This window comes from Populus alba, chromosome 19 (assembly GCF_005239225.2).
Source record: "Populus alba chromosome 19, ASM523922v2, whole genome shotgun sequence".
Classification (NCBI taxonomy): Eukaryota; Viridiplantae; Streptophyta; class Magnoliopsida; order Malpighiales; family Salicaceae; genus Populus; species Populus alba.
Window position 1 is genome coordinate 21332907 of NC_133302.1, and position 71863 is coordinate 21404769.

The 71863-nt window shown below is 33.0% G+C and overlaps 5 protein-coding genes across 8 annotated transcripts; 3 read left to right on the forward strand and 2 right to left on the reverse strand.

Annotated features, from left to right (window-relative positions):
* The first annotated feature begins 2839 nt into the window (after positions 1–2839).
* On the forward strand, positions 2840–4827 carry LOC118029539 (transcription factor MYB102). The gene is made up of 3 exons (XM_035033440.2): positions 2840–3114; positions 3242–3371; positions 3533–4827. The coding sequence occupies exons 1-3, from the start codon at positions 2982–2984 to the stop codon at positions 4362–4364; spliced, it is 1095 nt and encodes a 364-aa protein (XP_034889331.1). The 5' UTR covers positions 2840–2981; the 3' UTR covers positions 4365–4827.
* Positions 4828–14146: 9319 nt separating this feature from the next.
* LOC118029540 (uncharacterized GPI-anchored protein At4g28100) lies at positions 14147–17041 on the forward strand. The gene is made up of 2 exons (XM_035033441.2): positions 14147–15431; positions 16444–17041. The coding sequence occupies exons 1-2, from the start codon at positions 14817–14819 to the stop codon at positions 16795–16797; spliced, it is 969 nt and encodes a 322-aa protein (XP_034889332.1). The 5' UTR covers positions 14147–14816; the 3' UTR covers positions 16798–17041.
* Positions 17042–18648: 1607 nt separating this feature from the next.
* Positions 18649–23123, reverse strand: LOC118029541 (equilibrative nucleotide transporter 3). Of its 4 annotated transcripts, none has more exons than XM_035033446.2 (10): positions 23067–23123; positions 22216–22280; positions 22007–22111; positions 21117–21272; positions 20863–21006; positions 20646–20751; positions 19742–19917; positions 19498–19658; positions 19131–19389; positions 18649–19028 (listed from the first exon to the last, which is right to left on the reverse strand). In XM_035033446.2, the coding sequence occupies exons 2-10, from the start codon at positions 22255–22257 to the stop codon at positions 18921–18923; spliced, it is 1257 nt and encodes a 418-aa protein (XP_034889337.1). In that variant the 5' UTR covers positions 22258–22280; positions 23067–23123; the 3' UTR covers positions 18649–18920. The 4 variants fall into 4 exon arrangements, with proteins under 4 accessions (XP_034889337.1, XP_034889334.1, XP_034889336.1 ...); XM_035033443.2 differs by lacking the exon at positions 23067–23123 and adding an exon at positions 22839–23015; XM_035033445.2 differs by lacking the exon at positions 23067–23123 and adding an exon at positions 22727–22784.
* A 4606-nt stretch (positions 23124–27729) lies between these two features.
* Positions 27730–29983, reverse strand: LOC118029542 (cytochrome b6-f complex iron-sulfur subunit, chloroplastic). Its single transcript, XM_035033447.2, has 5 exons — positions 29822–29983; positions 29466–29710; positions 29063–29180; positions 28223–28405; positions 27730–28052 (listed from the first exon to the last, which is right to left on the reverse strand). Exons 1-5 carry the CDS (start codon positions 29858–29860, stop codon positions 27951–27953), a joined length of 687 nt encoding a protein of 228 aa, XP_034889338.1. The 5' UTR covers positions 29861–29983; the 3' UTR covers positions 27730–27950.
* A 10826-nt stretch (positions 29984–40809) lies between these two features.
* Positions 40810–45125, forward strand: LOC118029543 (protein ACCELERATED CELL DEATH 6). Its single transcript, XM_073406624.1, has 3 exons — positions 40810–41772; positions 42685–43247; positions 44431–45125. The coding sequence occupies exons 1-3, from the start codon at positions 41145–41147 to the stop codon at positions 45010–45012; spliced, it is 1773 nt and encodes a 590-aa protein (XP_073262725.1). The 5' UTR covers positions 40810–41144; the 3' UTR covers positions 45013–45125.
* Positions 45126–71863: the final 26738 nt, after the last annotated feature.

Here is a 71863-nt window from a genome sequence, read left to right on the forward strand (position 1 = left end):
TTTGAAAGGGTTTGAATTATAATATTATCTTTATAATCTAAAAATAATAATAATAAAGTAAAGAACTAACTAAACTAACTTGTTCTTCAAGATCAAATGGATTGAAGGCCTTTCCAAGGAGTAAGAATACAAGGAAAGTGGACAAGTAAAGGAAGCAAGGTTTCTGGGAACAATAATAATACTATTGACCTAGGGCAAACCAAAGCTAGATGTAATATAATAATATTTGACCATTGCCTCTGATTGTTAGCTGGAGGGTGGATGAAATTAACACCAGATTTTCAATGACTTTGATGAATTTGCTTCCAGAGATAAAGCAAACATGTAATCTTTAGACTGCCTTGAGACAATTGTCAAAGTGAGAGAGCTACAGGCTCATAGAGAAGAGAAGGTTGACTTTATTGTGGGAGTTAGAAAGGAGACCTGCAACATTATGCTACGTGGCTGGATTCTGGTGGCCTGATTAGATTGTTTCCAGCTTGGAAAATCTTGGGCCTGTTATTCAAACACACCTGTAAAGGACAGTGGTAAAGCAGGAAACAACATGTTAAAATATTATCTCGAGGAGTAGGAGCTCATGAGGCTTTGATAAATTAGAAAGGTGGTAAAAAATAAGTCCTATATATATCTATATAATATATTATTATTGGTACGTGTTGATGGATGGCAGGGGCATCACTAGATAAATATATATTGTCAAGAACTTTTATATTTTAGCAAAAAAATATTTCATTTGAAAAAATTTAAATTATTAAATATAATTTATATTATTAAATGAAGAGTTAAAGTTCTATATTCGATGGGTTTATTTTTCTTGGCCAAAAGAGGATTGTGCTGAAATGCTGATAGCAGCTAACGTAGGAAGGCCTCTCTTAATGGGCAAATGATTTTCAAATAATGATAGAAACCAGCAATGCAACAGTGGAAAGTTTTCTTCTATCGTGTCTAACTACTCTACCTTCCAATTATTCTCACTTTGGACTTGTACAAAAATAAAGTCAACCTCTTAGCACTATATATTATCATTTCTCTATGTGATCCAATTTCAATTAATTCACCTTTTTTCGTAGGCATTCACACCATCAACAATTTGATCTGTTCATAGCTAAAGAGCCTGTTTTGGTAACATATATATCCTTCACACTTTCAGAGCTTTTTTTTGACATTTTTCATTTTAATGGTGTTTGTGATTAAGTGCAAGGATTTCTTCAGTTGGGAGCTAGATGTGAAGATGGAAGCATAAATGAGAAGACCGAAATCCAGAATCCTAAAATAAATAAATAAATAAATAAATAGCATAAAATCCAAAATTAAGACAAAATCCAATGAAATCAATGAAAAATAACACAAAGTTGCAATCATTAAATGTCAAATTTTGACAACTCAAGATTGCTTGAGTTGGTCATTTTAGGACAGCGCCGAGATCGATTTGGTATCAATCGGCCAAAAAAAACCATATTGAGATATGGTTAAGTATCAGGCTATCATGTTGGTGTATGGTTTGTATATTTTGGTTAAGGGATGAAGCATGAAATGTTCTAAAAATGTGGTCACTTGAGTAGCTTTCAGGTGAAAAAAATGATGAAGAAGATTAACAGAAATAGACTATGTGTCATTTGGTTTGTTATTTTTTTTAATTGTTTGGGTAAAAAACAATGCCATTTTGGTCAAAACGCGTTGTTTCATTTAAATAAAATGACATCGTTTTGGATTTTAGAATTTTAATTTAGGGATTTTGATAAAGTTTAATTTGGTTCTCCAGCTTTAATTTTTTTCAATTGCACTCCTAATTAACCATAAACTTCTAATTTTATGCAATTTTATCCTTGTCAAACTTCATTATCAGCCTTGAATTCTGGTTTTTTTTTCACATTAGTCCTTGGTCTTGGATTTATGCAGATTCACCCTCAATTGACCATTAAACTTTTAATTTTTTTTAATTTCACCCTTGATTTCAATCAATTTGATATCCCTGGATTTAATTTTTATACAGAAATTCATCTAACAATGATTTGATTTAACCTTTAAATTAATTGAACAAATCTGCATTGTCTTTCTAGTTTTGGATACAATATTGGGTATAATTAGGTTCTTAATTCCATCCAAAATTGTAGCTTGATTTTTCTGTGTATTCAGAATCCTCCTTAGCCATTTTTTTTTTTTCAAAATACTAGTCTTCTTACTATTATATATTTATTATTTATTTTAAAAGAAAAAAAGGGTAAAATTTTATAGAATAAAAAAAAAATAGATTATGATAGGACCCTTAGAATCACTTGAACGAATCGAGCTCAAACTAATAATTGAATTGAAAATTATAATTTTTTAATGTTAAATTATTGGTCTAGTGCGTGCGACTAAATTTCATCTTAAGCTATTTACATGATCGAATGATGAGAGACCCTATTGAGGATTTTTATCTCATTATTCAATTCCTTCAATTTCTTTTTTCCCATGTACCTCAAAATTTCACTTTTTATCATAAATTGTCTTTAAATAAGAACACATTCATGAGAAAAATCCATAATTACTCTTTCACAATGGATCAATTTTCACTTGTTGGGTTTTAATCACCATATCCATAAATTAATACAGTCTCTCTCCTTTAACTCGAATGTTGCTTACGTTATACAATTTTTTTGCCATGGCACGTGTCATCTGTATAATTACAAGATTATTGTATACACATTATACACATGTATTATTGTATTATTAACATAGAACAGAGAGATACGTGGCCTGAGGCCGGTACCAAATCTTTTTGACTTGAAATCTCTCTCCCCCTTCATCGCTGTCCGCTATTTATATATATATATATATATATATATGAAGGGTCATCTTCTCCTTATCAGCCACAGCAACACTTTCTGCTTCAAGAGCCAGCCCACTTTCTCTCCCTTTAACAACCTTGTCCCCTTCGTTATAATTAAGCCCTAAACACAAGTACTATTGCAAAGAAAAGAAACATAGTATCAGTAACAATGGGAAGAGTACCTTGCTGTGACAAAAATGGACTCAAGAAAGGTCCTTGGACCCCAGAAGAAGATCACAAGCTCATCAGTTTTATTCAACTTCATGGACCTGGCAACTGGCGGTCCCTCCCCAAAAATGCAGGTATATGTTAGAAAATATTTTGTTTCTTGAATCAAAGAAAATAACTATTTTCCATCTTAAAATGATGATGGTGGTGAGTTTTTTTTTTTTTACTTATAACATAGCTAATTTAATTCACTTTTTACAGGGCTTCAAAGATGTGGAAAGAGCTGTCGCCTTCGTTGGACAAATTACCTGCGACCTGATATCAAGAGAGGAAGATTTTCATTTGAAGAAGAAGAGACTATAATTCAACTTCACAGTATTCTGGGAAACAAGTAATTTTATATACCTTTTAATTATTTTGATTTTTCTTGATTTTTTTCTTATGATAGCTTGTAGGGTTAGTGCACCTATGAATAATAATATTGTTGTTGTCAAGGTATTCATAATTTAATTTGAATATTACGCTAACAACTCTTGTTTTTTTCAATGTAAGGTGGTCAGCTATAGCAGCTCGTTTGCCAGGAAGAACTGACAATGAAATCAAGAATTACTGGAATACTCAAATAAGAAAAAGGTTGCTTATAAATGGAATTGATCCTGTGACTCATGCCCCACGTCTTGATCTTCTTGACCTATCCTCCATTATAAGTTCAGCTTTGTGCAACCCATCAACACTTCTCAATCTGTCAACCTTGGTGGGCAATACTCAAGCCCTACTAAATCCTAATATTTTTAGACTAGCCACCACTCTATCATCATTGAAACAAGGAAATTCAGACATGTTTTTGCAGAAACTACAAGAAAACCAGCTTTTCAACCCACTGTTACAAAACCAAGATGTCCCTGCATTATTATCACAACCTAGGCAGTTTCATAATCTAGTTCAACAAGTTCCTGCTCGTTCTACTGCTACTACATCTACTGGCGAGTTTATAGACCAAACAACACAAGTCATGCAAGAAAATGTAGAAGGGTTTTCGTCGAATCCGACGAGCACTTTCAGCTGTCAAGATTCCCCAGAAAACTTCGTGCCTTCAAGTTTGAATGAGAGTTTGGTTTCACTGCCAAACTTTTATTGCAATAGTACTCCTCCAGATCCTACAGTTCCTGAACTTGGAGAGTACTCAGGATTCCAATCAGCAAACAATGGATATCAGAACTTCAGCATCGACTCAGTTATATCAACGCCTTTAATGAGCCCGGATCCATTGAATTCATCATCAACTTATCTCAACAGCAGCAGTACTGAGGATGAGAGGGAGTGCTACAGCAGCTTTTTGAAGTTTGAAATTCCTGAGAGTTTGGACATTGATGATTTCCTGTAAATATATAATATGGCCTAAAATATGATAGATAATGTAAGGCTAGAGTGAGGTTTTTTGCTGTTTTTCAACTTTGATTTTTGTTTTGAATTCTCAGTATTTATGTTCATATATGCATATATATGAAATTTGTTATATTTTTTTTTCTTTTAATTTCTCGAGTCATGCATGTACATGAATTTCTCGTAATCTATAGATTTGAGTGGTAGCTAGGCACTTGGAAATATTCCTTAATTTGCAAGACAACTTGGATTTAAGTCAGCCCACCTAGCAAGATAAGGTCAGGGCGTGAGGTAGGAAATTACATATGTGGAATTATCTATAGACGAGGTAATTAATCGTTATCATTAATGTATGAAGAATTCATATAATCAATTTCAGGTTGATAAAAAACCAGAAACTTGATTTTTTGCTTGTGTTTCTAGCAGATAAAAAATGTAAGGGCTCGAAGGCAAGATACGGAGGGAGGTGGATAACTTAGTTATTTAAAGGGAAAAGAAAAGGAATTATAATTAAGCAACCTAGGGTTGTCCTCTAATATCTTATGTGATGATGAAACCCGCTAATAATTTTTATGATGGATCTCATATTTAAGTGAGAAATAGAGAATACAAAAAAGTCGGATATATCTATATATGATATATTTAAAAAAAAAAAACATGAAATTATCATCATGTTTGTTATTTTTAACTTTTTAAAAGAAAAACATAGCAGATAATTTTATTTTATTTTTGTGTTTCAATAATTTTGAAAACATAGAATGAAAGAGAATTGAAAATGATACTAAGCAATCTTTTTATCTAACCGGACCTGCAGTTTTCAGCATCGTGTGTAATTGAGTTACATCCCTACCGATGTAAGGTAATCCTGGCCACCGGCTTTTAAGTTACGTGGTGTGATTTCTTTCTTTCATTTTGTACTTTTTATTCTTTTTAGACACACACACACATAAATGGTCTAATTTCTTGATTTTTTTATATCTATGTGCATCTAAGTATAAATTAGCTGGGAATAGAGTTTTTTAAAATTTATTTTTCCCAGTGAGAGCTTCTAGTCTTCGAACAACGAGCAACTACAAAAAAGAAAAAGAAAAAAAGAAGATAAGTATATCAATTAATTTCCAAAATGAATTCGTCACTTGATACGCAATCAAGATTTGATCAATTTCTTAATCTGGTTGTTATGATAAGTATATCTACCATCACCACTCAAATGGAAATTGATGCTGAAAATACCAAATACATGTATGAATTAAGAAGCAAGGAACTTTGCTTTGAATCTTTCTCTTTGGTGATCCAATACATAGTCATTTCCTTGTCAACCCACCTCTTCTTTCTCTCCTTTGACCGCCCACGAAAAAACATAGTTTCGTAAAGCACTCTCTCGTCCGACCAGAACTGGATCATATTCTGTGCTCCACAAAAAGTTATTACAACCTCCAAATTTCAACACAAAAAAGTGCGTTCTTTTCTTCCCATATATTACTCTAATTTTTCTTAAAACATCAAAATAATTTGCTGAAAAACAGAAACAAAAACGCAGCTGGATTGAGAGAATTTGTGTAAATTAAGGGATGCTAATGTATGTGTGTGTGTTTTATAGTTTGCAAGGGAACGTTTTGATATCAGAATCTACAGAAGAGAAAAGGAAGATTAGGAGCTTTGCTAAACATTTGGAGTTTGTGATTATGTGATCTTCTGCAATCCCTTTTTTGTTTTTCTGCAATCTTCAAGCTTCATGTTTCCATTTATATCATTGACATGGAGGAAGCTTCAAATAAAATCTGTCTTCTTTTTTCCTCAATTCTTTGTGACGGCCATAGGAGATAAGGGCATGAGTAATCATTGCTTCAATAATATTGTGAACAGTTCAGCTGTATTTATTGCTGCAATAATTTCAAACACAATGTTCGTCTTCCACTAAAAGTCTAAAAGGTGGGTAGCAGGAACCAGCAAGCCACCTGATTCTTACATCATGTTCTTTGAGCAAGAAGCCTTCAAGAATCACACAAAGCATGACATAATTATTGTCCTAAAAATTAAAAAAAAAAATATCATTTTTAGTAATTTATACAAGCTATTTATATAGTGATTTGCTGCTTCTTTTTTCCTCCACTGTCGAAGTACACCTTTAATTATTTGATAGAATGCATAAATTTTCATAGCTCAGCCCGTTAATTATACAAAAAAATGGTAATGATTACTAAGTCAATTATTTTTATTAAAGTCATAACATTTTATTTTTTATCTTTCTAATTAGTATTAACCCGAACTAGTTTGCACAAGCTTAATATATATTATAGTTGTAATTACTTAGTGCAGGTTTACCGTAAATTATAGTTATAATTATTTTAATAATGCCTCATAATTATAAATTTAGCAGTATAGCAGTGTCGAATATAGATGGGCCTTGGTTCATCCCAGTAAATTTACTAATAGAAAGTTAGCCCAAACTTTAATACAACCGCCCCCAAATTCTAAAGCCCCAACTCAGTTTGGGCTATTCTATACGCTTACACTATAAAACTAAGTGTTTCAGCGACGGTTTCATTTCGTCTCCATAGCACAGATTTTTATGCTGCCGAAGGCTTTGGCGACGGAGAAACCAATTTAGTCGCTATGTTTCTGATGGTCCTATTTTACTTCTCTCTTCCCTACTTCAACTTAGTGGTTTGAAAATATAGTAATAATTATTTTTAAAAGTATTTTTTATTTAAAAATATATTAAAATAATATATTTTTATTTTTTGAAAATTATTTTTAATATAAACACATTAAAACAATCTAAAAATATAAAAAAATAACTTAAAGTAAAGAAAAAATTAAAAAAAATCAATCTATTTCAAAAATGCTTTTAAAACAGTAACGCTATTTCAATTTTTAGCTAAGATTGAATGGAAATGGAATTCTCACTAAACTGGTTATTAAAAACAAAGTTGTAACTATATATCTTTAGATTGTTTTATGGTGACTGGATTAATATCTTAAAATGCATCCTACGTTGATCAAATTTGTAGTAAAACTTCATGATAATTTAGCTATATGAATTTTAAGCTATACAAGTATTTAATTATTGTTCATTAAAGTTGATGATGTAGGCGGATTAGAAGAGTATGAAAGTTCTAAACAGTTCGATGGAGATCTATAACCAATGAATCATACAGAAAACCTATTAAATTTATTTATAGGCTAATAAGACAGAGCTAATAAAAAAAAAGGGCATGTTCGTGCTAAACCAATAGTTAATTTGCTTTGTTATCACTTGTTGTTCAGCTAATTATGCCGTCATAAAGCAGCCAGAGTCTAGAACGAAAATCTTTTTTTTTTTTTAACATGGTTATTTCTAGTTAGCTCGCGTGTAATTCTATTAATTTCATAGATTTTGAAGTTAACGATCATGTAAATCTTCAATAATTATTATATTAACAATCATAATATTTGAATCTAAGATTATATAAAAAAAAAAAAAATTAGTCCAAGCTATTATTACTAAACAATTTATTAGAAAACTTATATTTGAATTATTAAGTGATTGTGATTTGCCAACTGCTAAAGCAAACACCATCATGCATAATCTAATGTTATGTTGATAGTGCTGCTCCCATATACGATGATCTTTCGTTCTTGATTATTTTAGTAAATAAACAATACAATATAATGGGGCAAGTAATCCTCAGATTGAAAAGCCACTTGAGATCAATTAAAAATATTGAATTAACCTAAAAGGTGCAATTGTCAACAACCTCTTCGTTCAACTTCTGGTGTGATTTTCAAGGCGCCATAGTTTTTTATACTTTCTTTCTGTCGAAAATGGGGGTGGTTGATGTTTGTGCCACGGCGGCTGCTTTTGTGCGTGGAGACTGGAGAGTTGAGAGAAAAGGCGAAGTCTATATTGCAATCTTTCTCACCTGCCACTTTCCTTTGTATGGAACTTGAAATTCTAATTTTGCTTTTTGGATTATTGAATTAGAAACTGTGCCAGATATACAAGCACAGCCCTTTAATCCTGACAGTGCTGCAGAAAAACTTGGATTCCAAAACGAGCTCAAGTAGAAAACGTTGGTCTCAAAACCGAGTCCGTCAACAGGGGGCGGAGGAGGAGGAGAAATAAAATTGAGAAGAAAACGAAGCAAGACTAAGTAAGGGTGAGCAAATTCAGTTTAGTTCGGTTTTTATAAAAAGAATAACTAAACTGAATTTTTTTTAAAAAAAAAACCGAAACCAGTTCGAACCGGCCTGTTTCGGTTCGGTTTGGTTTGGTTTTTTCTGGTTTTGACTCTGTTTTTTCAGGTTATTTTTTTGGTTCGGTTCAGTTTTATAAGCCTAAAACCGATACCAAACCAAATCGAACCGGTCGGTTTTTCAAAATTTTAATCGGTTTTTTTTTTATTCAGTTTTTTTTATTAATTTTTTTTTTTTGTTTTCTCGGTTTCTCAATTTTTTTACTTACCGTTAAGGACAAGCAGGAGAAGGGAAAAACCGAGGAGGAAAACCTTGGGCTCAGAATCGAGCACAAGAAAGACAAGTTGAGCTCTAAATTGATCTCATGTCCTGTACAGTTCTTCATGGCACACCAAATGATTTTAAGCATGTTTGCTCTGCCGCACCCAGCTACATGAATTTCTCATTTTATAAGTAATATAATTACTTGTGTCACAAGTTAACATCGGGATACCTACATTAATTATTATTTTTTATAGGTCAGTAGATATGTCATGCTAGAATAAAATAAATTATATTTTGGTATTTCACTTAACAACTTAAGCTATTAAGTTGTTAAATAAATGAAAATAGTGAGATTCAAACTCATAACCACTTAGTCATACTATCTCAACTTAATAACTTAAATTATTAAATGAGATCCTATAATATAATTTATATTATTCTCTAACATGTCATTCATGAATAAAGATAATTATTTTTTATATTACTGATCTTAAGAGTAAGATAAACAATATACCTACCCTTTACAATGCAAATTCATGTGATTTAGGATAAACACCACAGGATGTTTTTTTTTTTTTTTTAAGAAAAGAATTCTTTTACAGGAGTAGGAGTATGAGAACCATTGATCTAGCTCAATTTTAAACAATTCCTCAAAGACCATTAGACAATCAAGAAAATGCCCAAAATTATTTGAAGTTTTTCCAATGTGACTAGGTAATCACATGATGTCGTTGGGGTAAGATCCAAAGTGCCAGCCGATTTCTGATAACCCAACAGGCAGAAAAAGGTTGCAGAAGCATGGTTCTAACTTTTCCCTTGCCTCTTTCCAAGCTCAATTACCGAAGCTCCTTTTACACGACAAGGCCATCTCTCACTTTTGAATCTCTCGACAGAGGCTAAAACAAAAGGTATGTCCTTCCTTTTCTCCTGTCACAAATACTGAAACTAAGGGGCCCAGACCCCAAAGAAGGAAATAAAATTATAGAGAAAAAAAAATCATAGGGAGTAGAGATTGGAAGCTTTTCGTAAAGCAACTTTATGGTGGAATAATTCTTGCTTGATTGGCGCTTTACATTTTGTCTTTTGATTACTAGATAATCTTCTCCTTGTGTCCATTGCTAACTATTATTTTTTATTTTATAGTTTTCAATTATATTGAAAGTTTTGTCCTGATTAAAAAAAGAATCTTTTTTATGGGGGGGATTTTGTCCTTTTTAGAGATGGAATATGCAAGGAATATAGAAATATTAGTTTGAAATTGGGGAATGTTGGCTGGCAGTTGTCAAGCTCTTATTTTGAATAGTGGTGGATTGTAATAATTTTCTCAAAACAATTTTTATAAATATGAAGACATTTTTTTTTTATTAGATAAGTTTTAAAATATACTATATATTATTTTCTAATATATTATTTTTAAATAAAAGCTTTTTGACCTTAAAATTCACATATATTCATTCTACTTATACTTAATTTTTATCAAATAAAATAAGATTAGTGAGATTTAAACTCGTGGCAACTTAGTTAAATTAAATATGATTTTATGTTAAAAAATCATCACAACTTAAAAGATTATATTTTAAAAAAAAATTTGAAATATAATTTATATTATTCACTGAAATTTAGAACTATTTTCATTACTAAATAAAACAAAATTTTAAGCAATTTCCAATATTTTAGTAATAATGGTTACGATTGTAATAACGGTCGTTTTTTAATATATTTTTAATTTGAAAATGTATTAAAATAATATTTTATTATTATTATTTAAATTTTATTTTTTACATTAATAAGCAATTCAAAACAATTAAAAAAATTCAAATGCAAAAACAAATAAAATCTCTTTCTCACAAATCCTAAAAGCAATTTTTTGTTAAAGAAAACTTTGATTTTTCTGTCCTGGGCTGTCAAGGCATGGCTCCTGTCCTAGAGAGGCAGCTAATCAAGTAGAGCCACTTGATCAAGTCAAGCTGAAATTGCTACTCAGAAGAGTTCAATAGAGAAATGCCAAATGCCTCGGATCCCCTCTCATTTCTATCCAATAACATTTCTTTTCTACGCCCACCTCCTTGAAAAGCAAAATTGCAAGTCTCTTTTTCACTAGTTTTTCCCCCCTTCATATAGTGTTTTCGATATTATTTTTGTAGTATTTCATCGAGCTATGTTAAAGTCAAGGCAACATTAATTATTTGAGCAATTGATAACACAAAACAAAAGTAATTAGTGTGATTTTAGATATAAAATGATCATCTATATAGTTACCAAATCTTAATGATAGTAATTTTGTATTAGCATTTCATTTCATGTTTAATGAATCAATTAATACTTTAAAGAATTCAAAACTTATTATTTATCATTTTTTTTTGGTGTAGAGCCCGAGGATCATTTTTTTAAAAGTGTTTGAGAATGCTGTGTAGATAATATTCTTTTAAATTCTGAAAATATCATATAAGTTAACACACAAATTTGCAATTTCAACATATATGTAAACTAATGATGTTGGTTCAAGGTATTTAATTGTTAAATGATGTTAGATATTTATTTAATTTTATGACTCCTTAATTAATAAAAAAATTAGACTTCTTGCAACTTAATTATATGATTTATCCATCAAAAGTAAGAACTCTTTTGCCTTGCAAAATTATAGAAAAAACAAATAAATTCAAGAAATTCTCATAAAACCATTATTTTCCTGTGGGCACACTAGGTAATTGAAAAAGGATCCTAAGCAGTGTGATTGGATTGAAAAATAATGAACAATTATTACTTTTTTTCCAGTCTAGTTCCGTTTTCTTGTGACCTATCAGTGAGACAAACACATGTACACATGCATGCAAGAAATGACAAGGCCCTACACATTATTTGACTTCCACATCATGTTATGTACATATGATACAAAAAAATATGGTCCCTAGTGTTTCTGTTTTCATGGAATCATCCAAAATATTTGTTAATTTTTATCCTTGCTAAATCAAACCGTCCCATTTTGTGCCCGATTTTAATGATCAGGTCTCAAAGGTCAGGTCTTTTCTTTTTCCAGGTCTAAATTTGGCGGTTTATGGGCATCATTTGCTTTGTAATATAGTTCTTTTTGTTGAAAAAAATGTGAGGGTAAAATTAAGTGCAATTTTGTTGGCAGAGGTTGAATTGTTGATTTATTATTTTTTAATGGTTTTTAATTTTTTTTTGATATGTTAATATTAAAAATAAAATTTAAAAATCATAATAAAATATTATTTTTATATATTTTCATATTAATTGATCTTCTATGTATTTGGTGTTTATGTTCTTGAGTTTTTCTTTAAAAGACCTTTGTTGTGTTTTTGTTTTTTTTGTATTTTAATTTAATTGGTCTTTTTATTGAAGAAAGTTTTTAATTTGGTATATTAATTCAATCATTTGGGTAGTTATTATTCTAAGACCCGATCCACAAGTTTATCTAATTTTTTTTAATCCAATCACTAAATCAAAGTTGGATTTTAATTTGAATTAGATATTTAATTGACTCAAAAAAACTGATTGATCAAATGGGTTGATCACCTGATCATGGAGACTTTTTTTTTATTTCAAAAACTACAATGATTTTTTTAATAATAATTAACTAATACTTTAAAAAAAGTGAGAAAAATACTGTAGCTTTCCATTGCTACATGTTTTTATTTTATTTTTTACCTTTTTTTTGTTTCCCCTTCTATTTTTAAGTTTTTCCCCTTTTTGTGGGGTTGACATGTTTTTTTTTTCAAAGATTGTCTTCCTTTTTTTATTCCTTTTTATTTTTGTATTTTTTTTTAATTATTTTTGTTGATTTTTTTAATATTGAACTGGTTGAAAATTTTCTTATGTAGTTTTTTTCTTTAAAACATTATTTTTTTTATTTTTTTATTTTTTTTTTTTTTCAAAATTATCTTTGTCGAATTTTTTTAATATTGAACTGGTTGAAAATTTAGTTATGTAGTTTTTTTCCTTTAAAACATTATGGATTACTACAAATATTTTTATACATGGCTTTTTTTTTTTTTATTTTTTCAAAATGGTCTTTGTCAATTTTTTTTTTCATATTGAACTGGTTGAGAATTTTGCTTCGTAGTTTTTTTCTTCAAAACACTATGCATTGTTAAAATATTTCCCCACATAATTTTTGTTTTGCTACAATATTTCTCCACATGGTTTTTTTTTTTCAAAATTATATTTGTTAATTTTTTTTCTTAATATTGAGTTGGTTGAGAATTCAGCTTTAACTTTCTTCATAAATTGTTTTTGCTTTTTTCCCCCAAAATTGTCTTCTTCTTTTTTTTTTTTTTTTTTTTTTTCAGAATTGTTTGTATTTATTTTATTTTTTAAATATGGAGTTGGTTGAGAATTTAGCTTCATAGTTTTTTTTATAAAAAAAAATTATGGATTGCTACAATGTTTCCCTACATGATTTTTTTCTTTTTTTTTTAATTGTCTTTGTTGATTTTATTTTTTTCATATTGAGCTGGTTGAGATTTAGCTTCGTAGTTTTTTCTTTAAAACACTGTGGATTGCTACAGTGTTTCCTACATGATTTTTTTTCTTTTTTTTTTGCTTTTTGTTTCTTTAGAATTACCTTTGTCAATTTTATTTTTTTCATATTGAGCCGGTTGAGAATTTAGCTTCGTAATTTTTTTCTTTAAAACTGTGGATTGCTATAGTGTTTCCTATGTGATTTTTTTTTGTTATGATTTTTTCTAGAATTTTCTTTGTTTATTTTTTAAAAAAATATTAAATTGATTGAGAATTTAGCTTTATAGTTTTTTCTTTAAAAATATTATGAATTTCAACAATTTTTTTTTATATAATTTTTATTTTTATATTTTTTTATAAACTTACAACAACATCTAAATATGCCATAAGCCAGCAGCATTCCACGGGCATGGCATCCAGTACAGAACAACGCTGTGTTGGATACAAATTAACAGAAAAGCTAATTGGTTTAGTCAATTTGTGATGCGGGCCCTGAGCAAGGCCACGCGCCGGGCCACGTCTTCTAACTTTGGACTTAGCATCTTCTCATATATATATATATATATATATATATATACATGTCTATTTTTTCTATCATGTTAGGAAGAAAATAAATATTGGAAGTTAGACAAAAGACTAAATTATGAATATTTTTAGCAGGGCAGATGAAATAAAAAAGAATGAAGTGGCCATATTAAAAAAAGTGAAGAATATAAGGACAAAATGTACCATATCCTTTCATTCATGGCCAGCGGAAGTTCGGGAATGAAAAAGAAAAGGACATCACTAGTTGCCAAGTCCTCTGCCACCATTTCTTATCAAAACTCTCCTCTCCCCTCCTTCTCTCATAAACAGATGAATCTCTTCTGTTTTCCATCGGACCCCTCAAGTTTCCCTTCTCAATAAACAAAAGGAAAGGACTTAAAAGCTTATCTATAAAAAATTGCTATACAATAATGGATGATTGCTGTGAACTTGAAGCCTCTTTCAGCACTACCAAGAAAAGATCTTTGCCCTTTTTCATGTGGATGATGAATCCATAATGTGTCATCTCTTTGCATAAATATAAAGTGAAAGGTAAAGAGAGAAACAAGAGAGAGACTACTTCTTCTTCTCCCAACTCATCTTCCACAAATTTCTCAACTTTTTTTTCATTGTTTTTTCCTTCTATATTTCGAGATTTGCATCTTCTCAGCCTTGTAAACCAGACGAGAAGATCACCAAAATCCACTAAAACCACTGCTTCTTTGAACATCTCTTGAATCTATAGCATATGCACTTTCCTCTTTTGTTCAATAATTTTCAAGAGATATAAAGGAGCTCTCTCTTTTTGTAGTCTTTGATAAAGCTTTTAAAAAGCTAAAGATTCAAAGCCCCATCGCTTCTTTAACCCGTCTCCATTTCCCAATCAAAATCTCTCAACTTTCTTTCACACATAAATCTTTCCTCACTCATTACGAGCTTAACAACATCATTAACAACTAGAGCCAAGAAAAAAAGTTAAGCCCACTTCTTGATTTCACTAAAGATGCAAACTTTACTCACAATATTCCTCTTTACTTCTTCATTCATTCCCTCTCTTTCAAGCTTCCTATCTGAGCCAGTCTCTGGCCAAAACCAGCCTCTAAAACCAGGAGACTATTCAAACCCCAACACAGTCCCTGCATTTCCAGTCCAAACTGAGTCTCAAATTTGCCACTTGGACCTTTCAGCTGAGCTTTTTGGTGGTGTAAATGATGCATGTGGTAGAGACCTTGACCGTAGCCGGTGCTGTCCAGTTCTTGCAGCTTGGCTCTTTGCAGCTCATGCAAGGTCAGCCCTCCAAGTCCAAGCTCCAGCCCCAACATCAGCACCTGATTTGCCAATGATGCCTGATGATTCGCAAAAATGTGTGAATTCATTACAAAGTGCACTTTTGAGTAAAAATGTGAAGTTGGCACAGCCTAATGCTAGCTGTGATGCTATATTGTGTTTTTGTGGGATTAGGCTTCATCAGATTGGTTCACTTAGTTGTCCTGCTGCTTTTAATGTGAGTTCTGCGTTTCATAATGCAACTCCTACTGCTGCTGTAAAGAATTTGGAGAAGAACTGTAAGAATTCCACTTATTCAGGGTGTACAAAGTGCCTTGGTGCTCTCCAAAAGGTCAGTTGTTTAAGGAATTTTGCATTTATTGCTCCTTGTGATTGTTTCTTCAATGAAGAGAGGGATTTCTTCATTTATTAAGGACTTATTTTTTACATTACTTCATTTATCAATGCTGGGCTTTTTGTGGGGTTTTTCTTAATTAATTCTATTTCTTTCTTTCTTTTCTTTTGGGTTTCTTGTTGATTGTTAATTCATCCAATAATTTAGGATTTTTTTGATTTTTTTTGCCTGGTTTTGTTTGACTTTGCAAATGAGGGGGTGCATCTACAACAATTTGAAGGGCCCATACAGCTAATTTGTTGTAGATACGCCACTCGTTTCTTTATTCTGTGTAAAAAAAAAAAACCCTATTTAATGCAAGAATTTATGTGGGAAATTGTTTGATGTTGTATGAGTAACACTTTATTTTGTTCATGTGCAAATTAGTGGCGAAAGGACTAATAAGACTTTGAGGGAATTTCAAAGGGCTAGTTTTCGTTTTCTTTAATGGTTCAAAGAACTTTATACTCTAAGCAAAACAGGAGTTCAAGCTGCTAGCAATAATTAGGCTTTTAGGCAAGTATTGACTAATGCACAATGCCTGGTGAAAATAGCATAGAAAAGAAGAAGCAGAAATAGAAGCATGAAAGTGAAGTGGGGCAGTGTAGGTTTTTTCCAGGGTCTTCCTTTTGATGTTTTGTGAAAACTCACAATAGCTTTACATGCTAGACCTTTGATTTTCATATTACTTTTCAAATTGTTTTTTATATAGAAATATATTGAAATCATATTTTTTATTTTTTAAAAATTTATTTTTAATATAATAAAAATATTAAATTTTTCAAAACTCGAAATCAAACATGCTCTCGGAATATAACCTGCCGAAATCCATGTGCCCTCTTTACATTGCAAACAATTGGGTTCTTCACTGGGATTCCTTTGCACATCCATCACCTTTCCTCCTTGGTATTCCACCTTGAACACTGTTTTCTTATTACTAAAACAACCTTGAATGTGATTGTTATTACAGCTGAAGGCCAAGAATGAAACACAAGACAAGAGCACAAGGGATGAGAGGGCAAGCAAAATGTTCGAAAGGGATTGCCAACTAATGGGTCTAACATGGCTACTTGCAAGAAACAAAACTCAGTACATCCCCACAGTTTCTGCTGTTTTAAGAGCTATAATGTATAGCACACACCCACCAGTCCATGAATCCAAGTGTAGCCCTGATCAAGAAAACATGCCACTGGCTGTTGATTCGCTGCAGTTCGGGAAGGCCCAGTCATCATCTTCTTCAAGACTAACATCATCGTCATCATTATGGTCTGGTCTTCGTTTCCATGTTTTGCCCCTCCTGATTTTAGTTTCTTTGTTTGGATAATGGCTGGTTGGCCTATGCTAGTGTACCTTTCGCCTCGCCCCTGTAATTTTTTTCATGGTACATTTTGTTTTAGGGCGATCACGTGAAGCTAGTAGTCAAACGAGGAGGCCAACTAGGGTTTATTTATTTTTGTCTTATTTTTTTGTCTTATTTCACTCTGTAAATTTCAGCTCTTGCCCGAGGAGGAAACTATTCAGAGATTGCTGTCACTTTGGTAGAAAAACAATATAAGAAAAATTAGATATGGTTGGTGTAAGTAAAACCATAGCAAGTTAAAAGATAGACAAACGGATTGGATTGCAAAAATTTGATGTTGTTTAGCACAAGACAAAAGGTATATCTAGGGACTATTAACAAGAAAAATTAAATATTCAAGTTTGATTAATTAAACCCTAATAAAAGGAATCGGCTACGATGACAGCAATTAACAACAATGTAATCGAGGAACCAGTTCCCTAGAACTGAGTATGTTGGTCGTTTATTAATGTCAATTACAAGCAAGGGTAGGAGATAATTTTGAATAGAAAGTTTGCTAACTTTATGTTTTTTTGATGGATTCGAGACATGGATTCACATGTTCTAGTGTGGTTGAGTGCCTGTCCTTTTGTGCTAGTCTTTCTATCCATGGAAGGTGCTTTCATAGTATCAGCAATTTTTTTTTTAGCCTGGGATTTTGTGAGTATTGCATGAAGAGAAAATTGTTGAAAAGTAGTTGCCAGAAAGGAAAAGGAGAAGTTGAAAATAGGACAATCTTTTCTCACTTGTTTGATGGGAGAGCTTGAGCTCTTTCTATTTGTTGGGTCACCATTGCTAAAAGCTTCAAACTCAACCCAAGGATTAAGCTGCCACAGATGCTAAGTGGATTACTAATATTAGATTTTTCCATTACATCATGAATCTCCTTCACGTAAATTCGTAAGTTTGTTTTTTTAAATATTTTTTAATTTAAAAATATATTAAAATAATATTATTTTTTTACAAAAATCTCTCCTATTTAACTCAATCAAAGGATAGAAATTACAAACCTCTAGCTTCGCTGGAACTACACTGTCATCAAAGTTGCATTTCGTTAAAATCCTATGACAAAAGGATATATACACAGAACAAGAACATGTTTAGTTACAGGGATGGAAATGAGACATAAAAGTAAAAGCATGTCCTCTCTGTTAAAACCATCATTGTCTCTTTTGTTTCAATTCAGTAACTAAACGCTATCCAAGTGTTGTAATATTTTCTTTCAAGTAGCTCCTGCAAGTATATACAGCTGCAACTGATACAGATTGAATTTTATCCATCATTATCAAGTATATGACCCTAATCATTAAAACACAAGCAAGAAACCACCAAATAGGTCAATTTCCATTGTCGGAGTGTGAAGATCCTCATAGAATAGCTAAAGTCAAATACCACATCAATTATAATGATGATCACAATAAAAATCCGACAAGATATCTGAGCTGAATCTTCAAATTTATTATACAAACAAAATTGGTTGTTTATCATCCAAGTGAATCCAAATCCTAGAGGGAGTCACGAGAAAGAAGTTTATTATGAACACACCAATCCGGATATGAATAACCTTCTCAATGTGTGAAAATTCTCGAGGAAACCTGACTATTGAGACCAAAAGATTGTATACAAATTGGAGCAATCAAGCACTCTCTACCTTCTTATGAAAATATTATACAGAAAAATAAGCGACTTCGTACAAACTTCAATCATTATTTACTTCTACTTGCAAGAAAAGGCACACAGAAGCTTCCAAGAGCCGGAATAATTTCTTGTTAATAATAGCAGGAAATGTTGTTCAAAAGAAGCATCAATCCTCATCCTCTTGAGGGACACAGAGAATTAAAAAAAGAACAACAAAAAAGCCTAATTTGTAATTGATTAGCATTGATCATCAGCTAGTTTCTGGAGCATAAATGTTATAAGAGAAACAATCGATTCTTCTATTTTTTTTTTTCTAGGAGAACTGTACAAAAGAGAGTTGGAACTGTAATAAAGATTGGTTCAGTAACAATACACTTTGCAATCTCCTCATAAATTAATCATCATTCCGTAAATCTGAAACTGGCTAAGTATAAAAAGACACTCCCTTCTTCAATATCTAAGTTCCATGTTCACCATCCCTTGCCTATAAGCCACAACCAGTCAAGAGTAACCCCAGCAAAGATTCCACCAAGAAGAAACAATACAAGCAGATTTCCCAACGCATTTTGCTCCGGTCCCTAAGAATGAAAAAATGATATTTATTTTAGTAAATTTTATTCAGCACTACACAAAACCATTACAGGAAACAGATGCTCATGAGAATCATGTTGCGAACAAACCTTGTAACCTTTCGGTGCAGAAGTGAGGACACACACAGTGAGGTAACCATTAGTTAACCCCAAGAAAGATGTTAGCATTATCATCCAGCCCTGGTCTCCATACTTGGCAGTGAAATAGAAAGCCGGGACGAGCAAGAAGCGAGAAAGAATGGCTATCATGAGACCTTTCCGGGACTCCAACTTCAAGAATTTCAGGAGTGGAATATATCTCCCAATTAAATCACACACATTATACATTGCTATCAATACAAGCGCATACCTGACATAGCACAAGATTCAGAGATTCTGAACGTACAGAACACACTCGTTTGGAAGAATGTTTGCTATTGAAATTACCTCCAAGATACCAAATTAAACTGTGACTTACCATCCGCCCAAACTGTGTGTTCCAGTGTCTTCAGATAAGAATCCGGGGAAAATAGACAGTGTCAGGACATATATCAGTAACATATCAATTGCATAATCAATATTCTGCAATAGTAACTCCTTATTGCTCAGCCGCTCCAGTTGTTTAGGATCTTCTTGGGCCTGTTATAATTACAAGGTCTTCAGGATAAAGGAAATACCATAAGCATTTTGTTTCATAAATACACCAAGGGAAGGAGATATACTTCCGGTTTGAGCGATGTTTGGATGCCACCAGCAGCAAGATCAGCTGAAACAGTTTTTGATCCTTCTGAGGCTGCCTTGGAGCGGTAGTGCTTCACAATGTCCAGTTTGGGGAAAATGTAAGCATAGAGAAGAACACAGAGAAGCTCAAAAAAGGTACAGAGGGCAAAAAATAGAACTGCAATAAATGGTGGAAAACTGTTAGCCATAGAAACCGAATTGGCAGAAATTGAAGAGTATAATATTTCTTAGAACCACGATTTGTCAAGAATTATTTTCCGCAAGTATACATACATGGCAGTACAATAGTTACTTGCTAACACTATTTAGGAAAGTTCAAGAGAATGAATTTGTGTTCAACCTCAACCAATAATTTACAAAGGGCATAGATAATATATTATTCATGTCATTGAATCAAATTCCAAAAGCTGCTGCTCCATCTACTAAGCAAGAGAATTAATGTCATTGTTTCTCCATGTATATATGGTAACATGCCCCTGAATTCCAAAAGAACTAAAAATGGAATTTTGAGTGAAATGAGATGAAACTATATAGTCATAAATCACCCAGATTGTATCAGTGAGCATGCTTAAACATTTCCATGGTAACTTGGATCAGCCAGCAGTGACTTGAAATGAATAGGAGAACTCTCAAATACAACACAAGTAGGAAACTTAATTGAGATAGAAACTTAAGCGCGAGAGAGGAGCATATACTCTTTTAGCACACATGAAGGACAGACATATCCAACAAAAGACAGAGCATTAACACTGGTTTTTGGGGGTACAACTATTGAAATGTCATCAAAAAACAGTTTTCCAAGAAAAAAAATGCAGTTTCATTTTTCGTTACTACTTTTTGAAATGAAAATCACATGAAGCAAAATCAAAAGGGGATTGAACATACTGGCTCCCTTGCGAAGACCATCCTGAGAATTGTCAAATGCTGCTTTTGTAATTAGCCTCAATGCAGAGGTTAGAGCCCCGGATGCTGCTAAACCAGCAAGGAAAGACTGCAAAAATTTAAACAAGAAAAAAGATTAACTCAATCAAATCAGAATCAAACATTTGTGGAACCATCGATGCACACGAAACATTTCACAAGGCTGACAGTACAAACTGACCTGAATAAATTCAGGCTGCATGAAAGACAGGTCGCCAACCATCCCACCCTGCACATGCGCATCTGCGACTCCAAAAGCACCACTAATTGCACAAACTCCAATGAAAGTTCCAATACCTCCTTTTCCCGATGTAGCTAAATCCAACTATGGCAGCAAAACAGAGAAAAAAAGGATTGAAACATAGTTTACGTGCATATAATTAATGAAGTAAGACAATGAGATACGTGGAAATCTAAAGATGAAAGAATACTCACTACTAAAACCAAAAGAGTGCTGAGGAAGAAAAGAGCATATCCAAATAAGTTCCTCAATCTGGTATTGATCTTTGCCTCATTGTATGTCAGCACTGCAATTGTACCCAGGGCAAAGGGTTGATATACAAGAGTAAGGACCCTTGAAGGGTGGTAGTGCTGCATAACGAAACAAAAACTACTGTCAAATCAACCATCTACACAATCCAATATGCAGGATTGCAGCCATTATAAGATGCCCGCAGCATTTAATATGCCATTAAGCTTTAAAGGAAAGAAAACTTCAAGTGTGAAGAGTTGGGAAATAAAAACGAGTTGGCAGAGCAGTGCACACTTTCCAATAATACATCGACTTTCAGTTCAAATAAATGCTGAATAAATCAACAAATAATGAAGAAGGTATAAATGCTTGTACCAGACATCCATAATTTCTTAAACCATGCATCTAAAATTGGCATTGCATTGTGAAAAAGGACCTTTCTCATTACTTATCATTATCAGAGCCCAATCAGCACCGTTTCGAAAAAAGGAGAATAGTTCACAAGAACTATGTATGTTCTCTGCAGTGGAAAAGAAATTCTGAAGAACACTGCAGGCAATCACCATTCACAGTGACATGAAAACTTCACAAGTTTCAGTAGCTTCATCAGCGAAAAAGTCGAAGTCAAGGTCATATACTGGAATCAGTAAGGGTTAATATATACATATAAACTCTATATTTGTTCTAACAAACACCTAACAAATTATTTAGGCACCAACAGTTCATCATCTCCAGTTTTTAAGAGCTGGCTTGTCAAACATCCAAATTAAAGCATCAACAAAACAGCGATATGGAAAGATCCAAAACAAGCTGAAACCAACAAAAAATCGCAGCAAATAGAGAAGGGAAATACCGGGAAAATGTAAACATAATAATCTTCAATTGTGAGCATACTATTCCATGAAAAGAGGCAACCAATTCCAAGCAGCCAACATACTAACATAGCAGCATACTTTCCCTGCATTGAAGGCGCAAGCATATCAGAAATTCCTTCAAGAAAATAGACTTTACCTTGTTGCAAAGTTTCCTACTTCAATCAACCAACGGATTGAAATAACAAACCTTAAGCTTAGCAGGAGCTTCGCTGCCATCAAGTGCTGCCATAGTTGATTGCTTTCAAATATCTCCTGCAAATATACACTACAACTTAGCACTACAAGAGATTGAACAACAAGGTATATGCTAAATCTGTGAAAGTTAGAAACCTTGCCTAAATAAACCAGATGGAAATCAAACATCATCATGAAGTTCTAAAAATAAATTTGAAAACCAATTGGGGATCATATAATATTTCCATGACCATGACCCCTATACTTTCTTCCTCTCTTATCTTTAAAAATATGCTTTCTCCCTAATAAAGTAAACAAAAAGAAAGCAACACACATGTGCTTTCAATTATTGTAGTGTGAAAAGCCCATTTAATAACCTTAGTCAAATATTATCATCATCACAACAAGAATTGTAAGAAGATATCTGAACTGATCGGTCAAGAATTTATTAAACAAAAAACTGAAGCTACCAAATTCCATCAACCATCATATCAATAAATTACACAACAAAAAGAAAACAAAACCTTCCAAGATCCAGAATTTCTTGAAGAAAATAATCAAGCATCAATTCCCTTCCTCTCAATAGACATCATAATATACATACATATATATGCATGCATGAAAAATTAGACTTACCCTTTTAAAAGGGAGCACGTATCACATGAGAAGCTTTAACTTTTAATAGAATTTGGAATCTGTGTTGTTTAGTATAAAAAGAAGAGAAAATATAAGAAACGTTTTCAAAGAGGGATTTGAAGTTTGAAGATTCCGATGTTAGATAGAAGATCTTTTAAGCCCCAAAATTCTGACCAAACTGGCAGTTCTCTTATGTTAAAAATAACGAAAAAAGACAGGTAAGATTACTTATCCAGTCACTGACTCAGAAGTCCACGTTCTCTTTTTCTCTTTTTTTTTTTTTTTTTTTCTCTGTTCTGCTTTTGACTTGTGCGGCAGCAACTTCATCTGTTTTTATACTTGTGTGTTCTAACTTTTTTTGCGGCATGGATTGAGACTTGACTCAAAACAAGTATAATAATCAGCTGAGTAACATGATCAAGGTCAAGGCCGGTTTTGTAAAAAACGAACAAAAAATTTATATTATGCCCATTTTTTTTACGACTCATTTTTTTAATGACCATTCTCCTTATTTTTTGTGTTAGTATTTCAAAAGATAAGTGACAGGTAAAAAAAAAATATACAAAAATATATTTATTTGTGGAGATGAAAATATAGATATAAAATAAATTTATTGTTGAAATAATTATAAAGTAATTTTTGTATTTTTAAAATAGAAAGAGCATGAGATATGTCTCCTTTATTTTAATTACTTTATTTTTTATTTATTTTGAGATAGTACTTAAACACTATCAAAATAACTAAGAATAAATTTAGATGTACAATGTGTCTTTAATCCCCCCCCCTAGTTTTCTTTATGTCGAGATAGGAACTATATTTATATGCATCGCTTATAGTATTATTTTGTTATTTCCCTATCAATATTTCAATTAAGTTGCTTAGAAAAATGATTTTAAAAACAAAAGAAATTGTTTTGGAAAGGCAATATATATAAGACCAATATTTCTTCCCTTTTTTTTTTTTTCCCTTCCAAAAGCATTGTAGAATGCCTCAAATTTATATCATAGAGTAGCAAGTCTGATATGAATAGTGGTGCAAAATTATATAATGTGGAATAGTGATCTATATAGACCAAAATTGATTAACTTGGACACCCATCTTTGGTGTAGTGGGTTTTTTCGAGTGCTTTTTTTAAGCATTTTATTTCCAAGTTGAGGGTATTGAGCTACAATTGGTCATAGAACAAAAAATCAATTTCGTGGGTGGATTGGATCCAATGTATACAGGTCTATGCATGTGATTTTAATGTTTACTTGTTTGAGTTGAAATTTTACTCAATCGCTAGAAAGCCATCAAAAAAAAAAAAAACGGAGGCAGGGATGGCTGTTTTCTAGGAGCTTTCATGGGAATACCGTCTGAATCGAAAGAAAAATCCTTGTGGATCCCGCAAATGAAATTTTAAAATTAGGAAGCCTTGTCCTTGTATTGACATGATGATTAAAAATATATATTTATATATCCTTGTTTTGATTTCATGATTTAAAAAAATATCTTTTTTGTTATCTATTAGATTTAAATTTAAGGATTATAGTATCTAAAAAGGATTATTAATTTTTTTTAAAATATACCACATCAATATATAATCAATCATTATCAACATGGATATGACTACTGGAGGGCTACATAGAAGAGAGGAGAAAGTCTATGTGTTCACATTTTAGGAGCAGGTGGCGTTGCCGTCATGGAACCAAATACTTCATTTTCTTGAGTGTCGAGATTTTGCACGTCAAATTAACCAGCAAAACTATTAATGTGATTTCTTTTAATGATACGATGGTATTTTCAAATCAATTTTGTTGTATGAAAAATATTATTTTTTTATGTTAAAGAATAACGCAAATTATATTTTATATTTTATTTAATAATTTAAAATTTTAAATTAAAATTATTCTTTAATATGATATTAAAATTTTATTGATTAAGAGATCATGAATTCTATTTTCATTGTCCCATTATATTTAATAAAATTAAGAATAAGATATACTATCAGATTTAATAATTTTATCAACAAAAATTTATGTTGGTGTTTATACTATCATTTTATTTGTGGTTATTTTATCGATGAAATTATGAACGGAAACTGTTTATTCAAAAAATACTCATTGATAATTTGTAGTTTGTCAAAAAATCTATTGTTAATAAATTTATCAATATTTTTACAAATAAATTATGCATGCAAAACAAAAAAAATTATCTACTTCAATCTGTCGTAATTCTCTTGAAGAGTTCCGGTATATTTATCAATTATCACAATAAAAATTTTTCTTTTACCTGCTATTAATTATATATATATATATAACAAATATATTAAGTTAAAAAGATAAAAATAAATAAATTTATCTTTGAATCAATTTTAAAATGAATTACTTTTAGGAAGATGAAGAACATTTTCTTTTATTTCAACTATCTTCGTTTTTCTTTCCTTCTTGGATTTAAAGAACTTGCATTTGCATTTTCAGTAGAAAATGTGAACACTTTTGGTTTTCACAACTGAAAATTTTAATTCATTCATCCAAAAGGAGAAAGAAAAAAAGGTTTTCTCTTGTGGGACAAGTTTTCCGGCCTGCAAACTCATTAAGACGTGTGAACACCATTATTGGATAATCCGAGAGTCAAGCTGACATTTCTTACAGTTGACTATTTTTCGTCGGATTTGGGCCAATAAAAAAAATATTTAATTTATTTTTTCTTTCATCTTTCAATCATTAATTTAAATATAATTCAAAATATTATAAAAATAACTTAATATTATTATTTTGTTTCTTGTTGAACAAAAATATTTTTCTATTATTAATATAAATATTTGGATTAGTTTATGCATGCTTTAATTAATCCTCAATCTCAAATTAATAATTATATGAGCTTTTAGTGGGCTTGAGATTTATGAAATTAAAATTAATATTCTCTAAATATTAACTTAAAATCTAACCTGTTAAATTACACCACTTAAATTAATTACATCCTCTGACTTGAAGAATACAATATATATATATATAAAAGTAAGGATGGCATGAGTATAAGTTTCTTTCTCATATTCACAAGTATTGGGCATTAGTGGATCCCTTCAATACACCACAATATTAAAGATTAAAGATTAGGTTTGGCTTCATTTAGCATCATAGGGGTATGTGTTTTTACCCAACTATATATTATAAAGTATTTAGTTAATTAATATATGTTATAATTTTACGAGTCCTACTAAGAATGTTTTCTTGAAATCTTGGTGGAAAAAAAGAAGCTATGATTTGTTGGTTTTTTAAAAACCTTCTTTTCCAAATATCAATACCAAATTATTATAATATCAAACACAAACTTAAAACCAGTTTAAAATAAATAAAGATTTTTAGCAAAGCAAAACAATAAATAAGACTTTTTGAAATATTTAAGAAATGTTATTTTTTTTTTACGTATGTATAACAAGTGGAGCCTGAACAATTTTCATTTCATATTTAAAACTTTTTTATTAAATGAATATAATTTTTATTTCATAAATTATAATTAATAAATATATTTTATTTATTCTTAAATTTTTTTTGTTAAGTAGAGGTATTGGACTCTTCTTCAAGTAGCATTTAAACAGGCTTTCCACACACTAATTATTATTTGAGAATGGGTCAGGTTACTCTATTCTTTGATCAACTTCCAAGTCAATTTAGCCCCTAGATCTTGAAGAACTAGATTCCACCCCAGATGCGAAATATTTGATAAATCCTGTGCCCTCACGTACGATGTGCCAAACAGAACCTTATGTAATCCGAATAATATCACCTACCGCCGAAAAACAAAGGTTGGGATTATTATTCTTGGCCTAATTATTTTTTATATATTACTCTTTTAATAGTTATAATTTTCTAGGTTTTGAGAAATTTTAAAAGAATTCAACGTGTAATCTAATAAAAATAGACAAATATATAGTTCGAGCTGAAATTTTATCATATCATTTTAAAGTTCTAATTATATTAGGAGCATGTGGTTTGCTAGTTTTTTTTTACCCAAATCAAGCCCCGAAAGTTATTGTATTAGAATTTTCTTTAACTTGTTATTTTTCCTATTTAGATAGAACTTTCAATTCAATTAAAATTCTACTATTTAGGATGTTTTTCTTGTATTTTAACATCCTTTTAGGCTATTTTTTAAAAGAGAATTTATGAAATAAATCTTTTAGAATATATTAGAGTAATTTTCTTTATAATGAAGGGTTATATCCTTAAGTTTGAGAACCCAAGTATTTAGAAGCAGAAGATTTTGTTTCAAATTTTTATTTTTTTTTCATTTAGATTATAATTTTTAATTTAATTAAGATTTTACTAGTTAAGATGTTTTTCTTGTATTTAAATAGTGTTATAGACAATTTTTTCAAGAAGAGTTTCATGAAATAAACCTTTCAGAATATATCATAGTAGCAACTTTTAGGTTTAAGAACCCTTGTTCCATCATTTATAGCTTAGAATGATAAGAATTATTTTATTATATTTTTAAATAAAAATTATTTTAAAAAATAATTATTATCATACGAATCAAGTTCATGGGACATGTCTTATTTTTTATTAATTTTTGATAAGAGACTCGTTTTGATATATTTGAAAAATGGCAGAAGACTTTAGGAGTTGAGAAGAACTCTGTCCACCCTATACACTGTGTCAAATCACCCCTTTCTCATAGACAGTCATTAGAATAAGAGAGCTCGGGTCGCTCAACATATCATTTGTTCAACCACCATGGCTCCTTCTTCATGAGTCACGTCCTGTTTTTTTTTTTATTATTTATTAATAATTTTGATAAGGGATTTGTTTTGAGATATTGCAGAATGGCATGAGAGAGATGGTAAATGTATCGTGCAACTCATGAGAACCAAGCTTTCAAAGTTACTGTAGAAGTTCTAAACAAGAGCTAACAAACCGATGCTAATGCAATAGAATTTAGGTATAAAGAATAGATTGTCAAGCATCACAAGATTATCCATGCTTAAATCATATGGTTATCCTTACATCTTATGAGCTCCAATTCACATAGCATGCCTCTATGACAAAAGGATGTTTTGGCATTGTTGCAAAACAAACCGATTCGCGTCTTGAATATATGAAACATTTGATGATTGATTGAACAAGAGGTTTAAGACCACCATGGAGCATCTCCGGTTCTGAAATCTGTTTCGACCCATGGAACGAAGACCACCTTGCCATCGTCTACATCGCAGTGAGCCAGTGCCAATGACTGCACAGAGAAGTGATATTGAAGGTGGTTATTGCCAGGGAGAACTCAAAAATCGTTAGAGCAAGCAAACTGTTGCTGGTTGTTGATTTTAAAGAAGTGTTGTTGTTCTTTTATTCATCTAAAATAGAGCAATCCACCACGAAATAAAAGGAAAGTTATGTTTGACTCACCAGAGGAGCAGGTCCTCGGACAACTCTTCCTTGGTCATTGTACTGTGATCCATGGCAGGGGCAGATGAACTTCTTCTCAGCTTGATTCCAGGGCACGACACACCCAAGGTGTGTGCAGACTGCATTAATTCCATAAGTTGCAAGAACTCTATCTTTCTCCACAACAAGGTAGGTTGGATCTCCCTGAAATCCATAAAAAACAATCCAAATGATTTTCACTTTTCAGTATTGCAAATTATTTCAGAGTATCCGAAGTTGATAGAAATCAATCTTTGAGCGCCGCATGATTGTGTTTTTGAAAGTAATATCAGTTTTGTTAAAATAGATCCTCAAAAAACATATGAAGATATGTTATTGAAAATCCTGAATATGAAACAATAATTTTCTCATCATTTTAGACAATCTCCACAGATTCTTTTCACAAGGAACAAAAATTGATTTAGTTTGCAACATTTTATAGGTCTGCTTACAGCGATACTACCCCGTGTAGAAGTGTGACAGCAATTTCACAAATATCTCACTGGCTCAAGTTGAAACATATAACGAGCTCTGTTTTACGCTAGAGCAAGACAGCATCACAGCAATGATTGGATCCATGCCAACATCTCTTACAATGCATGACCAACTTCTAATAAGAACTTGAAAGAAAATTAGAACCAAAGGTGTAATACTTTCTGACAAGTTAATAAACAGAAAATATGATTATCTTGCATCAAAACAGCGATAAATGTACTCCTTCTAATGACCAATCAGTGTACAACGAATTTATACAATAAGAAAGGGAAATGCAATGGAAAACATGTGCTTTAAGAAAGGAAAGGAAAGGAAAGCTGCCAGTACCTTTAATCCTTGGGAAAGGGTTCGGTCACCAGGGCCGTGAGTCTTAAGCCATTGCTCTGCAATGATATCATTTCCAAGGGCATCCTTGGCAACGGTACCACCACCACCTCCTCCGAGCCTGATAAATTTTTCCAATTACAGCAAGGAAAAGTAATTTGTATTTAGCAACGTCCCAACGAAATGCAGGCATGTTATGGTTGCTAACGGCCACAAATTTAATCCCTAAACAAATAAACTATAGCAATTGTATATATGAGGTGGAATTTTAGAAAGAATGCCCTTTAGAGAATCAAAATTTCCATTGAAGAACCTATAACGAAGCAAGGGGAAATTAACAAAAAAAAAATCTATAATAAAGGAAAAAACCAAACTAAATTTGAAGAAGAAGAAGAAGATTTCTTACCCAGAAGGGACAAAGAAATAGGTGTAAGGAACCAACATGCCAGCAGTGGGGAGTGAAAGAGCACCCAAAAGAAGCAGATTCATAAGCTCCCTCTTACCCATGTCAGGCACTTTATCATCAGCAGGAACACTTGTAGCCTGGCATGTAATTCTCATTCCTCTCTCCTTTAACACCATATTTGTCCTTGTTGCTTTCACAAACACCGCCTGTGTAGGAGAGAACATGCCACTCTTGCTAGAGCATAGCTAATACACAAAACAAAAACAAAAACACATAATTCAATCCAAAACATCAAAGAGAAGGAAATTAAGTTCAAGAATAATCAATGTTTGTTGGGGTTTTTTCTTTTTCTTTACCTGTGAGGGAGTGGCAGGGGAGAGCGTAGAGGAAGCCATGGATTGATGATTCTTGGACAGGAAACTGAGTATACTTTGATGGTATTATGAATGGTTTGGTGATGCGAGAGGACTGTTAAAACTATAACGACCACAACTGTACTAGATAAGGCACATTAGCTTCATTGGTGCCACACGACCACATGTTTATAGATTTCGCTTCTCTTTCTGACACAAGTTGCTGGCTTCCCCAAATTTGGGCTTTCTTCTAAGAACTTATGTTCTTAGGCTACTTCTTAGCCCAAAGGGCCTTAGAAAGTGCTTTAGAGTTCTGTCTAATGCAGGGGGTATTACCCTCCTCCGCTACAAAACTTTAAAAACTTTACTTTATTTATGGTTTTTGTTTGCTGAAAAGTAATTTTTTTTTTAAATAAATTTTAAGAAAGTAAATTCTGGAATTCAATAAAAAAATTGATTGATAAAAAAATTTCAATAAAAAAAATATAAGAAAAAGAAAATAAAATTATAAAAATAAGGACTAAAGTTAATATAAAAATTAAATTTTAAGAGATGAAATTGAAAAATAAATATTCAAAACATATATATATATATATATAGCAATCAAAAGTTTGAAGATCAAATTTGATATAATCAGCAAATAATATGATATTTTTAAATTTTTTCACAACTTCCATAAAGTGTTTTCAGCTCAAATTTTCCAGGAAAACACTTTCCTGAAAATCAAGTCAAATTTTTCTTTGACTAGAAAGTGTTTTCTGCTGACTAACTTTCTTAATGACAAATAAATATAGAAAAGTTTGGAAAGTGATTTCTCAGAAATCATTTTCCGAGAAACAAAACATAGCCTACTTTTCAACTCATCCCCTCTTTCTTTCTCTTTTTCAATTCTTCTTCTTCTTCTTTTTAATTCCATCATTGATTTCATCTTCATAATTTTTTTTAATAACTATTCATGTTATCTTTCAAATAGTTAAGTTGATTGGATCACGTGAAAACAACTTTTACATAATTTTATTTTAAATTTGAGCTAGGCAAAGAGATTGATCGATCAGAAGATTTTTTCTGTCAATTTCATCCTTATATTTTGTTTACCAGGTGACCGAGTTGTATTTAGATTAACCAAGTCAACTAGGTCATGATGGAGAAACTTTCACACGATTTAATTTTAAATTTAGGCTAGGTAAGAAGTTGGGTAGGAAAGATTTTTTATGTCATTAGATCGGAAGCATCATATCTAAAAAAACCTTGAAACTTAATTCTCAGTCAATCAAATATTGAAGGATGAAATTGAAAAAAAAATCAATAAGACAAAAGGATTCAAAATAAAAAATAGCATAAAAAATAATGATCAAAATTAAAATATAAGATAAATTTTATGTTTAATTAAAGAGTGAAAATGAAAAGAAAAATCAATTTAATAAAATAATCCAAAAAAATCTAAAACAATCAAAAGATTAAAAATCAAAATTCAAATAAAAAATAAAGTTGATTAAAGGGTGCGATTGAAAAGAAAAACTAATTCAATAAAAGGAACAAAAATAATAATCGAAAGAATGAGAACCAAATTGAAAAAATAACATATCTCAAATTGGGATTGAAGGATGAAATGGAAAATAAATCAAAATTTTACAAAAAAATTAAAAACAAAAATTAAAAATCAAAACAAAAAAAACCTAAGTAGCAATATTTGTAAATCAGATGACAACAATGAAATCTTGCATGGATAGCATGAATTTTAAATGGATGAGAGAACAAAAAAAAGAAAAAAAAAGAAAAGAAAGTGTTGTCGACTATAAATCAAGCCACCAATAATCATATATGTCGCTCTAAAATAAAAAGACACTACAGTGCTTCTAACTATACGATAAAAAAGAAATTTTAACCATAAAAAGTCCTCGCAAGTGCTACTTGACGAGCACGAACACCTCTCACACAAGCACACATACAAGTGCCAACCAATGCATTCTCAGGAGGAGATTTACTAGAGTTTATATATTTACTGCCATTGACACTACTTGGCCTACAACCGATTTTTGATTTGAGGCCAATACATACATGCAGTATAAGCTTCAATTAATTGGGTTGCTAACCTCACGTATAGCAACCACATTATTCTTGTTAGAGGAAATTATAACCCCATCCCTGTATTTCGAAGAAATAAATAATTTACTCCCTCTGGTTTATGAAATCCTACATTTAAGACGCGCAATTTTATCCATTTAGAGCTCAAAGTTTAGAATCTTAATATAGAGTCTCTGTTAATTTGCAGCTAGTTCGTTGCTGGGTTGTCACCAATTTCCTGTAATCCTTAACTTTTTTTAAATTTAGAGCCTCAAATCCAAACCATACCATAGCTAAGATCAAACCACCTCTGAGCCTCCGGGACGAATAACCGTGGAGTCAAATCAGGCACATTTATCTTGCAAAAAGTCAGCGTTTTCTAAGTATTTTTTTTAAAAAAATTTATTTATTTTTAAAAATTAATATTTTTTAAATATTTTTAGATTATTTTGATATACTGATATTAAAAATAATTTTTTAAAATAAAAAAATATATTTTTAATATATTTATAAGTAAAAAATACTTTAAAAAATAACTAAAAATATATTTTTAAAAAGTAATGTTAACTACTTAGATTTTTTTTTTCCTCTCATTTTTTTTTTATGCCACCTTGATTATAACCTACAGGCTGCAATCATTGACCTTCAAAATACAACCATCAATTATGGAAAAATCATTTTCGAAGTTATTATATATTTTATCCATAATTTTTTTTCCAAGGGTATATTGCAATGGAAACTAAATTTCTTCGACTAAATTTGGACGTAGTGGTAAGCAAAGAAACTAAATTCTCGTAGATGAAGTGAAGAATTTGAGCTGAAATTAATTTCTTCGACTTGAACACTGAAAACATTCCTTCAATTTCTCCATGTTAATTAGAGCCTTGCGGGATTCTGGACTTCTCTATACATGTTTGGACTCAAAACTTGTGTCCTTTTTATGTAAAAATCTTTAAACAGTACGGCCCCCAAAGCCCTCTGCTGGACGGGCTTGAAATTCAGAAAGAGTCGCAACATACCATGGATAAATGAGCCCGTCATTTGATTTTAGTCTAATGTATAATTATTATTTTTTTTGTTTTAGTTATAATGGTAATTTGGGTTAGTTTTTATTCATTGAAGTTAAATATTTCTCAATTAGATTTTAAGCAGAATCTCTATACATTAAATTGATATGATTAAGTATGGACTCCCTAATGTTTGAACTTTGAATAATAATAAATTGAAATTAAACATGGTTGGACGGGCTATTTTGGGCATTTAGCATTGAAAACTATTTTTTTTGTGAAATAATATAACTGCAAAAATATTAATGAAATAACATAGTTTGAGTTTGTCACAGTTCTGAAATGTGATATCTAATTAATATTATGTTTCTCAAATGCGATCTCTTTATGTGTTTTTTTTTAAACCGCCAAATCAATTAAATATTGTGCTTGAAAACTGTGAATTTTTTATATATCATATCACCCATTTAAGAATGAGTTGTTTTCGTGGTTAAAACGTGCTTTTAATGAATTTTTTTGGTATTTTTTTTATTCTACAGGTAATATGGAATATAATAAAATTGAGATCCGGAAATTAAGAAAGCACTATTTCTAAATATTGATTACTACATTGTTGTTTGTAATGTAATTTGCAGTTTTTTAACGAAGTACGAATATTAGCAGCTTCACCTAGGGACATCTTGCAGTCTGCATGGAGGATCAAAATGTAAGCAAAACCCATGCCCAAATAACACAACCCCAGCTAATCTTTCACAAGATAAAGCTTCTTCTATTGCTAATATGGGAATATGGGATGGTTTGAATTCAGAATATGGGAAGATCTCTTAGACTCAGGGATATTAATTTATTCAACTCCTTGGAAACGTAATTGAATAGGATGTACTCTGTCAAGTCTCCAACTTGTCGATCTGGCAATTTCATTTCCTTCAAGGGTATATGGAAAGGTATGGTCCCTCCCAAGATGGAAGTATTTTGTTGGCTTGCCATTGTGGGTAGAATCAACACTAGAGGGGTCTTGGTTAGAAGAGGCATTGCTATGAAAATCTCTAATTCAGATATATTATCTATGGTGTATCTGCTTGGTGCTGGTCTGACTTCGGGTTGGGTTGGAATGAACATCAGATACATCATCGAGGGCTAGAGGATGCAGAAAGCTAATGGCATACAGTTCAAGCATAAATGACCTGAGTTTTGATTGCTTGAGTTAGTGGAGTTTGTTTAACTTCTTGTTATTGTGAAAGAAAAGGAAAAATGAAGGCCAAAGAGAGAGGGTAAAGAGAAGGGTGCAAAAGAAGACGAAGAAGGGCCACTTTGTTAACTTTTGGTGAAGGCCACCAATGATTTGGCCGATTGCTAGGGGAATCGAGGCAGCTCCTCAATCATAATCAACCCACATGTGATTCGAAATTTGGTTGTCTAATTTGTACAGTGGATTCTGATTTGTACACATATCAATGATTTGGTCGACAAAATCATCATTAACCCACATGTGATTCTTGTGTTGGTTCTCCAAGTAAACATCAAGAATTCTGATTTGATCCACAAAATCAGTGGATTCTGATTCTCGTGTTGGTTCTCTAAGTAAACATGAAGAATTGTGTTTATTTTTGGAGTCAATAGCTGGTCGAGAGCAGTTTGATGATTCTTGAATGGGCGATGTTGCTTTTTTACTGCAACATCAGAGGAAATCATCTTGTATGACTGTTGTTTCTTGACAGTAGCCGTTGACAGGAGGTAGTTTTGGTTAATTAATCCAAGTACTAGCTAGACTTGTAAGCGTTTTTATACTAATTCGTATTGAAAAGAGGGAGCTGCCGTAATTGAGTCATGAGTTTTACCGATTGACTTAGATAAAAAATTTCGCTTTTTATGACAGTGACATCCTGCAGTCTGCATGGAGGATCAAAATGTAAGCAAATCCCATGCCCAAAAAACACAACCCCAGCTTGCCATCGAACTGCACGGGAGGGAAAAAATAACAATGATCTACGTCAATCGGTAAAACTCATGACTCAAATAAAAAAATTAAGATGAACTTTAAAAAAAAAACTTGATTTAAGTTAGAATAACCTATCAAAATTATGAATCTAGTCATGAGGTTGATATAACCCAATAAAAAAAAAAATTATAAAGTTTAATTCTTAATCGATTCTATCAGACCTAATGTTAAATGATGAAATTTGTAAAAATTTTAATTAAAAAAAAGAGCTAAGTTAATAAATGTTAACTCGTTAAGTATTATTCCCGAGTTTTTAGGCTAAAACAATCCCATAAAAATTAAATCAAAATAAATAATGAAGCTTAATTCTCAATCAAACACAACATTAAAAGATAAAATTGAGAAAAAAGTTAGTTATAAAAAACCGATTCAATTGGATTAATTTGTCAAACATGTAACTTAGATCATAAGACATGGACAACCCAATAAAAAACAAATATAATATTGAAGGATATGAGATCAAGATAACCTCTTGAAAGAAAATAAAAAAATAACAACCTGATTTAACCGAGGTTAAAATACAAAAACCCACGACCTTGATCACGATACCAAGATATCCTAATAGAAAAGAAATCAGAATAAATTGTAAAAAGTTCAATTTCCAACCCACCTAATATTCAATGATAAAATTGAAAAGAAATTCAATTAAACAAAAAACATAAAAAAACAACCTAAGTTAACTTTAGATTAATCTATTAAGAACTATTCTCGGGTCATGAAACCAGATTAACCTAATAGAAAGCTTATAAAATAAATCATGAAACCTAATTCTTTATTAAAATTAATATTGAATGATAAAATTAAAAAAAAAATAAGAAGGAATAAAACCCCAGTCAACTAGGTTAATTCGCTGAACACGCAGTCTATATCTTGAGAGTGAGATAACCCAATAAAAAATATAATATAAAATAATAAAATTAAAAAACAAAACATTAATTGAAAAAAATAAAAACAAAAGCAAATGTATTTTTTAGAGTCACAAAACATGTGGGGAAAATATTATTGCCATAGTACTTTTCTCACGAGTTTTAGATTACAGGTAATGTGTTTAATTAACTTTTTCATGTCTGAAAATTATTAGTATAGCGAGAGATACTTTGATATATATAAGTGTTAAAGTATCAATATTCTCTATTTATATATATATATATAAAATTCTTTACTTACAAGATATCAACACTATTGTTAAAGTATCAATATTCTCTACTTGTAAAGAAAAAAAAATACTCACTATTGTTTTTTAAATTGTGATAAAATGTTTTAGTTTCATTTGCTAAATAATGTTTTTATGAATGTACATCCAATATTTATATTGATTTAGTTTATGTGTGGACGCGGAGGTGTGCATACACTTGCACATATATGTGTGTTTTTTATTTCACTTTTTAAGTTCGATGTAGCGAGGTACTTTAATATATATAAATGTCCAAGTATCTGACTTTTTTTTTTTTTAAAAAAAAAAGAGTGTCAGCATGGTAATCCTTTCCTTTTATTCTTTGTTTCAGAATCCTTTGCATTGCTAGGAAGTTATGCTGAGGGAATTAACAATAAATGTTGTTTGAAAACTTCTTATTGTCCTAAAAAATAATTAGGCAGACAAGTGATTTATTCACATTTGAGCATTTGTCACCTGTTACGATAGAAAACATTTCATCTCTATTGTCTTTTATGATAAGCAAAAAAAAACTTAAATATTATAAATTTAAATTTTTTAAAAAACACGGATTAACCCGGTTTTCAAATCAGCCTTAAATATGAAGAATTTTTTTTTTTTTTTTTGGAGTGAATAGCTGGTTTAGAGAAGTTTGATGATTCTTGAATGGACGCTGTTGCTTTTTTACTACAGCATGATGCAACATCAGAGGAAATCATCTTGCATGACTGTTGTTTCTTGACAGTGGCCGTTGACAGGAGGTAGTTTTGGCTAATTAATCCAAGTACTAGTTAGACTTGTAAGCGTTTTTATACTAATTCGTATTGAAAAGAGCGAGCTGCCGTAATTGAGCTCTTGAATTTAATTGTTGTTTTTTTATATGTTATTAAAATTTTGGCTGTCAAGAGTTACGAATTTCAATAACTTAAATTCTTAAATTGAAATGATTATTTAATAAATTATAATGTTCAAATACATGAAGATAAGTACAAAAAGAAATAAAAAGAACTATATAAGAGAAAACCTATTCTAGGATAAGTGTATAGCAAATGGTGTTTTAATACAATCGCACTTTTTTGCCTTTTCATTTTTTTGTTCCTGTGTTAAAGAGAAAACGTGTGTGGATGAGTATAACGAAAAAATAATAAGTCAAGCAATTAAGAGGGGAGAAATGAGGAAAAAAACTATATGTTAGAGTGATATAAACAAAGAATTAGAATTATGGGTTAGATAAAGATGCATAAATAGATTGCAAAAAAAAAAAAATATGAGAAAGAAAAGAAAAAATGAAGTACAAGAGAGATAGAAAGAGATGCAAAAAAACAAAAGAAAAAGAAAAAAGAGGGAGAATAGGAAAAGAAATGAAAAAGAAAAAGAAGGAGGGCCAATTTGTTAACTTTTGGTACCGAGTACACCTCAATCATAAGTAACCCACATGCGGTTGTTTAATTCTGATTCTCTCTACTTTGGCTTTTTTATGACAGTGATTGTTTTTGTGGTTAAAACGTGATTTTAATGATTTTTTTTTTGTATTTTCTTTTATTCTACAGGTAATATAATAAAATTGAGATATGGAAATTCAGAAAGCACTATTTTTAAATATTGATTACTTTGTAAGGTAAACATAACCACCTCCAAGGGACAGATCCTGCAGTCTGCATGGAAGATCAAAATGTAAGCAAATTAATCCCATGCCCAAATAACACAACGCCAGCTTGCCATTGAACTGTACGGAAGTATAGAATTTGCTTGTTCAATAGAAAAAAATCATATGACTCAAGTAATAAGACTGAAATAACATCACAGAAAAAAATTAAAAAAAATTATAAAATTTAATCTTTAATAAATAAAATATTAATTTAGTTTATATGTGTGGATACGTGCATATGCTTGCACACATATGAGTGTTTTTAATTCACTTTTTAAGTTTGATAAATACTGATGTAACGAGATACTTTGATATAAATATTAAGAAAAAAAAAGTGGCAGCATGGTCTTCCTTTCCGTTTTCTTTTGTGTTTCAAAATCCTTTGCCTTGCTAGGAAGTTATGCTGAGGGTTTTTGAAAACTTCTTATTGTCCCAAAAAAAAATTAGGAAATAATTTTTAATTAAAAAATATTGAATCATGTTAAAAACCAACCCAAGTCAACTCGAAATTAATTTATTAAGAACTATTATCGGGTCATGAGACCGGATTAACTTAATACAAAACAAATAAAATGAATCATGAAGCCTAATTTTTAATTAAAACCAATATTGAATGATAAAATAAAAAAAAATTAAATAAGAAGGAATAAAACCCCAGCTAACTAGGTTAATTCGCCAAACCTGCGATCCGTATCTTGAGAGTGAGATAACCCAATAAAAAAAAATCTAATATTAAAATGATTAAATTAAAAAAAAAACATTGATTGAAAAAAAAACACAAAAGCAAATGTATTTTTTAGAGTCACACAAAGACATGTATGGAAAATATGAGGAAAATATTATTGGCATAGTACTTTCCTCACATGTTTTAGATTAAAAATAATATGTTTAATTAACTTTTTAATATCTAAAAAATATTAGTATAGCGAGATACTTTGATATATGTGAGTGTTAAAGTATCAACATTCTCTACTTACAAAAGAAGAAAAAAAATATTCTCTACTTACAGTACTTAGATATGAACATTATTGTTAAAGTATGAATATTCTCTACTTATAAAAAAGGAAAAATAATCATAATTTTTTTTTAATTGTGATAAAATGCTTTAGTTTCATTTGCTAAATAATGTTTTTATGATATTTACAATGAAATGCTGATTTAGTTTATGTGTATGCATACGCTTGCACATATGTATGTGTTTTTAATTCACTTTTTAAGTCCAATATAGCGAGATACTTTAATATATATTAGTATCTAAGTATAAAAAAAAAAAGAAAAAAAGAGTGTCAGCATGATAATCCTTTCCTTTTATTCTGTTTTTAAGAATCCTTTGCATTGCTAGGAAGTTATGCTAAGGGAATTAAGAATAAAAAATTTTGGAAAACTTTTTATTGTCCTAAAAAACAATTAGGCAGACAAGTCATTTATTTACATTTGAGCATTTGTCAAGTTCAAGAGCATAGACAACATTAAAAAGGCTGGTAATACCCTATTATGATAGAAGCATTTCATCTCTAGTGTCTTTTATTACATTTATTTTTTCGGACAGTATTCAGAGTAAAATATTTGATTAATAAATCAATCAATAAAAATATTGATTAATCCAGCATATACTACAAACAATTTTTCCCAAAAATCTGATTTCTTTCACAGAAATGCAAATTTAGAATTTGTTTGAAATATATATATATATATATATATATATATATATATATATATATATATATACATACCGGTCATAAAAATGATAAATTTCTATTTAGTATGGAATAATTAATTTTCCTAATTAGATAGTTATTAATAATTAATATCGCAGCAAGTATCACCATTTTTAAAATATAATGAATTTTCATATAATAATAAATAATAATAATAATTTTTGCAATAATTAAACAAAAAAAATTAAAATTCAGTTGTATTTTTTTAAAATATTCATTATTTGGAATAAATTGATAGTTACAAATAGAAAATAAAGAATTTTAAAACAATTTGTGATGAATTTTTTAGTTTGATTCTTCGAATACTGTTTTATGAATGTTGTTTCAGTTTAGTGTGTGTTTGATTAACCTTTTCAAGTCCGAAAATATACTATACATGAGTATTAAAGTATTAATATTCTCTGCTTATAAAAGAGAAAAAAAAATGCTACCATAATCACATTTCTTTCTCTTTTCACTTTTGTGTTGCAAAATCCTTTGCCCTGCTAAGAAATTATGCTTTACACAAGGAATTAACATTAAAAAAAATTGAAAATTTTTATTATCCATAAAAAACAATGAGGGGGGACAAGTTAGGTTATTCATATGAGCATTTCTCACGTTCAAGAGCATATACAACTTCAAAAAGCAGGCAGGTAACATCAAAATGCCAGGGTGGTCTAGGAACTGGCTCAATTTCAGCCAAAAATAAAGCTTTGATCTTTAAATGGTTATGGAGATACGGCAACTTAGATATAAATGTCTACGGAAAAATATGGTCTCTAGTATTTATAAGCAGAAATCATAATTTAATATACCTCTTGAGATGGTTAATTCAAGGGGGTAGTTCTTAGTGTAACATTGTCGATGCTTGTGCCAAGGAGGAGGAAATTCAGAATATTGTCAAGAATGAAATTTGTGTTGTAGTGGGCAATGAATGTGATACCAGCTTCTGGAATGATCTATGGCTTGGTAATTCTAGGTTTGCAGATGGGATGGTTTGAATTCGATATGGAACTTCAAATGGAGAAGATCTCTTAGACTCAGGGAGATCAATTTATTCAACTCCTTGTTAGGCCTGTTGTCCCAAGTAGTACTGTCCGAGGAGACCAATGAATTTGGAAACCTAATTGAATAGGATGTACCCTGTCAAGTCTGTGTGGTCTGCTTTCTCCAACTTGTCGATCTAGCAATTTCATTTCCAAAAAATTGTTTTATTAAAATTCAAATAGTTGCTGTATAAGTTGGATGATTAATTACAATAAATCAGAGGCAAATCAGCCAGGTATATTCTTAAATTCAAAGTGGCAGAAAAATCTGAACCAAATAAAACGCCAACAAGAACAAAATAGACAACCGTCGTGTAAGGTGGTGACAGTGTAGACTAGCAAGAAGGGGTGGGATACCTCAGCTCTTTAACTCAGCTCAAGGTCCTTCCTTTGACCAAGTCCAAGAAAGGTTTTTTGGGACCCTTAAAACTGGATTCATCAATACTCATCTTTATGATTAACCTCTTACCTTTGTGGTTTCACCTCCCCTTCATTTGTTTACATTTCATTTAGTTAGTTTCTCTAACCTACAAAATAAATGTAATTTGTGGTTATTAACGCTTTTTCCTCCTTTAAATACCGAAGAAATCAGCAGCTTGTGGTCAGTTGAGGAGTGGAACCTCTTGCCTTTGAGCCACAGTGGTTAATTTCACCTACCCTTCATTTGTTTACCTTTCATTTAGTGAGTTTCTCTAAGCTACAAAATAGTATGACGACCTATATGGATCTTGTCTTGTTCAAAGCTGCAGCTGAAGGCGATAGCGGTCCCTTTGAGAATGATCAAACCCGCCTTGATCAGTTATTGACTCCAGACGAGAACACCATTCTTCATGTCTACTTAGGAAACCAAAGTAGGAAACTGAAAGCCACTGATTTTGTTGATAAAATTCTTGAAATGTGTCCACCACTGTTATTGCAGGCCAATAAAAAAGGTGAAATCCCACTCCATTTGGCAGCGAGATATGGCCATTCCAACGTGGTAAGCGTCCTCATTGACCGCGCAAGAGCTCTACCTACTGATCCGGAGAGCGGAGAAACAGAAGCAAAAAAGATGTTGAGGATGACCAATGAAGAGGGAGATACAGCGTTGCACGAGGCAGCTCGACATAGCCGGGGCCATGTGGTGGAAATATTGACAAAAGAGGACCCTGAGTTTTCATATTCCGCCAATGTTCATGGAGAAACTCCACTTTATATTGCTGCTTCCATTGGCTGGTATTGGACCGCAGAACGAGGAAAGGTAGTCAATGAAATCTTAGGAAATTGCATCTCAGTAGACTACGGCGGCCCTAATGGTAGAACTGCTCTACACGCGGCAAGCATGAAAGGAGATGATGGTAGGATTTTTGCGCTCAAGTCTAGATAATTAATTAATTTATATATAATAGTGTACACTATAATTTAAAATCCACGTATATTTGATTTTATATATCCGTGTTTGCTTCATAATTAGCTTTTTTTTTTTTTAAAAAAAAAAAAACCTTTGTGAGTTTAAATATTCGATATATAGTAATTCACATAGGATACATACCATTTGTTTGTGGTTTTTTAAAAATTATTTTTTAAATTGTTTTGTATTTATTTATCATTAAAAAAGTTGATCAACAACAAATACTTTTTAATTAAAGAAAAATTTGAGTTAATTTTTAAGAAAGTATTTTTTTTTATTTTAGACATAAAATATTTTTCAGAAGTTGTGAAAAATTTAAAAATATCATGTTATTTACTGATTATATTAACTTTGATCTTTATTTTATTATTGTTATTTGTTTTTTTTCTTATCATTAATTGAATTTTTTTTATCTATAAGATTTAGTTCTTATTTTTTTTATTGTTATTTATTTTATTTGAAATAGTTTATAAAATTATATATATATATTTTTAATTTTATTATTTTCAATTTTTTTATCAGTTAGATTTGATCTTCATTATCTTGGTTGTTATTTATTTTATTTGAGATCATTTATGAAACTAGATTATTTTTTTTTAATTTTATTATTATTTAACTTTTTAATTTGTAAGATTTGCTCCTCATTATTTTAATAAATTTTAAAAAAAATATTAATAATTTTTTCGAGCTTATTTTTCATGATATTGTCAAATACTGAAAAAATGTTTTTCAAATTATTTTTCATGATGCTACAAAACATTGAAAAAATAAAAAATTATTTTTCAAGAAACCAGTTTTCCAAAAAAATTTATTAAACGGGGCATAAGTGAAATCATTGTTGTTCATGCAGGATAACTTTTATTCATTGATTTGTTGGTTTCAGAGACAGCAAGAAAATTGTTAGAGAAAGAAAAAACGTTGACGAAAACAACCGATGAGAACGGCTGGTCACCACTTCACTACGCTGCCTATTTCTCTACTTGGTTAAATGTATCAGCTGTGAAAGTATTACTAGAATATGACGCGTCCGCGGCCTACATAGCTGAAACAGAGAAGAAGAGAACAGCTCTTCACATTGCCGTCATTCAAGGTCGTGAATACGTAATGAAAGAGATTGTTTCTGGATGCCCAACTTGTTGTGATCTAGTTGATAACAGAGGCTGGAATGCCCTTCACTATGCTGTGGCCAGTAAAGATACAAAAGTATTCAAAAAATGTCTGGAGATTCCAGAGCTTGCAAGACTTGGAACGAAGAAGGATGACAATGGAAACACGCCCTTCCATCTAATTGCTGCTTTAGCGAACAAGAATCATCACTGGAGACATGTTTTATTTCACGAGACTGGTGGTCAGATATATGGTCTTAATAAGCGAAAGCTAAGCGTCAACGACATTTATTTGGGAGAATTTGGAGAGATACAGGTAATCAATCCTCTATGAATTAACTGTTGTGATAATTAATGCATCCATTAAACCCCCCCCCCACACACACACACACACACACACACATATATATATATATATATATATATATATATATATATATTCCATTAATGAATCAATTTCTCGATTTCTCAATTTGGGTTTTGAAAATAATTAAATCACAGCAAACTGGTTTTCCTTTGCATCTAAGATTCTCTTAGCTCCGCATCTTAATCATGTCCATCAAATGGATCTACATAACTTTTGTTCAGTTTTAATGTATTATTTTCTGTTGGGATCAGTTCTGTATCATCTTACGAGTATCTTCTATTTTTTGTTTTGTTTTAAAAAAATTTTTATTTAAAAAAAATTAAATTAATATTTTTTTTTTAAATTTTGATAAGCTGATATTAAAAATAAAATAAAATTTTAAAAAATTATTTTTAAATAAAAAATACTTTTAAAAATTATCTAAATCGCAGTACTAAATATAAAAATAAAGTAATCTGAATAACTTAATAATCGTTTTTATTTGGAATGAAGTTATTTTATTGATTTTGTTAAGTTTTTCATCTACATGTAACTGTTTTATAAAAACATATATTATTCAATAAAAAAACAAAAGTACTACAAATGAATGAAAAAAAATACAATTAATTAAAATTTTAAAAATATGAGAATTAAAGTTGAAAAATCTAAAAAAAACTTAACATAATCTTACAAGCATTTAAGGAGAGTAACAATAAACAATAATATATACAGTAATCTTAGTTTTTTTTTCTGGGGATAATTGGGCTAATGTAAAGCATGCGGTTTAATTTCAATCAAATTAGTTTTTGTTACCTTCTAATATATACAGTAACAAAAAGAATTTAATTGCAAACAAAGGCTCGGAAGTTGATATATGATATATGTTAAATAGCTAAAAATGATGGATTATTTGTTTAAATTTTTAGATCGATTTGGTTTTTTTAAAAATAGTATTACAATCTTATTGATCAAATAATTATAAATTTAAATCTCACTATTTTTATTTTAATTAATAAAATTTAAATACAAGATAATATAAATAAAATTTTTAAAAATTTTAACTTACAAAAATATTCTAGAAAGTAATAAAAAATTATTTTTGAAACCTCTTTAACTGCTTAACATATTTTACTCAAAATATATATTTTTGCAGAAAGAGATCCTAGAATCCCTTGAAGATATTGGCAGTGGACCGATTGGTCGAAGTCTCTTTGTTTTGAAAAAGAAAAACAATGATGAGAAAATCAAAGAGGAAGAGGAAGCTTTGAGTAAAGCAAGAGAGTCTCATCTAGTTGTTGCGGCACTGATAGCAACGGTAACATTTGCAGCAGCATTCACCTTACCTGGCGGTTACAAGAGCGACCGAGGCACTGCACTTCTAGCTAAAAAAGCTGCTTTTATAGTATTTGTCATCTCAGATGCAATATCAATGGTGCTCTCTATTTCTGCTGTCGTTATCCACTTTTTGATTTCGCTGATTCATGGTTTTGAATTGGTTAAGCGTAAAGATATAAGCGAGGATGCCGCTATGACATTATTTGGGATTGCCACGTTGTTGACCATGATTGGCACGGGGACAATGATTATCGCATTCATCACGGGCACATATGCGGTTCTAGAATCTTTCTTGGGGCTTGCTATCAGCACTTGTCTTATTGGTCTGAGCTTCTTCTTGCTTGTGGGTTTAGTCTTTCATTTCATTCGCAAGGATTTAAAAGATAACATTAAATTCTAAATTTTCTATCAAATAAAAATCAGTTGTAATTTCCTTCTGTACTTTTTAGAAAATCCTTATTGTTTTTTTTTTTTTTTAAATTGTGATGTCATATGGTCAGAAATCATGTGGTTGGTTGCCAAATCAGTTGTCAATTTTATTTTTTTTAATTGTAATTGATGCACATCACAAGACTTGTGGTAAAACCTCTGACACTATTGTTTATTTATTTATTTTCATTTTCCTATTAATGACTAAAATTTAGCGACACAAATACTAGTTGGGACAGAGTGCAATTTGCTTTGATGGTTTGTTTATAATTCAAGATTGTAAAGTGGTTGTTTTGTGTTTAAAAAATGTTATTGGATTTTTTTATTTTAAATTAATTTTTTTTGGTTTTATATTTTTTAAATATGTTGATATTAAATATAAATTTTTTAAAATAAAAATAAATAAATTATTTAATATATTTTTAAATAAAAAATATTTTAAAAATGGGATATGCCAATTAAGTTTCATTCTTCTTTGGCTCCTGCGTCAGCTAGCTAGCTAGCTTGCTCACTCCTTGAAGTCAGACCTGACAAACCAGACTGCTCTTGAGATACAAAGATAAATTCCATCTCACAAAAGAAAGTGTGTGAAGGAGGAGTGCTTGGTTTGCAAGAGAAAGCGAAAAAGACAACAATTTTGATTAAAAAAAAATTGAATGACTCTTCTAATGGGGCAAACACTTATCTGAGTCCCTTTATGATCCACCGATGCTGCATGATATGAGGCAGTCATTACCCCCACCACTTCAAGAATTTGATAATAGAATTTTGAGAAGTGAAATGGATAGCATATCCGGTCTTTAAATTTGTGATTTTATTCTCTGGAAAATAAGTATATATTAAGTATCTTATTAAAATGTTTACAAGATATTTAAATAAATTAGAAAACTCCATCTCTATAAGGAAACAATTTAGAATTCAAAAGCACAAAGAAAAATAATATAAAATCTGAAATTAAATAATAAATCCAAAAAAAATCTAGAAACAAATAACAAATTAGCCTAAGTAGCAATTTTTGGGCTTAATTTTGGAAGATCTAGTTGTCTAATAAATAATGGAGTGGCTTTCCGCAAGAAAAGAACTTGTATAATCTCTTGTAAAAATTTGATCTCTACCAACCATCAAATCCCTTCTTATCTCTGTTTTAAGTCGCTGCTCTAGTATAGCATGATCATATATTCTCTTAGACTTAGTCTTATCTCAGTAGTAGTTTATAAAAACATTTGTTACGTCATTCAAATAGTTTGTTTGTGACAAATTCCCATATAGATGATCAGAACCTTTAGTTTCTACAAACTCGATTATATCAATTAGGTAATGAATATCTGAATCGATAAGTGCTAAAACTTGATCGGATTAGATTATGATATTCAAAATTTATACTCATCAAGTTTTGAGTTGGATATTGATAATGTTTTGGGTTTGAATTCAAGTATAGATAATACCGAAACCTAACCCGTGAATTCCTATCATCATCCCTTTACAAAGATTTGGAAACTTATTACCTACTAAAATGTTTGAAAAGCTTAAACAAATTTGAAAATTAATTTTTAAAATACATATATTTTTTAAAAAATACTTAGGAAATAATAATAAAAATAAAACACAATTGGGTATTAATTAGGCGAACCGAGAGGGAAGCAGATCCAAAACGGAGAAGAAAAGAAAGAAAAAAAAACAGATTTAAAAACAAAGGAAAGAAAAAACTAAAATCAATTGCCATTTGTTGTGTTTTCTTGGATTTGCAGGTGACTGGGATTCTCATCGCCAGCAGGGGAGGGAAAAGAAGAAGAAAGCAGGCGAGCCCCCTATTTCCCCTATCATCTAGTGGCGACGCGTGAATCCACGCGCTGCCAGTGGCAGGGTGCGTGGAACAACGCGCCACCACTATTTTGGCAACTTCAGAAGTCGGCCTGACATCGTTCCGCGTTGTTTTGGGTCATTTTGTAATTTTCAAATTGTTTAATGTAATATTTGTTTAGTTTTGAGTTTTTATAATCTGTATTTTGTAAATGTGGAAGCAAAAAAATAAAATAATATATATATATATATAGTAAAAGCGAATGTGTGTGTTTTGAATTTTTATTTATTTATTTATGCATGTTTTTTTTTTTTGTATATGATAAAATCACAAAGAATAAATAAGAATTTAATATTTTGATTTGCTCACGGTCAAGAATTATTAACTTATACGTAAGTTGTATTTCTAATATTCGACGAAAAGATAAAATTTTTAAAACTTCTTTAACACGTCAAAGCCACGAAGCAGCTTACCTCAGATACAGTGCGTTAGGGGTGCTAATACCTTTTTTAACCACAACCAGTTCCTTACATGTGAATCTTTGACAAGACCAGTACATTCGGGTTTCCTAGTAACCCTCAATGAAATACTAGGTGGCGACTACCAACGAATCAAGCAAACGCATAACGAAAAAATCACCAGTCGACGTCGCGTGGGTCACGTGCAACAGAATGGTGACTCTACTGGGGAAGGTACTGTTTCTGACAATATTAGACTAAGCTTTCTATATTTGATGTGTTTATGTTTTTGCATTTTTGTCTTATTTTATTTTTATTTTATCCATGCATTTTGTAGAATTGTCTCATGCATCATATGTATTTATTTTTTAAAACACATACAAGCTTCTAGGTTAGGTGAAGAATTAGCAATCTGCTCTAAGACTATTGCTTAGAGTTCAGATGCGTAAAACACCCAACTCATATCTAAGTGCCTGCTTGGTAATGGTGGGTATACGTGCCTTAACCATATTCATAACCTAATTCTGGGTTATTCCCCAAAAATCAATTCTTTTTTCAAAATAAAAATAAAATGAATAAAATAAATAAAATAAAGGCTGGCAACATAGAGAAAGCAGACCAGGAAATTAAGCTATAATTTTTGAAAAAAATTCAAGGCCTAATTGTACCCCAATATGCTAAAAAATAGAGGGGAAAAAATACAAATTCAAGGTCAAATTAAATTATTATTGGACGAATTTGCATAAAGATTAAGTCCAATGACATAATTAATTTTTTAATAAGCCAATTTAATTTAATCATGGGCCAAATTGAATTTTAATTATGTTTAAGAATTATTTTAGGTCCAATTGAAGGATTTAATTAAGTGCAAGGACTTAATTCTACTTTAAATGGGTCAAATTAATTTTATTTGGGGCTTAATTGGTGAAAAATTAAGTTTGGGAACCTAATTTGAGCTTAATTGAGAATATTGAAATTTTAAGAGACCAAATTTAATTTTTACCAAGTTAATTGATTGAAATTAGGGGCTAAATTGCAAGACAATTGAAGTTTTGGGGTTAATTATGGGTTAAATGGACAAAATTCATAGCCAAGGACCAATCTGCAAAAGGCGCCAAACTATAGGGGCTTAATTGATAAAAATCCGGGGGCAAAATTGAAGAAATTGAAATATTCTGAGACCAAGGACTATATTGTAAACAGCGCGTAACTTCGGGGTTTAAATTGAAGTTCATCAGGGGCTGAATTGCATTAAATCAGAAGTTTATGGTCAATTAGGGGTTCAATCGAACTAAATTTAAAGATTGAGGACTAAATTGAAAATCAGTTTAAATCTCTAATTTAACTTGAAACGGCACCTTTTTGAATTTTTTTTTTTAAAGGACCAGACAACACGTCATTTGGCACTGTTCATCGTCTTCCCTGTTTTTGCCCATGAATGCTGCTCTGGTGGCTACTTTTCAGGTGCATTTTATGCTTTATGTCTCCACCAAATCTAACAAAATGTGCACGCCAATGATCCCCTGTAGTTTTTTTATAACTCCAACTGAAAAGTTCGGTTTGAATGGCAACGAGATAGTGTCAGCGCCGGCCTAAATAGGCCAACTTGGGCAGCTTTTTTCTGCAGATTGAACAACTCATGAGGCACACTTCGAGCCAACAGTTGGGGTCCTTCTCAACTGAATCAATGACTGGAATTTTACCTCGGTGTAGATGAGATTACCCTCTTCCACCACCTATAAATAGAGGCTTCGTTGATGACCTGAGGGAGGAGAAAATCGAGTCCAAAAATCATAAAAAACCAGCCTTCTCCTCAATTTTGTTTCCTGCAATGAGTCTTCTCTCTTCTTTCTCTCTCCGCCGTGACCTTTAGCCACCACCACCCTCATCACCGGTCTTCCCAACATCAGCTCCACCATATAAAGCCACCTACCGACCATCTAGAGCTACCATTAACCTTTCTCTCTCCTTTCTGCAGCTTCTCCCATTTTCTTCTGCCACCGGCCATCGTCACCTTAGCCAAAGCCTCCTAAGCCACCAGCTAGACATCCCCAGCGCGGCAACAGACCCTCACCACCTCAGGTGGTTCTCCTCCATGCGCTGCCTCCTCCTTCTTTGTCAAGGCCGCTGCATGCAGAATAATTAACATGGCTTTGGTTGGGCTGGGTCTGGCCCGGCCCCCCTTTAAAAAAAATAAACAAAAAAATTCAAAAAATCATTTAAAAAAATATATATGATTTTCTCAAATATTTTCTACCAATTTTGCATAATATCGGGTTATATATTTACACTGTAAAATACAAATCCGGTATTAAAATACCCGGTTTTCTTTGAAATATTTCAAAAAAAAATATCAAAAACGTTTAAACTAATTTTCCCTTAAAAAAAAATTATTTTCATGCATACGGCCAAATCCTAAAATTTATCCAAGCATATGTTTTCATTAAAAAACAAAAATTGCATCTTTTTCATGTTTTTTTTTTAATCCAAAAATGGATATCATAACCGGTTTATGATTATCCATTAGGATTTGGCCAACATATCAAAAAAAATTCCAATCCTTTTTTAGGGTCTAGATGTAGACTTTAATATTTATGGGGTGTAAAATTATATGATAAAGTACACCCTCAAGTATTAAAGATACAAGATGTAAATAAATACGATGTTAATATTCAGATTTTAGAACGGTTAGGATTTAACCCAATAAGGTAGAGACTTTCTCATGAAGAGAGATCTGTCTTAAGCCTTAGAAAAGAACAATGAATAGAAACCCGACCTAGAAAAACAATCAAACAACAATGCAGCTTACCTTAGGTAGGGTGCATTGGGGGTGATGCGTCTTCCCCTTACACAACCAGTCCCTTACTTAGACTGTCGCAGACCATAGGTTCCTTGTGACCATAATACTAGGTGGCGACTCCTAAACATTAATCATAATTTTATGATTAAATAAAAAAACCTTTCCCAACACACAACACCCCTCACATAGGAGGCACGACAAGGAGCCTCCACCATCGCCCCCGCAACAAGATGGCGACTCTACTGGGACCACCTTGTTTGGTCGGACTAAGCTTTGATTGTTTTTCTTTTGTCGGTCTTTAATTTTAGCTTGCATTTTTATTGCTTTAGCATGCATTTTGCAAATAAAACCCAATTCTAGGTTAGGAGGGGAGTGGCGGTCTGCCTCATTACTTTTAGTCGGGGTTCTGATTCGTGAAACATCCAATTATGAGCTGAGTGTTTACTCGGTAATGGCGGTCACACTGTGCCCCAACCATTCCTTGTAAACCCCTATACTGCTTTCACGTGAGGTGGTTACTAGGCAGTTCATAGACCCTTTTAAGACTAGGTAGAAAGCCTACCCATCATGTAATGACCTAGAACCTTTCTTTAGAGCATGAAGTCTCTTGATATACACTTTGCATGGTTTTCATTCATACCCAATGTGGATCTACATGCATTTGCATCCGTACACATACATCTATCCACTGTAAATAACATACATACTTGCATCAGGTTGAAATATAGGTCCCCAAAAAACCTACAACACCCAACTCCAACCAAGAAACATGCAAGGTGAAGAGCGTGCTCACCGTGACACCCATTTCCAAGAAGAGTTAGAGTCTCTGAAAACAACCTCACTAGCTTACTCGAGCAAACACTTAGAAATGCCTCTGGTAAAGGTCCTTCCAATCGGCCAGCTATTTTTGTTCAGCCTCCAACAACAGCTCAACTCGAAGAGAACATGGTGAAGAACTTCCATGCAATCCAGCATTTATGCACCCAATACCACTGGCACCAGCCCTGCAGTCATAGATCTGTTTGCCAATGAGTCCTATAAGACCAAGTCATCCAATGGCATTGATCAAGATAAGATGGCGGTGTTGGAAGCCCGAATTAGAGCCATTAAAGGGGTAGACTTATATGATCCAATACGGGTAGTAGAAATGTGTTTGATTCCAAATGTGGTGGTCCCGAAAAAGTTTTGTGTTCCTGAATTCATCAAATATACTGAAACACAATGCCCTATGACTCATCTCAAGTCCTACTGCAATAAAATGGCAGAAGTAGTACATGATGAAAAACTATTGATGCACTTTTTTCCAGGATAGCTTGAGTGGGGTGACATTGAGCTGGTATATGAGATTGGACAACACAAAGATCAAAAAATGGAAAGACTTGATGGATGCTTTCGTCAAGCAATACATGTACAACATGGACATTGCTCCTGATAGAACCAATTTGTCTAATCTAAAGAAAAGGGACAAGGAAAGCATAAGGGAATATGCTCAAAGATGGAGAGACCTAGCTGCTCAAGTATATGCCCCACTCTTGGACAAAGAGATGGTGACTCTATTTTCCAACATGCTCAAGGCGCCATACTACGAGCATGTGATGGGTAGTTCGGCCTAGTAATTTACTGATGTTGTGGCAGTAGCTGAGTGCATTGAGCAAGGAGTAAAAAGTGGTAAAATATCTGTGACCACTGAGAAAAGAGGCTTTGAGGGTAAAAGAAAAGAGGTCGACTATGTTGAAGGTGGTTACATGGGTAGGAAAAACCCATTCCAAAACTACCGCACTTCACCCCAAATCGCCAACAACAATTTCAACCCTTCATTTTCTACCTGAAAACCTGAGTCTCAAACCAAACACTGAAGAGTCCAGGAACAGCTACCTCCATTACCATTGCCCTTAAATGAGATGTACCAAAAGCTACTGAGCATCAGGTACATAGCTCTAGAACCCTTGACACCTCTGCAACCACCTTACCTCAACTGGTATAAGCCCGACCTCACTTACGAGTACAATGCTAGTGTCGCGGGACACAACATCCATACTTGCAATGCCTTCAAGAAGAGATTCATGCATTTTGATTAAAGCTAGACGGATAACATTTGAAGGAACTCTAAATATGAGTTCAAACCCTCTACCCAATCATGCTTCAGGAAGTGCATCGGTGAATGCACTTGAGGCGAAATGCTCTGAAAAACTCAATGCACCGATGGCAAGAGCAAGGTGTGAAGAAGGCAGTGTGCACTCTCGAGGATAAAGGATAAAGTTCTACTATAGAATGGGAAGATGGAGCCTTCCAATTATTGCCTTTTGCTTGATCATGTTTGTTTTAACCCGTTTTAGTCTTGTTGGCAATTTGGCTCATAATGCCGTAAGACTTTCTCTGTGAAATGAACCTTTCTTGTTAATAAAATCATGTGTTTTTGTGTGTTCATGATGTATCTTCACTGAGCACACCTTTTACTCATAAAACCACTACACCAAGAATTTTTTGGTGTTTTCCTTTTTTTTTTCCTCTCCTAAAAAACAAACAACAAGCATGACCCCATGTTTTTACAAGGATTTTTGGGAAATCAAAGTTTTAATACAAAAAAAATAATCAAATTAGTGTTTGTTCTAATAAATAGGTTATGAAAATTCAAGTGATATCCTAAAACTTAAAAAACCTGAAAGACAACCCGAATACCATGGGATAACTTCAAAGCTGAGTTTTGACTGCATGAATAATAAGAAATCATTTTGCATATTCGCATGAGAACGCAAAGCCTATCGATTCTAACTGCATGCATTTGAAATGAAGAAAGGTTATCTTTGATCATCCTTTCACAATGCTAAAAATCCCTTGTAGTCCTCTCTTAAGCCAATAACTTTTTTGTTGCTACCCAATTTTTGACCCATGTTTTTTTATATATTTTTCAAAAAAAATCCAAAAATAGAGAAAAACAAAGAAAATCCAAAAAATATGTTTTTTAATATATTTTCGTCATTTTAGCATTTTCAACGTCGTCTAAAAAGAATTTAATTTTTCAAAAGATTTTCAAACGCGTTCGACTTTTCACGCGTCGTTTTTAAAATCATTGATTTTCCTCATCGAGTCGATGTTGATATTGCTCGTTTTCAAAAAATACAAAAAAACAAGAAAAATCAAATTTTACAAAAAAAAGAAAGTTAAGGGACCAATTTTGAAAACTTGGCAATATTTTTTGCCTATAAATACTGGTTTCCAACACTTACAAAGGGGGACATTTTTGACATATTCAGAAAAAAAAACACAAAAACCCTAAAACCCAACTCTTTCTCCCTACTAAAAAGAGGGGCCGGCAACGCCTCCCCCCACTGGTTTTAAATTTTTCTCCCTAGTGTTCTTCTCTGAAAAACCAGCTGCCGGCCCCCACGTTGATTTGTTTTCTCCCCCACACAGACCTTCTCAGCCGACCTCATCTTCCCCGCACAGCCCTCTCCATCTCCGGCCCCCTCAGTCTCCCAGTCCTGGCCCCCATTTTCTACTCCTTCTCCAGCCGAAACCAGAGAAACAAAGCCACCCCTGGCCTTTGATTTTTTTCTCAGCCGGCAACAAACCGACAGTCCCCTCTCTTTCAAAACCAAACCGGAGCAGCCAATCTGTTTCCCCAAGCCACAAATCTGCCCTCTCTCACCTGAAAAAGACCAACGGCCACAGGCCCATCAACGCCGAACCCCCTCCCTCAGCCAATCGCAGATCTGCTCTCCTCCATTCTGCCCCCCCAGTGGCGGCAGCAGCGGCGCCGTCCTTCTCCTCTCAGCCGACCCGTCGGTCTCCTTCACCTGGCCGACACCACAGATCTGCCCGTCTTCTGCCTCCCGCAGCAAAGACGACCCCGCAGCCGCTCCTCCACCACGCACGGCTGCAACCAGCAGCTCCAGCACCACCGAGGACACCGCCAGTAACCCACCAGCAGCAGCAGCAAAGGCGCGATTGAAACCCAGTCGCCAGCAGCTCTTTGGACACACGCCGGCCACCTGAAGCAGAAGAGAAGAAGAACACAACAGACCCATTTGCAGATCCGAAACGGAGAAGAAGACCTGAGAACAGATCCGGGAAGGAGCAAGAAAAATTAAAATCTACTGTTGTTGTGTTTTCTTGACTTTGCAGGTGGTTTTACTTCACACCGCCGTTGCAGAAAGGGAGTAGAATGGAAAACATCCCAGATCATTCAGCCTCTGGCGTTTTCCTGCGGCGGCGCGTGAACCCACGCGCCGCCAGTGGTGGTGGCGCGTGGGAAGACGCACCGCCACTGTTTTCGCGGGTGCAGAGGGGTTTCCCTGCAATTTCTGGAGCTGTGGGTACTATTTTTGTAAATTTTAAATTGATTAATGTAATTTTTTTTTGTTGATTCGAATTTGTTTTTTGTACTTTGTAAATGATGTAAAAGAAAAGAAAAGAAAAGAAAGAGAAAGTGATAAATAAAAAAATAAAAAAATAAAAAGAAATGTTTGTGTGTGTTTGTTTTTTTTTTATGCTATTGAATTATATAAAAAAAGGGAATTTAAATGTTTTTTTGTTTTGGACAGGCTGGAACATCAGCCCAGCCCATGCGGCTGGGCTGAGTCCAGCCCTGTTGCATTTTGGGCCGGAACATCAGCCCAGCCCATGCGGCTGGGCTGAGTCCAGCCTTGTGGCTGGGCCAATATAGGCCCAGCCCAAGCTATTTATTATATGTGTGTGTGTATATATATATATATATATATATATATATATATATATAATATATATATATTTATTCTGATTTATCAAAGCCTTAGAATTGTGTATTTTTGTTTATGAATGTTTTTTTTTATTATGATAAAATTGCAAGAATAAAGAAGAATTTAATATTTTGATTTGATCACGGATAAAGAATCATGAACTTACATGTAAGTTGTATTTTCTAAAATTCGATGAAAGAACAGAATTTTTAAAACTTCTTTAACACATCAAGTCCACAAAGCAGCTTACCTCAGGTAGTGTGCGTTAGGGGTGCTAATACCTTCCCTAACCACAACCAGTCTCTTACCCGCGATCTCTGACAAGACCAGTATATCAGGTTTCCTAGTAGCCCTCAATGAATTACTGGTGGCGACTCTAAAGAACCAAATCAGCAAAACATGACGAAAAATCGCCAGCCGATGCCGCGCGTCGGATTTTTTTTGGGGTGCGACAGAATGACGACTCCACTGGGGATCGAACCAGAATCTCTTGAGCCAATAACTTTTTCTTGAAAAAGTAACCGTAGATGGGATCACACCCTACACTAGTGGGTATGTGCAAAAAATCCTCAATGACTAAAAGTGCCCAAACAACCCTAGGGGCATGCAAGAAATCCTCAATGATCAAAAGTGCCCAAACAACACTAGGGGGTATGAAAGAAAATCCCCAATGATCAAAAGTGTCCAAACAAAGCTGGGGGGGGGGGCATGAAAAAAATTCTAAAACGATTTGAGAATGCCATAAAAATCACTAATATAATGATGCTCAAAACCAAAAGAAGAAAAAGCTCAACATTGAGGGGGGGCACTATGGACCATTTTGAAAATCAATTCGAAGGTCTAGAAATTCATAAACCAAAACAGATTTTGGGATATAAGCACTAGTGATCCTTAGTCTTAAAGTCCCTTAAACACCTTTTGAACCTATAAATATCAATTTTCTTCATAGCAAAGAGCCAAAGCCTACGTTAAGTGCCCAATCAAGCCCTTTCTGATCAAAGGCAAGCAATATGGATTGGTAGGCTTTACATTCCCATGCAAAACAAGTCATTATTCATGCAAGCAAAATGAATGCTTTGAAAACTGGTTCTTTGAAACCCTCAGATTGGATCTTGAACCTATTTTGACCAATCAAACATCATTTCACTTCATCTAAAGCAAAAAAAAAAAATTTGACACTCATTAAAACCTATCCATAAGAATTGCTTGAATTTTTTAGAACAAGTTTGTTTTGAACAAACATCGAAATGAGTTTTTTGGAATAACTTTGAAATTCCAAAAATTCTTCATGAAAACAACTTGTAAATAACCAGATCTTCTTCCACATAACCTCATCTGTAAGGAAAACCCAAATTGAACACTTGGAGACATGATCAAACTAGGGGAAATCCACCAAAACATATAGGGTTGGCTTTATGATTCCTCTTCTAAGAAAAGATGAGATATAATGCATAGCCGGCAATCCTTCAGATAAAGGTTTATGGAAAAACAAGTATGGTGGTCCCTCCTAGATGTCAAGATCATAAGATATGACTTGAGTAAGCAAAAGTGGAAAGAGCCATCAAAGCTTACTATTAGAAACTCAAACTTTTGAGATGACAATCCTATGAAGAAAGTGAGACCTATATTTCTCAGGTAAGTATACATGAATATTGATCATGATGCATTACTTTCATCTTTGACAAATCGGTGTCTCATCGTCACCTCTTTTTGAACGGGCTGTTGAGCCCTCATCATTCAAATAATATGCTTTCTAGCCCTATCTCCCTTTTGAATGTGCCTTTGAGCCATTATCTCTCAGGTATTGTGTTTTCTAATCCCACCTCTTTTTGAGTGCCCCTTTGAGTCGTCGACCACCTTTTAGGTAGTGCATTTTCTAACCCTACCTCCTTTCGAGTGCGTCTTTGAGCCCTCGACCACTTTAGGTAGTTCGTTTTCCAACCATACTGCTTTTTGAGTGCGCATTCGAGCCCTTACCTCATGGGTAGTGTGTTTTTTAACCCTGCCACCTTTTGAGTGTGCCTTAGAGCTCTCAACCACTTTAGGTAGTGCGTTTTCCAACCCTACCTCTTTTTAAGTGGGCCTTTGAGCCATTATCTCCCAGGTATTGTGTTTTCTAACCTTACCTTCTTTTGAATACGCCTTTGAGCCCTCACATTATGGGTAGTGTGTTTTTTAACCTTACCTCTTTTTTAATGCGCCTTCGAGCCCTCACCCCTTAGGTAGTGCATTTTCTAACCCTGCCTCCTTTCAAGTGTGCCTTTGAGCCCTCACCTCATGGGTAGTGTGTTTTCTAACTCTATCTCCTTTTGAGTATGCCTTAGAGCCCTCACCTCTCAGGTAGTGCATTTTCTAACCCTACCTCCCATCGAGTGCGTTTTTTAGCCCTCGTTCCCCTTCTAGTACTATCTCTTTTCGAATGCTCCTTTGAGCTTCCATCTCTTGAACAATGTCTTCGAGCCCTATCATGCCGTCTCTTCAAGACATTTCACCCGGGTAGGTCACCCATCACAATTAGACCTCTTTGAAAACTATCTTCATCTTCCATTTTTTTTAAGAAATCCTTTCATTTCTCACCACCTATAAAATCTTTCATTTTAGGCCGTTTACCCATTACAATGAAACCATTTTGAAAAATTCTCGCATTTCTCAGCACCTCTAAAATTTTAATTTGAGTAGGTCGCCCATTACAACAAGATCACTATGAAAAATCTCTGCATTTTTCACCACTTTGAAAAATCTCTATATTTTTCACCTATTTGAAAAATCTCTGCATTTTTCATCACTTTGAAAAATCTTTGTATTTTTCACCTGGGCAGGTCGCCCATTACAATAAGATCACTTTGAAAAATCCCTGTATTTTTCACCACTTTACAAAATCTCTGTATTTTTTACCACTTTAAAAAATCTTTGTATCTTTCACTTCTTTAAAAACTCCTTTTATTTTTCACCTAGGCAGGTCGCCCATTACAATAAGATCACTTTGAAAAATCTTCGTGTTTTTCACCTCTTTAAAAAAAATCTCTACATTTGTCATCTCTTTGAAAAATCTTTGTATTTTTCACCTGGGCAGGTCGCCCATTACAACAAGACTACTTTGAAAAATCTATATATTTTTCACCACTTTGAAAACTCTTTATGTTTTTCACCTAAGTAGGTCACCCATTACAATAAAACCACCTCAAAAAACTTTTTTCAATTTTCTCTAGGTAGGTCACCTATCACAATTCGACCACTTCAAAATCTTTGAATTTTCTTCAAGTTTTTACTCTAAGTGCGCTTTCTAGCCCTCAAAATGATTTGTCATTTCTCAATATGATGAGTCCATCATCTCTCATTTTTCTTTTTCTTCTTTACAACGCTTACTCTAAAGTCTCTTTCGAGACTTTCTATCATAAATATTGTAAAGAGGAAGGCAACTATCATAACCCAATTCTAGGTTATTCCCTAAAAATCAATTTCTTTTACAAAATAAAAATAAAATAAAATAAAATAAAGGCTAACAACATGGAGAAAGCAGGCCAGGGAATCAAGTTGTAATTTTTGGAAAGACTTCAAGGCCTAATTTTACCCCAATATGCCCAAAAATGGAGAAAAAAAATTCAAATTCAAGGTCAAAAATAAATTATTATTGGACAAATTTGTATAAAACATTAAGTTCAATGACATAATTAAATTTTTTAATAGGCCAATTTGATTTAATCATGGGCCAAATTGAATTTTAATTATGTTTAAGAATTATTTTGGGTCCAATTGAAGGATTTAATTAAGTGCAAGGACTTAATTATACTTTAAATGGGTCAAATTAATTTTATTTGGGGCTTAAGTGGTGAAAAAGTAAGTTTGGGAGCCTAATTTGGGTTTAATTGAGAATATTGGAATTTTAAGAGACCAAATTGAATTTTTACCAAGCTAATTGATTGAAATTGGGGGCTCAATTGCAAGACAATTAAAGTTTTGGGGTAAATTAAGGGTTAAATTGACAAAATTCACAGCCAAGGACCAATCTGCAAAAGACGCCAAACTATAGGGGCTTAATTGACAAAAACCAAGGGGTAAAATTGAAGAAATTGAAATTTTAATGGTCAATTAGGGGTTAAATTGAAATATTCCAAGACCAAGGACCATATTATAAACAACGCGTAACTTCGGGGTTCAAATTGAAGTTCATCAGGGGCTTAATTGCATTAAATCAAAAATTTATGGTCAATTAGGGGTTCAATTGAATGAAATTTAAAGATTGAGGACTAAATTAAAAATCAGTTTAAATCCCTAATTTAACTTGAAACGACGCCAATGTGAGTTTTTTTTTTTTAAAAGGATCAGACGACACATCGTCTGGCACTGTTCATCGTCTTCCCTGTTTTTGCCCGTGAATGTTGACTGGATGGTTACTTTTCAAGTGTATTTAATGCTTCATGTCTCCACCAAATCTAACAAAACATGCACGCCGATGATCCCTTGCAATTTCTTTACAACTCCAACTGAAAAGTTCAGTTTGAATGGCAACGAGACAGCGTCGGCACCGGCCTAAACGGGCCAACTCGGGCAGCTTTTTACTTTAGATTGAACAACTCATGAGGCACACTTTGAGCCATGGTTTTTACCCCGGTCCTTTTGAGACCAGGTAGAAAACCTACCCAACCCATGTTCACATAATAAATAGAACTTGTCCTTAGGTTGTATGTGCTATCGTTATTTGCATAAGGACAAACCCTTCTTGAAGCATCTTGAACTTAAGACATATGTGTGACACAATGATCGTTGTCCAACGTCACCCGTGCGGTGTCTATCTGGCGATTTTTCGTTATGCGTTTGCTTGAGTTTGATACATTGGGAGTCACCACCTTGTAATTTATTGAAGGCTACTAGAAAACCGGATGTACTGGTTTTGTTAGAAATTTACGGGTAAGGGACTGGTTGTGGTTAGGGAAGGTATTAGCACCCCTAACGCACCCTACCTGAGGTAAGTTGTTTCATGGCTTTGACGTGTTAAAAAAGTTTTAAAATTTTATCTTTTCATCGGATATTAGTAATACAACTTATGTATAAGTTAATAATTCTGAACCGTGAGCAAATCAAAATATTAAATTCTTCTTTTGCCTTTGCGATTTTATCATAAAAATATATATAAAAAATAAAACAAATCCATAAAACAAATATAAACACACACATTCCCTTTTACTATATTTTTGTTTCTTTTCTTTGCTTCCACATTTACAAAATACAAATTACAAAAACTCAAAACTAAACAAATATTACATTAAACAATCTGAAAATTACAAACAGACCCCCAAAAAATCCATAACAGTGCTGGGAACCTCCTGGACCTGCATGAACAGTGGCGGCGAGTCCTTCCCACGCGCCGCCACTGCATAAAAACTTAGAAGCCGGGTGGGTTTGGCTCAACTTCATCTCCTCTTTCTTTCCCTGTTGGCGGTGAGGATCTTCATCACCTGCAAAATAGTAAAACACCCAAACGAGTTTATTTTAATCTTTGTTTAGATCTGTTTCGCTTCTATTCTCTTTTCCTCCCGGTTCCTTTTTCTTCTGCAGATGGCAAGCTTAGCGGTGGCAGTCTTCTGTGGCCGCTGCTGAGTAATTCTAGCGGTGGGTCTGTGGGCGCCGTGTGTCTCAGTTGTAGTAGAAGGCTGGCCGACGAGAGCTGGGTCTCTTTTTGGCAGAGACGGGAGCGGCTGAAAGAACAGATGAGGAAGGAGCGACGGACCGATTTGGGTTCGTGGGGGACGCTGCTGCTGACGGCGAAGACCGACTGAGAGGAGAGTGAGAGGGTGGTCAGTTCACAGTGGTTGAGAGAGAGGTTAGTCAGAGCTAGGTCAGCGGGAGGAGAGGAGGGGGCTGGTCTTCGGGTGCTGGAAAATGGGGAGAAGACCGATTGGTTTCGGGCAAATGGAGAGGAAGACTTGAATGGTTACTGAACCAAGAACAAAAAGAGAGAGGTGGGTGAGCAAAAAGATAGCCGCGTCTGTTGGGATGGAAACTCAATAGCCTGAGGGGGGCGGTGACTTCCTTTTTGGTAAAGATGGGAAAATCACGGCAGCTTTAGGGAGGGAGAAGAAAGGGTTATGATTTTTAGAGTTTTTTGTGTTTTTTTTTCATTTATGCAAAATTGCCCCCCTTGTGTGTGTTGAAGACTAGTATTTATAGGTAAAAATGTTGCTAGGTTTTCAAACTTGGTCCCTCAACTTCTTTCTTTTTGCAAATTTGATTTTTCTTAATTTTTTTGTATTTTTTGAAAACGAGCAATATCAACGTCGACTCAATGAGAAAAATCAATGATTTTAAAAATGGAGCGTGAAAAGTTGAACGCGTTTGAAAGACCTTTGAAAATTTAAATTCTTTTTAGACGACGTTGAAAATGCTAAAAACGATGCAAATATATTAAAAAACATATTTTTTGGATTTTCGATGTTTTTTGCTATTTTTGGATTTTTATGAAAAAATATCAAAACATGGGTTAAAAATTGGGTAGCAACAACCGTCACTTAGAAAATTTTCATTGTAGAGTTTGCGCAAGAATTAAGATTCTTGTTTCATCATGCAAGAGTTACGATCATATGTCACCTCTCGAATAGCGAGGTCATCATATAGATTACATGTTCATACATTTATCATGCATGCACCGGGAAGAAATGTAGGTCTCTAATGAGTCTAAGAAGAGTAGGTCTCTAACGAGGTCATCATATAGATTACATGTCCATTTTCAAGAAGAGTTGGAGTCTTTAAAAACAAGTGTGACTCGCATCTAGCTTACTCGAGCAAATATTGAGAAATAACTCTAGGAAGTTCCTTCCAACTGACTAATCATCTTTGTTCAAAACCTAACAACGATCATTTACAGTCCCTTTTTAAGCCTAATGCTTTTCCTGAGATAAATAGTCTTGGTTAGGATCACACCCCACACTGGGGGCAAGTGCGATGACATAGAAAAAAGCCTTAATGATTGAAAGTGCCCAAGCAACACTAGTGGGCATAAAAGAAAATTCTCAATCATTAAAGGTACCCAAACCAAAGATAGGGGCATGAAGAAAAATCCAAAGGATAAAAAAATTTTGAGCAAAAAAAAAAATCAATATGATGATTGATTAATACTTAAAAGTGCATGTTTATCAAGGTTTTATATCATCATTTTGCACTTGAAGTATCAATAACTCCTTAACTAAAGCATGTTTTATAATAACAAGTTTGATATTATAAGATACCTTAATTTATGGTAAATGCTCATTTTAAATGCAGGACTATCACATAAATAAAAGGATTGATTGATGAGTTTAAGCATTGAAAGTTAAAGGACAAAGAGATGGCCAAACTTAGAAAAGAGATGTCGGTGCAGTCCAAACCGGAACATTGCTCGGTAATTGGATCATATCTGGAGCTCTAGATTTCGGATTTAGGTCCACTTTATATGGATGGAAAGGTAAGACAAAGGCCTACAACTTTTATGAGGAGCCCAAGATTTGAAAAGGTCGTTTTGAAGTCCAAATTGAAGGAACAACGAAGAAGTCCGAAGCTGTCCTGCAGCCCAAACACTATTTAGTGTTCAGCCCATATCTTGAGTTCTAGAAGTCCAAATGACCTCATTTTTTTTTTGTTGGAAAGCTGAGACAATTTCCTAGAACATTCTTGAGGATTCTGGGCAAATTATGATGTTATCAATGACGTCTTGATCAGACAAGAAGATAAGGATTGTTATCTAGTCAAGATGTGGCCACCCACTCATCAATTAGTCAACAAATCAATAGTTCCAAATTTTGGCCTATAAAAGGAGGCACTTACCATGTATTGAGGCATCTTGGTTTCCAGATCAAGATCATGCTCTTGCTTTCTCTCTTTGTATTGCTTATGTTTTGCTTTCATTAATATCAAGTTTATGCACTTCATTTCCTTTCCTTTACTTAGTTAACTTCTTTCTCATTTATGTTCTTATCTTGTTCATTTATGTTTCTTTCTTTCATTATGTTTAGCTAAGTTAATTATGTCAAGGTAAAAAGGGTACACTAATGGTGTAAGAATAAGTATAATATAAACTTAACATGGACCTTAACGTTGGATACTAACATGTTTTATATTTGTTATCTTGTTCACTTTTAATACTTTGCTTGTTAAATGGTTAATCTAGATTTATGTTGTATAACACTTGGTACAACAAATACTTGGTACTTTCATAGCCCATACTGTATGGTATAACCGACACCTGAGCTATGAAAGGGACTTGATTTGTTGTTAACATAAGTTATAATCATGAATGCCTGCCAACATTTACAAGTATTAGCTTTATTCGAATAAGATAATTAATGTAATCATGTTAACAATTTATAATCTGATTGGAACCTCCTTTATGTGTGGTTTCCAATTGAGTAATAAGAGTTTATATTATACTTGTTTGAAGTACCATTAGTGGATCCTCTAACCTTGACATTTGTTTTTATCATTGTTTAATCCTTACGTTAATCTTTTATCTCAAAGTTCTCATTAATTTCTTCATCTTCTGTTGTTATTATTATTATCATTGTTATTATTATTATTATTTACATTCTGTTTATATTATATAATATATATATTTGATCTTTTCATAAAGTCAGTATATAGGCTGGAAACCTGTGACCCGATCTTTAGATCATTCTCAGGTATAACAACGCCACGTACTGAGTATTATTGTTGTTGTTGTTGTTGTTGTTGTCTTGTTATTTATAATTTATACAATTAACCTCTCTGTGGTTCGACCCCGGTCTTACCGGGTTATTTATTACTTCGACACTCCTGCACTTGGGAAGAGACATCAAGCTTTTTGGTCGTGTCAAGTTTTTTGGCGCCGTTGCCGGGGAGGTAAATTCTTGTATAAATTATAATATTTAATTTATTTTCTCTTTTCACTTTTCATTTTATCTATTTTTGTTTCCTTTGTTTTGTTTTTGTTTCTTTTTCTTTTATTTTCTTTTCTTGCTTTTATTCTCTTCTTACACGTGCATGAGAGTTTGGTCACGTACATTAAGTGGTAGACTTTGTAGGGTATCCTCATCATTTTCAGAAAATATGGCCGAAGAAGATAATCAATCACTTCATAATGAGAATAATGAGAATAACCGTATGAGAACACTTAGAGACCACATGAATCCCACAAGAACAAGTGCACCCTCATGCATAGTTTTCCCTCCTGATGCATCTCATTTTAATTTTAAGCCAGGCATTATTCAACTTTTACCATCTTTTCATGGCTTAGACTTAGAAAATCCATACTTGCATTTAAGGGAATTTTGAGGAGGTCTGTAATACCTATAATGACTCAAATTGTAGCATGAACACCATTCGATTAAAGCTTTTTCCTTTTTCATTAAAAGATAAAGCTAAAACATGGCTACAAAATTTGAGACCAGGATCCATTCGTGCTTGGGATGATATGCAACAACAATTTTTAAAAGAAGTTTTTTCCATCTCATAGAACAAACTCTTTCAAAAGACAAATCATCACTTTCACTCAAAAGCCAGGAGAAACATTTTACCAATGTTGGGATAGGTATCGAGATTTGCTTAATACTTGCCCACATCATGGTTTTGAAACATGGAGATTGGTTTCACATTTTTATGAAGGTTTAACACCTAGAGATAGGCAAATGGTTGAATTGATGTGCAATGGAACCTTTGAAGATAAAGACCCTAATGAAGCAATGGAGTACCTAGACTTGCTAGCCGAAAATGCTCAAAATTGGGACACCACAGGTACTTATGAGGCACCAGGTAAAACTCAACCTCATACATCTAGTGGGGGTATGCACAACCTTAGGGAAGATCATGACCTCCAAGCCAAGTTTGCATCTTTAGCTAGAAAAGTCGAGGCACTAGAATTAAAAAAGAGTGGTCAATTAAAATCTGTTCAAGACATTGTGTGTCAAATCTGTGAAACAAATGAGCATGCAACCAATGATTGTCCAACTTTGCCTTCTTTCAAGGAATGCCTCCATGAACAAGCCCATGCTTTAAACAGTTTCCAAAGACCCAACCATAACCCATACTCACAAACATATAACCCTGGTTGGAGAAATCACCCAAATTTTAGTTGGAAGAGTGATAGCAACAATGCACAAACTTCACATCCACCGTTTCAAGCACACCATAATTTCCAAAATTCTCATGGATATGCACCTCCTTATGCTCCACCTCCTAGAAGAAATTTTGAGGAAACATTGCATGCATTCATTGAAAAGCAGGAGACAATCAACACTCAACTTGCTCAAAGCATGACTGATTTTAAAGATGCTCTTGCAAAATTAACATCTGCTCTCAGTTTCCAAGAGAAAGGTAAGTTTCCTTCTCAACCACAGCAAAATCCAAAGGGGCAATACCATGCAAATGCAAGTAGTTCTGGAAGCCAACACATGGATCAAGTCAAATCAGTCATCACTCTTCGTAGTGGTAAGGTTATTGAAAAACCTATTCTTGAACCTTGTGAGAAAGATGATGAGTCTATCTCTGAGGGTAAGGAAGGGGTTGAACCTGAACATTGCAAAGAAAAGGCTGATTCCCCGCCAGCACTTCCATTTCCTCATGCCATGATCAAACAAAGGAAAGTTAGTCACAACTCTGAAATCTTTGAAATTTTCAAACAGGTAAGGATCAATATACCTTTGTTGGATGCTATTAAACAGGTTCCTTCCTATGCTAAATTTTTGAAAGATCTGTGCACTGTGAAGAGAAAATTGAATGTGAAAAAGAAAGCCTTTTTAGCCGAACAAGTAAGTGCCATTCTTCAGAACAATAAATGCTTTGAAATATAAAGACCCTGGTTGTCCTACAATTTCTTGCTTTATTGGAGAACATAAAATTGAAAGAGCCTTACTTGATCTTGGAGCTAGTGTGAATTTACTTCCATATTCAGTTTTTTCAGAGTCTCAATCTAGGTGAGTTAAAAACCAACCTCTGTAACTCTTTTACTCGCCGATAGATCTGTAAAAGTGCCTAGAGGAATAATTGAAGATGTGTTGGTACAAGTTGATAAATTCATTTATCCTGTGGATTTTGTTGTCTTGGACACGCAACCTGTTGAAGCATGTAATTCAATTCCTATCATTTTAGGACGTCCATTTCTTGCCACTTCTAATGCATTGATTAATTGTAGGAATGGATTGATGAAGCTATCATTTGGAAACATGACATTGGAAATGAATATTTTCAACATTTACAAGCAACCTGGAGATGATAATGATTTACAGGAAGTTGACTTTATTGAAAAATTAGTTCATGATCAATTTCAAACCACTTCTAGTGAAACTGAGATTGATGAATCTGATGATTTGCAAATGGTCTACTTTCAGGAATCAAAGGCATGCAATTGGAGACCACAAATTGAAGAATTGCCACCACGATCAATTGAGCCCATACCTTCAAGTGTTCAACCACCAAAACCTGAATTGAAGCCGTTACCATTTAATCTCAAATACTCATTTTTGGGAGAAATGAAACTTTTTCCGGTAATAATCTCGTCCAAACTTAATGCGCATCAAGAAGGTAAGTTATTACAGACTTTGAAAATGCACAAAAATGCATTAGGATGGACCATAGCTGACATAAAAGGAATTAACCCTTTGATTTGCACACACAGGATTTATTTGGAGGAAAATGCTAAACCCTCTAGAGAAATGCAACGAAGGCTTAATCCTAATATGAAAGAAGTAGTGAAAAATGAAGTCATTAAGCTTCTAGATAATGGAATCATTTATCCTATTTTCTGACAGCAAATGGGTAAGTCCTACCCAAGTTGTACCCAAAAGTCTGGAGTCACTGTGATAACAAATGAGAAAAAATGAGTTAATTCCAACTAGGACTGTTACGGGTTGGCGCATGTGCATTGACTATAGGAAACTTAATTCAATGACTAGAAAAGATCATTTCCCTTTACCTTTCATGGACCAAATCCTAGAAAGAGTTGCAGGTCATGAATTTTATTGTTTCCTAGATGGTTATTCAGGTTACAATCAAATTGAAATTGCATTGGAAGATCAAGAGAAGACTACTTTCACATGTCCATTTGGTACTTTTGCATATCGAAGGATGCCTTTTGGATTATGTAATGCACCAGCCACGTTTCAAAGATGCATGCTTAGCATATTCAGTGATATGGTTGAACGTTTTCTTGAAATTTTTATGGATGATTTTTCTGTTTTTGGTGATTCATTTGATGATTGTTTGACTAACTTAGAAAAGGTTTTGAGCAGGTGTGAAGAGAAGAATCTTGTACTGAATTGGGAAAAATGTCACTTTATGGTAAACAAACGGCATTGTACTTGGTCACATTGTTTTCATCGAAAGGAATTGAGGTTGACAAATCTAAAAATCGAGTTAATTGCCAACTTACCAACACCAAAATCTGTTAAAGATGTTAGATCATTCTTAGGACATGCTGGTTTTTACAGAAGGTTCATCAAAGATTTTAGTGTAATATCTAAGCCCTTGAGTAACCTTCTAACAAAGGATAATATTTTTGAATGGACTGAACATTGTGAGGAAGCCTTTGTTAAACTTAAAAACTTGCTTACTTCTGCTCCTGTCATTCAACCTCCTGATTGGTCATTACCTTTTGAAATAATGTGTGACGCTAGTGATTATGCCGTGGGTGCTGTCTTGGGACAAAGGAAAGATAAGAAACCTTATGTGATTTACTATGCAAGTAAAACTTTAAATAGTGCTCAAATGAATTACACTACCACTGAAAAAGAATTACTTGCAGTAGTATTTGCATGTGACAAGTTCAGATCTTATCTTGTTGGCTCACCTGTTGTTGTTTTTAGTGATCATGCAGCATTGAAATATCTTCTCTCTAAGAAAGATTCTAAGGCTAGATTGGTGCGGTGGATTTTGTTACTTCAAGAATTTGATATCACAATCAAAGACAAGAAAGGCACCGAAAATGTTGTCGCAGATCATTTGTCAAGATTGACAACCGATTCGAGATCTGACATTACACCAATCGATGACTACTTTCCTGATGAATCTTTATTTTCTGTCTCTACGATGCCTTGGTTTGCTAATATTGTTAATTTTCTTGTTTCAGGACAATTGCCAGCTCATTGGAGTACCCAAGACAAAAGAAAGTTCTTGAACGAAGTGAAGAACTTTTATTGGGATGACCCTTATTTATTCAAATATTGTCCTGATCAAATATTTCGAAGATGCATTCCTGACAATGAGGTAAAGTAGTGTCATTAAATTTTGTCATTCTGAGGCATGTGGGGGTCATTTCTCATCAAGAAAGACAACTGCAAAAATCTTACAAAGTGGATTTTACTGGCCCACCATGTTCAAAGACTCACATGCATTCTGTAAGATTTGTGAAAATTGTCAAAAGTTGGGATCTATTTTCGAAACGTCACATGATGCCTTTAAACCCTATTCTTGTCATTGAGATCTTTGATTGTTGGGGTATAGATTTCATGGGTCCATTTCCTCCATCATTTGGTTTCTTGTACATATTGGTCGCAGTAGATTATGTTTCAAAATGGATAGAGGCAATTCCAAGTCGAACCAATGATCACAAAATAGTGATAAAGTTTTTGAAAGAAAACATTTTAAGTCGATTTGGAATCCCTCGAGCCATGATAAGTGACGGTGGAACACACTTTTTGCAACAAGCCATTTGAGTCTTTAATGAAGAAATATGGAATCACACATAAAGTTGCCACCCCTTATCACCCTCAGACAAGTGGACAAGTAGAGCTTGCTAATAGGGAGCTCAAACAGATCTTGGAGAAAACAGTGAACCCTAATAGGAAAGACTGGTCTTTAAGACTTAATGATGCACTTTGGGCTTATCGAACTGCTTATAAAACATCATTAGGTATGTCACCTTATAGACTAGTCTATGGAAAACCTTGTCACTTGCCTGTGGAAATTGAACATAAAGCTTATTGGGCTATTAAAGCTTTCAATTCAAGCCTTGATGATGCTAGTCAGCTGCGAAAATTGCAAATAAATGAGCTTGAGGAAATAAGAAATGATGCATATGACAATTCAAAAATTCATAAAGCAAGAATTAAAGAGTTTCATGACAAGAAAATACTGAGAAAAACATTCAATGTTGGTCAAAAAGTCTTGCTTTATAATTCTCGACTCCATTTATTTCCTGGAAAACTAAGAACAAGATGGAGCGGTCCTTTTATTGTGAAACATGTGTATCCATATGGGGCCTGTGATATTGAGAATCCAAAGAATGGCAATGTTTTCAAGGTAAATGGGCATCGTTTGAAAGTTTATTTTGATAATTTTTCGGTTGAAATGACTCTATTGAATTGAGTGATCCTGTATATAAAGATTGATTCTTTTTCTCACATTGTTTTGTGTTTTGTTGTTTTGCTAGTCTCTCTTTCACCCCGGTCAAATGGCGGATAACGGTACTCCGTGACTTAAGTCGGTTTTTTCAGTTTCCCAAATAACTGATATCTGTATATGTTTGTATAATTCTTAGCTCTTTCTTCCTTCTTTGAATCGCTTCTCTAATTCTCTTTTGAAAATGGACACCACTCTTGAAAAGTTGAAAAGGTATTTTCCCGCTTTGCCTCCAAATGCGATTAATAAAATTTACCGTGCTAGGTGTGCAAGATTGAGGTTGTTTAATGAATCATGGAATTCCCTGAAGATATCCGTTGGTTAATTGAAGCAAAGGTTCGATTATCAGGTGAGTCATTCAATTCTTTCATTTCACACATGCCTGGAACAGGTAAAAGCACTTTTGCAAAGAAACGTCGTGCAAAAACGACTGAAAGTCTGTCACAGATGTGCCAGATGGACTTGTAATGCAACATGTCGTTCTTTAGGAATGGTATCTGTAAACCGTGAAGATAAGATACAATTCATTAAGGATGGCCTGAGTAAGGGGTCTTTAGATAATCTTTTGTTGACCCTTGAGACGCATCCTAGTGGAGATGTACATCGTGTAATTCATGATTTATGGCCACAATTCCATAAAGAACATGATCGACTTAGTCTTGGGAATCTGACTAAAAAAAGACCCTGTTTGCCAGTTTTTAAGAAAACTGGATGGGAAAGCCTATCCCGACCCATAGAGGGCGTTTAAGCCGTTCTTGGACGTAAAACCAAGGGAAGATGTGAGCCACAATCACAACTACCTGTACATACATGCTTTTTCAAAATAAATAATTAATAAAGAGAGAGAGAGTTTGTGAGACTACAGCTGGCCTACATATAGGTGGTATGATTGCATTTTCACTTTTTCATCTATAAATTCTTCTCTTCCTTCCCTTCATTTCTACTCATCCCATATATTCATCAAATATAGAAGTGTGTAGAAATGGCAGGTTCCTCAAGTCATCATATAAGAAATATTTGTGTTTTCGGTGGATCCAGTTCTGGGAAAGAAAAAGAGTTTTTAGAATCAGCAAATCATCTTGGCCGGGTACTAGCTGAGAGAAAGATTCATTTAGTGTATGGGGGAGGTAGCCTTGGGTTAATGGGAGGTGTGTCAATGGCTGCATTTTTAGGAGGCAGTCAAGTTTTGGGGGTTGTCCCCAAAGCTTTAGCAAATGGGGACATCATTGGAAAAACAATTGGAGAAGAACTACATGTCCCAACAATGTCTGACCGACTGAATACCATGTTTAACCATGCTGATGCCTTCATTGCCTTACCAGGTGGTCTGGGCACATTGGAAGAGATCTTTCATATTTCATCTTGGGCCCAACTGCACATTCACCATAAACCCATAGGTTTGTTAAATGTTTAATGGTTTTTATGATAAGTTGCTGTCTTTCCTTGATCAAGCTGTGGAACAGGAATTTCTAACATCTTCGGCACGACGAATCATAATCTCTGCTGCTACTGCTGAACAATTGATTGACCAACTACAATCTTTCACCCCTGTCATTGATCCCTGCATGAGTCGTCTAGATTGGTCAACTAAGGAAAGCCGTAAAAAAGCTTAGATTAGATTTTTGAGCCTTCATCTGTGAAACCTTGTGTCTTTTGGTTTTATTAATAGCATATTATTTTTGTTTTGTTACTTCTTATGTTTGTTTAAGTGTGTTTCAGGTTTGTCATTGTTCGCTGTTTTCAGGTGATGTCTTCTATACTCTATCTTTCTACCTTCGAACATTGAGGACAATGTCTCGTTTTGGTTGGGGGGAGAGGGTAGTAGTTTAAAAAAAAAAAAAAAAATAAATAAATAAATACTAACTTGCTAACTGTTTTTGCTATTATTAAAACCATTTGACAAAATTGTTATTAGGATGGCAGAGTATGGAATCAATTTTATTGACTCTAGAGACGCATCTTAGTAAGTTTCATTACCAAGGTCTATCATAATACTTCTTGAAATATTCAGGTTTACAAACTCTCACATTGTTATCACTTGATTCTGCTTTTATACTCATTTAACAAGTATTATTAAACCTTCATTTTCACACACACACTTTAACATATGATTGTGGGTTGCACATTGGATTATTACATTAATTATGTTCTTTTGTTGAAGGTAACAACTAAGGGAAAAGGATAGTATATAATTTTCAAAAAAAAAAAAAAAAAAAAAAAAAAAAAAAAAAAAAAGAGATAGTATTGATGATAATAAAACGTGGATAAGTTTGGTTTCGTAGCCTCCCTAACCTAAGCAATTAAGCCCGAAGGGGTGTTTTAACACCTAATACCCTAAAGTCAACTGACTTGGGAGCTATTGGCCCAAAGCTTGTTACATGGGTTAAAGGAGAAAAGCTTAAGGGAATCAAACATTGCACTATCTACGTATCAGTATCTGCAACCCGAGTTGTTAAGCTCGTAGGGGTGTCTCAACACCTAATGCCCTAAGATCAACTGGTCTGGGAGTCATTAGCCTAAAACTCGTTACACGGGTTAAAGATACATTGTGTTTTAAGTTGTATGTGTATATAAATAAAAAGAAAAAAAAAAGAAAAAAAAAAGAAGAAGAAAGAAAAAAATAATAATCCAACCCAAGGAAGTTCACCTTAAACATTTGAACATAATATTGTTTTCTTCCAACAAAAGCCCCATCATCTATGTTTTCA

Bases quoted from the DNA above. Each gene is read 5' to 3' on its own strand.
- LOC118029539 (XM_035033440.2), top strand. From the start codon at position 2,982: ATGGGAAGAGTACCTTGCTGTGACAAAAATGGACTCAAGAAAGGTCCT. The intron at 3,115-3,241 runs GTATATGTTAGA...CACTTTTTACAG, and splicing joins GTCCCTCCCCAAAAATGCAG to GGCTTCAAAGATGTGGAAAG. The intron at 3,372-3,532 runs GTAATTTTATAT...TTTCAATGTAAG, and splicing joins CACAGTATTCTGGGAAACAA to GTGGTCAGCTATAGCAGCTC.
- LOC118029540 (XM_035033441.2), top strand. From the start codon at position 14,817: ATGCAAACTTTACTCACAATATTCCTCTTTACTTCTTCATTCATTCCC. The intron at 15,432-16,443 runs GTCAGTTGTTTA...TTGTTATTACAG, and splicing joins GCCTTGGTGCTCTCCAAAAG to CTGAAGGCCAAGAATGAAAC.
- LOC118029541 (XM_035033446.2), bottom strand. From the start codon at position 22,257: ATGGCAGCACTTGATGGCAGCGAAGCTCCTGCTAAGCTTAAG. The intron at 21,273-22,006 runs GTATTTCCCTTC...TTCGTTATGCAG, and splicing joins ATTATGTTTACATTTTCCCG to CACTACCACCCTTCAAGGGT. The intron at 19,659-19,741 runs GTATATCTCCTT...TAATTATAACAG, and splicing joins AAACATCGCTCAAACCGGAA to GCCCAAGAAGATCCTAAACA.
- LOC118029542 (XM_035033447.2), bottom strand. From the start codon at position 29,860: ATGGCTTCCTCTACGCTCTCCCCTGCCACTCCCTCACAG. The intron at 29,711-29,821 runs GTAAAGAAAAAG...TTTGTGTATTAG, and splicing joins CCCCTGCCACTCCCTCACAG to CTATGCTCTAGCAAGAGTGG. The intron at 28,053-28,222 runs GTGAGTCAAACA...TTCTCTGTGCAG, and splicing joins TCCGAGGACCTGCTCCTCTG to TCATTGGCACTGGCTCACTG.
- LOC118029543 (XM_073406624.1), top strand. From the start codon at position 41,145: ATGACGACCTATATGGATCTTGTCTTGTTCAAAGCTGCAGCTGAAGGC. The intron at 41,773-42,684 runs GTAGGATTTTTG...CAGGATAACTTT, and splicing joins AAGCATGAAAGGAGATGATG to TATTCATTGATTTGTTGGTT. The intron at 43,248-44,430 runs GTAATCAATCCT...ATATTTTTGCAG, and splicing joins GAGAATTTGGAGAGATACAG to AAAGAGATCCTAGAATCCCT.